Here is a 72089-nt window from a genome sequence, read left to right on the forward strand (position 1 = left end):
TGGAAAGTCCACTTCGGGTACTTGTCAATTTCTTGGTAGATCTCTTGTGTCTCGGTCCTCCAAGAAACAAAACTCGGTATCCTTATCCACCGCCGAAGCGGAATACATTGCTGCTGGATCATGTTGTGCTCAATTACTTTGGATGACCCAAACTCTTAAAGATTATGGGATATATGTGAAACATGTTCCATTGCTGTGTGACAATGAAAGTGCTATTAAGATTTCTCACAATCTCGTGCAACATTCTCGAACTAAACATATTGAAGTTCGTCATCATTTCATTCGAGACCATGTTGCCAAAGGGGACATTAATCTTAAGCATGTTCGCACCGATAAGCAATTAGCGGATATATTTACCAAACCGCTTGATGAGAAAGTCTTTTGCCGTTTGAGAGGTGAATTGAACATCATTGATGCTTCAAACTTGGAGTAGGAACTCCATTTCGATACATGCAAGGCATGAGCCTTTGATTAATCCTTGATATTTCTTTCATGATGCTATCTATATGTCTTGGATACTTTTGCACCCTTGCATGCTATCTAACCCTTGTAGGTACTTGGATGAATCTAAATCCATGAGATTGCAACTCACTCACATCTTCAGCAATCTCTACATCACCAAGTCTCTATACAATGGTGGATGAAGTCAAGGAAGCACAAAACCCCTCAAATATATCCTTTGACTCATTCTATGTTAAATTTCATGATTGTCATTTTGGATACAAGTGCTCTTCCTTGCAAAGCTAACCCATGTAGGAAGATGAACTCAAACTCCAAGTGGTGCTCCCAACTCTTAATGAGCTACATCAACCTTGAGCAACCCACACAAGTTCGACTACATGATCAAGATCAACACCACCACCCAGGTATGCTATTCCATCTTAGAGAGGCTTTACTCCAAGTCATGGGATAAAGCAACTCAACAAGATGTGAATACATCAAGAAGCTTAAACGAAAAAATGGTAACCCCATTTTGAGCTTAAACGATGAGTATGACCAAAGATCAAGTGATCTCACTTGACTCCTAAGTCAATATACTCTAACATAGGTGACTTTGTCACCGCCCAATTCTAGATGAAGTTCTCTTGTGTTTCCTCTTGCATTTGTCTCATGCATTTGTGTTTCCTCTTAAAAAAACACTTCACCTAGATCTTTTCTTCTCCTTTCTGTTCTGCATTTTCTGCATCAAATTCCTTGCAAATCCTTGTGAAATCTTAAAGTGCCTAGTGAGCTGAGGTGACAAGTGTTTTACTGTGATGAACTCGGTCACACCGATCTGTTTTCTTCGGCCCAACCGAATTCTCTCGGTGCCACCAAAGCACACAACTTGGTGCTACCGATTTCACCACAGAAAAGACAACTTGCCACTTATTTCTGCAGTCTTTTTGCTCCAGCTCCACTCGATGACTCTTGTTCTCTACCAGCATCACAGTCGCTTTGCTTTGTGACTCAAGGACCAAACCCTTTTGCAATTAAACAAAAATCCAGAAGAGCCCTTCTTGGAAATTGATGTCAAAGGGGGAGAGAGGGATCACATCAAAGCTCTATGCTTAATCATTTCTATAGGGGGAGATCTATAGGGGGAGTGTGTGTAAGAAACCTCAGACCTCAGATGCTTGGTGTTCAAGAGGAGAGAAATTACATGTCTTTAAGAGGGGAAAGACATGTTCATATTTGATTGCTTGCATTAATTATGTTGCTCTGTTTTTCTGTTCCCTATCTTCTCCCAATATCCCATGCAAGATTCAGGGGGAGCAAGACATCTAAGGGAAGGAAACCTCTGATTTTATTGCATATCTTTACCTTTGGGGACATGTCTATAACCAATGGGGTACTCAGTACTCACTCTATACATGTCATCCCAGTCTTGGTTCTCTTGTGGTTTCTTTTGTTTGCTCTGGCTAGTAGGTGTATCTGTGTTGTCTAACCTTGTTTACTCAGGTTCATTCCTTCCTAAGCCAACTCAAGACCACAAGGTAAGTATATGCATCACAGTCATGTGTATGAGGATTTCTTGCTGATGTACATATTGTTTGCAAGGACTCATGGGCATGAAGGTACATTTCCTATATTCACATCATTTGCTCTAATGCATATAGCCAAGATACATGTAACACATGGCTTACTCTGTCATGCTTATGCATTCACATGGTCCTATGTTTCATATTTACATGATTGCATACATGAAGGGGGAGCCTATGCATGTTACATGTTTTTCCAAAGCTTTGCTTATTGCTCTCTATATCTTTACCTAAAGCTTTGATGTATGTTGTCATCAATTACCAAAAAGGGGGAGATTGAAAGCACAAGTGCTCCCTGGGTGATTTTGGTAATTAATGTCAACATATCTCTTGTTGGATTAATGCTTCTACCTAGTATGTTTCAGATAAGTTCAACAATGGAGTGGCATGGACAAGAGGATGTGGAACCCCTTCAAGATGCTAAGGACAAAGGATTGGCTCAAGCACAAAGCTCAGCACTCTACGTTTTCTATTTAGTGATCCAATATCACATTGAGTCCATAGGAAAAGCCAATACTATTAAGAAGGGATGAGGTGTTGCTTAATGGCTTGCTTGCTCAAAGTGCTTAGTGATATGATCCAAAGCCCTCAACCACTTTCTCACTTCCACATATGTCCTAATCCAAAAAGTCAAACTCGGCCCCACCGAAATTTCATATCCGGAGCCACCGAGTTCAGCTGACATAGCCACTGCCAGAAACCCTAATCAGTTCGGTCTCACCGAGATGGGCTTGCAAACTCTCTGTTGTTTGTTGCAATAATTTCGGTCCCACCGAGATTTGCAACCGGCCCCACCGAGTTTGCTTGGCCAACATTCTGTTTCACTTATTACCCAAATCGGTCCCACCGAGTTTGAGTAATCGGTCAAACCGAGTTTTGGATTTACCCTAACCCTAGCACATTGGTCCCACGGAGTTGATCCAGTCGGTCCCACCGAAATGCCTAACGGTCACATTATGAACCAAATCGGTCTGACCGAGTTTCATGATTCGGTCCCACCGAGTTTCATGATTTGTGTGTAACGGTTAGATTTTGTGTGGAGGCTATATATACCCCTCCACCCACTCTTCATTCGTGGAGAGAGCCATCAGAACATGCCTACAGTTCCAATACATATTTTCTGAGAGAGAACCACCTACACTTGTGTTGAGGTCAAGATATTCCATTCCAACCACATAAATCTTGATCTCTAGCCTTCCCCAAGTTGCTTTCCACTCAAATCTTCTTTCCACCAAATCCAATCCTATGAGAGAGAGTTGAGTGTTGGGGAGACTATCATTTGAAGCACAAGAGCAAGGAGTTCATCATCAACACACCATTTGTTACTTCTTGGAGAGTGGTGTCTCCTAGATTGGCTAGGTGTCACTTGGGAGCCTCCGTCAAGATTGTGGAGTTGAACCAAGGATTTTGTAAGGGCAAGGAGATCGCCTACTTCGTGAAGATCTACCCGAGTGAGGCAAGTCCTTCGTGGGCGACGGCCGTGGTGGGATAGACAAGGTTGCTTCTTCGTGGACCCTTCGTGGGTGGAGCCCTCCGTGGACTCGCGCAACCGTTACCCTTCGTGGGTTGAAGTCTCCATGAACGTGGATGTACGATAGCACCACCTATCGGAACCACGGATAAAAAATCTTCGTGTCTCCAAATTGCGTTTGCACACTCCAATCCCTTCTCTTTACATTCTTGCAACTTGCATGCCTTACTTTCTGCTGCTCATATACTCTTTGTATGCTTGCATGCTTGCTTGATATGTATTGCGAATGTTTAAACTTGTGCTAATACTCCACTTCAACTCAAGAGATTAAAAACTGCAACTTTTCTTGAGTAGAGTCTATTCACCCCCCCCCCCTAAACACCTCTTCTCGATCCCTTCACAATGATGAAGCGTGTCATAATAAATGAAGCGGTGGAAAGTTGCATGGCAATATATCTCGGAATGGCTATGGAAATGCCATAATAGGTAGGTATGGTGGCTGTTTTGAGGAAGATATAAGGAGATTTATGTGTGATAGAGTGTATCATATCACAGGGTTTGGATGCACCGGCAAAGTTTGCACCAACTCTCAAGGTGAGAAAGGGCAATGCACGGTACCGAAGAGGCTAGCAATGATGGAAAGGTGAGAGTGCGTATAATCCATGGACTCAACATTAGTCATAAAGAACTCACATACTTATTGCAAAAATCTACAAGTCATCAAAAACCAAGAGTTACACGCATGCTCCTAGGGGGATAGATTGGTAGGAAAAGACCATCGCTCGTCCCCGACCGCCACTCATAAGGATGACAATCAAAGAACACCTCATGTTTCAAATTTGTTACATGACGTTTACCATACGTGCATGCTACGAGACTTGCAAACTTCAACACAAGTATTTCTCAAATTCACAACTACTCAACTAGCACAACTCTAATATTACCATCTTCATATCTCAAAACAATCATCAAGTATCAAACTTCTCATAGTACTCAATGCACTTTATATGATAGTTTTTATTATACCCATCTTGGATGTTCATCATATTAGGACTAATTTTATAGCCAAAGCAAACTACCATGCTGTTCTAAAAGACTCAAAATAATATAAGTGAAGCATGAGATATCAATTATTTCTATAAAATAAAACCACCACCGTGCTCTAAAAAGATATAAGTGAAGTACTAGAGCAAAATTATCTAGCTCAAAAGATATAAGTGAAGCACATAGAGTATTCTAATAAATTCTGATTCATGTGTGTCTCTCCCAAAAGGTGTGTACAGCAAGGATGATTGTGTTAAACTACAAAGCAAAGACTCAAATCATACAAGACGCTCCAAGCAAAACACATATCATGTGGTGAATAAAAATATAGCCACAAGTAAGGTTACCGATGGACGAAGACGAAAGAGGGGATGCCTTCCGGGGCATCCCCAAGCTTAGGCATTTGATTGTCCTTGAATTTTAACTTGGGGTTCCTTGGGAATCCCCAAGCTTAGGCTCTTGCCACTCCTTATTCCATAATCCATCAAATCTTTACCCAAAACTTGAAAACTTCACAACACAAAACTCAACAGAAAATCTTATGAGCTCTGTTAGTATAAGAAAACAAATCACCACCATAAGTACTGTAATGAACTCATTCTTTATTTATATTGGTGTTAAACCTAATGTATTCCAACTTCTCTATGGTTTATACCCTCCAATACTAGCCATAGATTCATCAAAATAAGCAAACAACACACGAACAACAGAATCTGTCAAAAACAGAACAGTCTGTAGCAATCAGATTTGTTAGAATACTTTTGGAACTCCAAAAATCCTGAAAAACTAGGAAAACCTGGAAAATTTGTGTATTGATATACTGCAAAAAGAATTGGTATTTTATCACGTTCTGGTGAATTTTAACAATTATTTTCGTGAGCGCAAAGTTTCTGTCTTTTTCAGCAAGATCAAACAACTATCACCCAAGAAGATCCTATTGGTTCTACTTGGCACAAACACTAATTTAAAGCATAAAACCACATCTAAATAGAGGCTAGATGAATTATTTATTACTAAACAGAACCAAAAAGCAAGGAACAAAAATAAAATTGGGTTGCCTCCCAACAAGCGTTGTCGTTTAACGCCCCTAGCTAGGCATAAAGGCAAGAATAGATCTAGGTATTATCATCTTTGGTATTCAATCCATAAGTGGCTCCCATAATAGATTCATAAGGTAATTTGATTTTCTTTCTAGGAAAGTGTTACATGCCTTTCCTAACAGAAATTGGAATCTAATATTTCCTTCTTTCATACATAATTGCACCAATCGTTCTAAGGAAAGGTCTACCAAGAATAATAGGACATGTAGGGTTGCAATATATATCAAGAACAATGACAATCTACGGGCACATAATTCCTATTTGCAATAATAAGAACATCATTAATTCTTCCCATAGGTTTCTTAATGGTGGAATCCGCAAGGTGCAAGTTTAAAGAACAATCATCAAATTCACGGAAACCTAACACATCACACAAAGTTTTTGGAATCATGGAAACACTAGCACCCAAATCACATAAAGTATAGCATTCATGATATTTAATCTTAATTTTAATAGTAGGTTCCCACTCATCATAAAGTTTTCTAGGGATATAAACTTCTAATTCAAGCTTTTCTTCATAGAATTGCATTAAAGCATCAGCGATATGTTTAGTAAAAGCTTTATTTTGACTATAAGAATGAGGGGAATTTAACACGGATTGCAACAAGGAAATACAATCTATTAAAGAAAAATTATCATAATTAAATTCCTTGAAATCCAAAATAGTGGGTTCATTGCCATGTAAAGTTTTGACCTCTTCAATCCCACTTTTACCAATTTTTGCATCAAGATCTAAAAACTCCGAATCATTGGGACGCCTTTTAACTAAAGTTGACTCATCTCCAGTCCCATCATCATCAAGATTCATATTGCAAAACAAAGATTTAATAGGGGACACATCAATCACTTCTAGATCTACATCCCTATTACCTTCTAGATTTTCCGGTTTGGCGGCCATCTTATTGACTAAGGTGGCCTGCTTATCCGAAATTTGGGCTATTAACTTTTCAAGATGAGCAAACTGAGATTTCAAACCATAAAATTCCTTAGACATATCATCAAGCTCTTTATTCATGTATTCCATAAAACCCTTTTGTTCTTTAAGCTCGTTTCTAAAGAAATTATTATGCTCAAATTGCAAAGTCATAAAGCTTCTGACGTTGTTTTCAATGTCTTCCAACCTTTTAAGGTAAGGATCAATGTTTTTAGGCAGGGCCATAAGGGCAAACCAACAACAAGAAGCAAGCAAAAGGAGACGAATGGAAAAAAGAGGGCGAATAAAACGGCAAGGGTGAAGTAGGGAAGAGGAAAACGAGAGGCAAATGGCAAATAATGTAATGCGAGGGATAAGAGTTGTGATGGGTACTTGGTATGTCTTGACTTGACTTGACTTGGCGTAGATCTCCCCGGCAATGGCGCCAGAAATCCTTTTTGCTACCTCTTGAGCTTGCATTGGTTTTTCCCTTGAAGAGGAAAGGGTGATGCAGCAAAGTAGCGTAAGTATTTCCCTCAGTTTTTGAGAACCAAGGTATCAATCTAGTAGGAGACTACACGCAAGTCGCCTCGTACCTACACAAACAAATAAGAACCTTGCAACCAACACGATAAAGGGGTTGTCAATCCCTTCACGGCCACTTGCAAAAGTGAGATCTGATAGAGATAATAAGATAAATATTTTTGGTATTTTTATGATATAGATTGAAAGTAAAGATTGCAAAGTAAAATAGATTGGAAACTTATATGATGGAAGATAGACCCGGGGGCCATAGGTTTCACTAGTGGCTTCTCTCAAGATAGCACAAGCATTACGGTGGGTGAACAAATTACTATCGAGCAATTGATAGAAAAGTGAATAATTATGAGAATATCTAGGCATGATCATGTATATAGGCATCACGTCCGCAACAAGTAGACCGAAACGATTCTGCATCTACTATTATTACTCCACACATCGACCGCTATCCAGCATGCATCTAGAGTATTAAGTTCATAAGAACAGAGTAACGCATTAGGCAAGATGACATGACGTAGAGGGATAAACTCAAGCAATATGATATAAACCCCATCTTTTTATCCTCGATGGCAACAATACAATACTTGCCTTGCTGCCCCTGCTGTCACTGGGAAAGGACACCGCAAGATTGAACCCAAAGCTAAGCACTTCTCCCATTGCAAGAAAGATCAATCTAGTAGGGCAAACCAAACTGATAATTCGAAGAGACTTGCAAAGATAACCAATCATACAAAAAAGAATTCAGAGGAGATTCAAATATTGTTGATAGATAATCTTGATCATAAACCCACAATTCATCGGATCTCGACAAACACATCGCAAAAAGAATTACATCGAATAGATCTCCAAGAAGATCGAGGAGAACTTTGTATTGAGATCCAAAGAGAGAGAAGAAGCCATCTAGCTAATAACTATGGACCGAAGGTCTGTGGTAAACTACTCACACATCATCGGAGAGGCTATGGTGTTGATGTAGAAGCCCTCCGTGATCGATTCCCCCTCTGGCGGAGCGCCGGAAAAGGCCCCAAGATGGGATCTCATGGGTACAGAAGGTTGCGGTGGTGGAAATAGGGTTTCGTGGTGCTCCTGGATGTTTTGGGGTATATGGATATATATAGGAGGAAGAAGTTGTAAGTGCATCCAGTGCCACCCCTAGTTGGTTTTGGAGTATTGACGACAAACCTGGTTGAGGGAATAATGTGTTTGTGAGAATTGCAGGATAACACAGGTAGTAGACCCTCATTGATTCGGTTTACCTACCGGAGATGACCCCTAAAAATGTATGAAGACATTGAAGACAATGGTGGTATGTGAAGATATTCACATTGACGACTATGACATGAGAAGACATCGCATGAAGACTTTGGAGCGCGAAGACATAGTTGTTTCTTAGTTTCATTTTCTTCTTTGTTGAGTCATAGGAACCACCGTACTGTTAAGTGGGGTCCAAGTGAACAAAGTCAGAGTGACTGAAGTGATGCTCAACCAAATCCTATGTCTTCGAGCGAAGACAATGAGAGCAAATCTTATCCAGAGCTGGATGAGTCAGCTTTACTTGTAGCCCAAGTCAAGTTGCCGCGTGTGTTTGAACTGACCGTTGGAACACGTGTCAGTTCCTTAGTGACCCAGGGTCATTTCGGACAAATCAGGTCGGGTTGCCTAGTGGCTATAAATAGCCCACCCCCTACACCATAAATTGGTGGCTGCTCAGAGTTAGTGCACGGCTTTTGTCGTTTGAGAGCAACCCACCTCCGAAGCTTTTGAGAGAGAGAAATCCTTGCGAGGACAAAGCCCAAACACCCAGAGCCAAAGAGTGTTAGGCATCACTAAAGTCTTTCTGTCCGCGTGACCTGAAGACTTGTTACACTTGAGGACTGTGAATCCTCCAGCCGGTTAGGCATCGCGTTCTGAGCATCCAAGAGTCATTGTGGATCACCGGTGAACGAAGTCTGTGAAGGTTTGGAAGTCTACCTTGAAGACTTACCAGAGTGATTGGGCGAGGACTGGGTGTCCTTAGCTCAAGGGGAATAAGGTGAAGACACGGTCTTCTGAGTTGAATCTCAGCCTCCCTAACCAGACGTACAGTTGTCACAGCAACTGGAACTGGTCCAACAAATTCCTGTCTTCACCAAGCGACTGGTTCTATCGTCTCCCTCTCTTTATTTACTGTTTGTCTTCGTGAAGTCATTGCCTGCTTGTGTTACCTGTTTGACTTCACTGTGTGTCTTCTATTGCTATTTGGATTCATACTATCTTCCATCCTAATCTTTACTACCTAGCTGCTATTAGTCTTCGTGCTTTCACTTCTTTGAATACTTGACTATGGCTTGCTTGGTGTAGTCTACCTTCCGCTGCATATCAATAGGCTCATTTCTATTGTTTGTCTTCGAAACTCTCATGTTTTGAAGACTTTCATAAAAATCGCCTATTCACCCCCCTCTAGTCGATACTAGCACTTTCAATTGGTATCAGAGCAAGGTACTCCCTTGTTCTGTGTGATTCAGTTTAACCACCTGGAGTTTTAGCTATGTCGACTGCAGGGATAATCAAAGTCTCCGCTGCGTGCCCTATTTCCGATGGAACTGAATATCCCTACTGGAAGAATAAGATGCGCATGCATCTTGAAGCCATTGATGTCGACCTCTGGAATGTCGTCAAGAACGATGTTCCCAAGACCGGTGAAGGTGTCACCCCTGCTGATGTCAAGAAGTTCGTTCAACTGGATTCTACTGCCAAGAACATCATCTGTGGTCATCTGACCAAAGGACAGTATGGTCGTGTGAGTGCTCTGGAAACGTCGAAGCTAGTCTGGGACTGGCTCTCCAAGGTCAACGAAGGCGTCTCAACCCAGAGAGATCAAAGGATCAGTGTCCTTCGCAACCTCTTCAACCGCTTCAAGAGAAACGACAATGAGAATGTCCAGCTCACATTTGATCGCCTCACTGACATCACAAATGAGCTTCGTGCTCTCGGCGCCACTGAGATCACCAAGCATGAAATCGTCAAGACACTCCTGAGATTACTTGACAGCTCGTTCGACACCCTTGCCTTGATGATTCAAGAACGCCCTGACTTCAAGACACTCGATCCGTCTGACATACTTGAGAGGCTCAACACACATGAGTTCCAGCTATCTGAGAAAAGAGATGTCTATGGTCCCAACTATGGTCGAACTCGCGCTTTGAAGGCAAAAGCTGTTTCCTCATCTGAAGAAGAATCTGACTGCAGTTCTGGTGATCCTGAAGACATTGGAAAGGAGCTTGCTATGCTTGTGAAGAAGTTCCAGAAGTTCACTAAGAAGAAGGGCTTCAGAAACTCTTCACGATCCAGCTCAAGAAATGATGAAGCTTCCACTCATGATTACAAGAAGAGAACATGTCACAAGTGCAAGAAACCTGGACACTACATCTCTGAGTGTCCACAGTGGGACAATGAGAACAACAAGAATATGATTCTAATGACAAGAAGAAGAAGAAATCCTTAGAGTCTTCTTCCAAGTCTTCGTCCAAGTCTTCATCACACAAGAAGAGCTCATCTGGCAAGGCTCGTGCTTTTGTTGGCAAGGAGATGGATTCAGAGGAGGAGTCTGCTTCTGAGGAGGCGGAGGTGGAGTCTGAGGAGGAGTTCGACTATGGCGTTGCAAGTCTGGCTCTAGCTACAGCCTACGTTGCCAAGTCCATCTTCAACACCGAAGACAATGGCCCCATCACCAACGCTGATGCTAATGACAAGGACGACTCTGCTCCCACCTACTGCTTCATGGCACGTGGTGCCAAGGTAAAATCACGCGATGCTTACTTTCAAACATCAAGTGAAGATGACTCTGATTGTGAATCCAAACCCAGCTACAAAACACTTGCTAAAATTGCAACTGAACAACAGAAAGCTATGGAACATACTCAAAAACTGTTAGACAAAAGCGATGACCTGTTGGATGCGGAAATGACCCGATCTCAGTCCTTAATTGAAGACATAAAAAATCTTCATGTTAAGTACGAGGAACTTGAAAGTCGTCATGAAACGCTCTCAACGACTCATGAAAAGCTTTCCTATGATTATCTTCAAAGAAAGCAAGAACTTGAGAAATTGAGAGCGGCTCATGAAGATCTTCAAAAGGAGAATGAGTCACTTCGCGCTCAACAGATCAGTCCTGCTCAGGAAGGATTTGAACCACCATGTCTAAAATGCCTTGAGCGTGATAACGCTACTTCTGTTGCTGAATGTTCTACTGCTGCTACTGTTGCAATATCTTCAACTGCTTATGTGGTAACTAACCCCTCTGCTGAGGATACCACTACTATTGCTGATGAAGATGCTAGGTTGAAGACATTGCTTGAAACAGGGATGTACAAAAGTCTCAAAGGGCATCAGACACTGTGCGACGTCCTCAAAAAGCAGATTCTGAACCGAAACCCTAGAAAAGAGGGTGTTGGGTTCGAGAGGAAAATGAATGTTGATGGTTCTTACTAGAAGCCTGAGCAGTATCCCAAAACCACATGGGTTGCTGCAAAGGAACCTTCAGTGGATCCATCCACCTTATCTGGCTTCACTTGTGCTAACCCAGTTATCATTGATGAATTCTTTGATGCAAACTATAAACTATTTAAGAATCAGAATGGTGAAGTGTTTGCCAGGTATATTGGTACTAACTGCAGGAATGGGCCACCTATGAAGAAGATCCGGGTTCCCAAAAGTTGTCTTGAGAATTTTCCTGTGAATGTCATCATGACACCGCCTGGGAAGAAGACAAATTCCAGACCAAAGGCTTCATATGGTCCAAAGGCTTCATACAGACACAGGACTCACCTGAGTCACCCTAACGCAAATGTTTTGCAGGGAAATCATACTCAAACTTATGAATATGAGCGTGTTTCTTCAAACCGCTATGTTCATAAAACTAAGAACTTTTCTGCTTATTCATATGAGTATCATTCATCTCCTGTAAGGCTATTTGCTAGGGCTCCAAAGCCGAAGTTCTCAGATGCTGCACTTAGACTCATTGCTTCTAAGCCACCCCTGATGTGGGTGGTTAAGAAGAATTAACTTTCTTTTGCAGGGAAAGGTCTCCAGCCGGAAATCAAAGGCGTCTGATGCTAATGCTGGGGACCTAAAACATCTTGTAGGGCGCAAGATAAAATGCCCAAATGGTCTTACTATGTATTTTGTTCCTGAATCGCTTGCCAATCATCCAATCAGTCCTAACCTTGATCTGAACTTTGATAATCCTCTTGTCCGTCAAATGTTTATGCTTCACAATACTCTTGGTGAAGCCTATCCCCTTAACTGTACTGTAGGGTATGACACCTCATGCTTCAGAATGGATTATGGACAGCGGATGCACTAATCATATGACTGGTGATCGAAGTCTTCTCATGGACTCAACCTTACGTCCATCTGACAAGAGTCACATCACATTTGCTGACACTGGTAAAAGCAAGGTATTGGGTCTAGGTAGAGTTGCAATCTCAAAGGATCAGCACATGGATAAAGTGATGCTTGTTGAATCCCTTGGTTTCAACTTAATGTCTGTCTCAATGCTTTGTGACTTGAACATGATTGTGATATTTGGAAAATATCGTTGCCTTGTACTAATGGAATCTGACAAGTCTCTAGTCTTTGAAGGGTATCGAAAGGATGATTTGTACATGGTAGATTTCTCAGCAGGGCCACAGCTTGCCGTATGTCTTCTAGCAAAAGCTTCATAGTGCTGGCTCTGGCATCGGAGGCTAGGGCATGCTGGCATGAGGAACTTGCACACTCTCGCAAAGAAGAAGCATGTCATAGGCATCGAGGGCGTCAAGTTCAAGAAAGATCATCTGTGCGGCGCCTGCGAAGCTGGAAAGATGACAAGGGCCAAGCATCCCTCGAAGACAATCATGACGACATCTCAACCCTTCGAGCTGCTACACATGGACTTGTTCGGTCCTACTCACTACTCTACTCTCACTACTACTGCTTGTCTCTATGGCTTCGTCATTGTTGATGATTATTCAAGATATACTTGGGTGCACATAATCCTCTACAAGACTGAAGTGCAGGATGTATTCAGACGCTTCGCCAACCGTGCCATGAACAACTATGGCGTCAAGATCAAGCATATCAGAAGTGACAACGGCACAGAATTCAAGAACACTGGCCTCGACCTTTACTTGGATACATTGGGAATCACTCATGAGTTCTCAGCTCCGTACACACCTCAGCAGAATGGCATCGTGGAGCGCAAGAACAGAACACTCATTGAGATGGCTCGGACGATGCTTGATGAATACAAGACTCCAAGAAAGTTCTGGCCTGAAGCCATTGATACTGCATGCCATGTCATCAACCGTGTTTATCTTCACAAGCTTCTGAAGAAGACATCCTATGAACTCCTGACTGGTAAGAAGCCAAATGTCAGTTACTTCAGAGTATTTGGTGCTAGGTGCTGGATCAAGGATCCACATCACACTTCAAAATTTGCACCAAAAGCACATGAAGGTTTTATGCTTGGTTACGGAAAGGATTCGCACTCCTACAGAGTCTTCAACCTCTTTCACTATAAAGTGGTTGAAACTGTAGATGTGCGGTTCGATAAGACTAACGGCTCGCAAAGAGAGCACCTGCCAAATGTGATAGATGAAGTTCTACCTAGTGAATCCATCAAGCTTATGGGAACTGGAGAAATCATACCGTCTGAAGCTCAGGCTGAAGATGAACTCATCATTTCTGCACCTAATCAACATGAAGACACTGCTCAGCCTGAAGACAATCCTCCTAATGACGACAATGATCAGCAAGAGCAAAATCTTCGTCCAGTTCATCCTCGTGTTGCAAATGAAGTATGGATTGAGAAGATAATTGATAGCATCAATGCACCTGGTCCACTCACTCGTTCAAGAGCAACACAGCTTGCAAATTTCTGTGCGCACTTTGCATTTGTCTCAATATCAGAACCCAAGAAAGTTGCTGAAGCCTTCATGGAACCTGAATGGATTCAAGCTATGCAAGAAGAGCTTCAACAGTTCAAGCTGAACAATGTGTGGGAACTAGTCAAGCGTCCTGACCCTCGCAAGCACAACATAATAGGCACAAAATGGATATATCGCAACAAGCAAGATGAGCATGGTCAAGTTGTCAGAAACAAGGCTCGTCTCATTGCTCAAGGATACACTCAAGTTGAAGGGATTGACTTCGATGAAACATTTGCTCCTGTGGCTAGGCTTGAAGCTATTCGCATACTGCTGCCTATGCAAATCATCACAACATCCTTCTGTATCAAATGGATGTGAAGAGTGTGTTTCTCAATGGCAAGATTGAAGAAGAAGTGTATGTTGCACAACCACCTGGCTTTGAAGATCCAAAACATCCTGATATGGTATACAAGCTCAAGAAGGCATTGTATGGCCTCAAACAAGCCCCTCGCGCTTGGTATGACACACTCAAAGACTTCCTGAAGAGCAAAGGCTTCAAACCTGGTTCCCTGGATCCCACACTCTTCACGAAGACATATGATGGTGAACTGTTTGTGTGCCAAATATATGTGGATGACATTATCTTCGGCTGCACTAACCAGAAATACAGTGATGAGTTTGGACACATGATGCAAGAGCAATACCAAATGTCCATGATGGGTGAGCTGAAGTTCTTCCTTGGTCTTCAAATTCGTCAGCAAAGCAACGACATCTTCATATCTCAAGAGAAATACCTCAAAGACTGCCTGAAGAAGTTTGGAATGCAAGATTGCAAAGGTTACACGACGCCAATGCCAACTAAAAGTCATATGGGTCTTAACGCCAATGGTAAAGAGTTCGATCAAAAGGTATACCGCTCCATGATTGGTTCTTTACTTTATTTATGTGCATCTAGGCCAGATATAATGCTTAGTGTTTGCATGTGTGCCCGATTCCAAGCGGCACCAAAGGAATCGCATCACTTAGCTGTGAAGCGAATTCTTCGATATTTGGCTTACACCCCAACACTAGGATTATGGTATCCAAAGGGCTCAGAGTTTGATCTAGTTGGATTCTCAGATGCGGATTATGCTGGTGACAAGGTGGATCGCAAGTCTACATTAGGCACATGTCACTTTCTGGGACGATCACTTGTCTGTTGGTCTTCAAAGAAGCAGAACTGTGTATCACTCTCCACTGCTGAATCTGAATACATTGCTGCTGGATCTTGCTGCGCTCAGCTTCTATGGATGAAGCAAACACTCAAGGACTATGGCATCCATCTGAAGCAAGTACCACTCTACTGCGATAATGAAAGCGCCATCAAGATTGCCAACAACCCAGTTCAACACTTGAAGACAAAGCACATTGAAATTCGTCATCACTTTCTCAGAGATCATGTTATGAAGGAAGATATTGATATCATTCACGTCAACACTGAAGAGCAATTGGCAGATATCTTCACAAAGCCCTTGGATGAGAAAAGGTTTTGCAAGTTGCGGTGTGAGCTAAATATCTTGGAATCCTCGAATGTCCTGTGATCAGGCACACATCCTAACACTTATGCATGTTGATGACTTAGATGTGCAACACACGAAGTAATGTATATCTTCAATCAATGAAGACTTACACTCTGAGTGTGAATACATTAATGCGGAATTTGACTTCAGAGCGCCACGATAATTGTGCGCCGTGTCTGGGTCTAATACTTCCTATACGGTGGGTAACGCCACCACCAAAATCTTTTTTGAAGTGTTTCTCTTGGCGTTACATTTGCTAAGTCTTCGCATTTGTTTTATCTTCAACATTGATTTGTCTTCTTGATGATTTTCACCTTGTTGATTTAGTTTACTAAGATATATTCTTATACTTGTGTGAAGGAAATATGCCCTAGAGGCAATAATAAAGTTATTATTTATTTCCTTATATCATGATAAATGTTTATTATTCATGCTAGAACTGTATCAACCGGAAACTTGATACATGTGTGAATACATAGACAAACAGAGTGTCACTAGTATGCCTCTACTTGACTAGCTCGTTGATCAAAGATGGTTATGTTTCCTAGCCATAGACATGAGTTGTCATTTGATTAACGGGATCACATCATTAGGAGAATGATGTGATTGACTTGACCCATTCCGTTAGCTTAGCACTCGATCGTTTAGTATGTTGCTATTGCTTTCTTCATGACTTATACATGTTCCTATGACTATGAGATTATGCAACTCCCGTTTACCGGAGGAACACTTTGTGTGCTACCAAACGTCACAACGTAACTGGGTGATTATAAAGGTGCTCTACAGGTGTCTCCGAAGGTACTTGTTGGGTTGGCGTATTTCGAGATTAGGATTTGTCACTCCTATTGTCGGAGAGGTATCTCTGGGCCCACTCGGTAATGCACATCACTATAAGCCTTGCAAGCATTGCAACTAATGAGCTAGTTGCGGGATGATGTATTACGGAACGAGTAAAGACTTGCCGGTAACGAGATTGAACTAGGTATCGAGATACCGACGATCGAATCTCGGGCAAGTAACATACCGATGACAAAGGGAACAACGTATGTTGTTATGCGGTCTGACCGATAAAGATCTTCGTAGAATATGTAGGAACCAATATGAGCATCCAGGTTCCGCAATTGGTTATTGACCGGAGAGGTGTCTCGGTCATGTCTACATAGTTCTCGAACCCGTAGGGTCCGCACGCTTAACGTTACGATGACAGTTATATTATGAGTTTATATGTTTTGATGTACCGAAGGTTGTTTGGAGTCCCGGATGTGATCACGGACATAACGAGGAGTCTCGAAATGGTCGAGACATAAAGATTGATATATTGGAAGCCTATGTTTGGACATCGGAAGTGTTCCGGGTGAAATCGGGATTTTTCCGGAGTACCGGGAGGTTACCGGAACCCCCCGGTAACTTAATGGGCCTTAGTGGGCCTAGGTGGAAGAGAGGAGAGGAGGCCAGGGCAGGGCCACGCCCTCCTTCCCCCCAGTCCGAATAGGACAAGGAGAGGGGGCGGCGCCCCCCCTTCCTTCCTCCCCTCCACCTCTTCCCCCTTCCTCTCCTAGTCCAACATGGAAAGGGGGGGAGTCCTACTCCCGGTAGGAGTAGGACTCCTCCTGGCGCGCCTCTCCTCCCTTGGCCGGCGGCCTCCCCCTTGCTCCTTTATATACGGGGGCAAGGGGGCACCTCTCTACACACAATTTATCAACGATCTTTTAGCCGTGTGTGGTGCCCCCCTCCACCATATTACACCTCGATAATATCGTAGCGGTGCTTAGGCGAAGCCCTGCGTCGGTAGAACATCATCATCGTCACCACGCCGTCGTGCTGAAGAAACTCTCCCTCAACACTCGGCTGGATCGGAGTTCGAGGGACGTCATCGAGCTGAACGTGTGCTGAACTCGGAGGTGCCGTGCGTTCGGTACTTGATTGGTCGGATCGTGAAGACGTACGACTACATCAACCGCGTTGTATTAACGCTTCCGCTTTCGGTCTACGAGGGTACGTGGACAACACTCTCCCCTCTCGTTGCTATGCATCACCATGATCTTGCGTGTTCGTAGGAATTTTTTTGAAATTACTACGTTCCCCAACATTGTGTTCTGTCCTCTACATCATTCACTTATAGCTATGTCTTCTCGTTTGAATCTTTTGGACTAAGTGAATGTGATCGGACCCTAACCTCTCTATGCTCCTACCTCAAACTCTATCTATCCAAATCATATGCATTCTGTTGAAACTATCGAATGTCTTCTGTGCGTCCTTGTCAGCAGAAGATACAGAGACAAACATTAAATCTATTTTAAATGCTTAGTCCATATTGCCTGAAACCCGAAGAAGCCGGAATGACCACCCGACAGTCCAGGCGTGCGTGGGAACATGGAACACCTTCCAATGTGTTGCATGTTCGCCACGTGTCCCTCAGATGTGAACCGCCAGGGGCACCTGCGTAATTGCGTTGTGCCTTCCCTCTCCCTATAAATGCACATCACATCGCGGTCAAAATCTTTCTTCCACCTCTCCGCCTCGACAAACCCTAGCGCCACCACTAGCTCTCGACGACGCCGGCGACGAAGCGCTTAGCTGCCGCGACCTCACCGACGCTGTCCTCACGCCGGCCGCGAACCTCGTCTTCTCCGCCGCCGCCGTAGGTGTCCTCCGTCGCCAAGTTAGGTCACGGAAGATCGAACTGCTCGGCCTCCTCTTCTACTCTGTCTAGCAGTTCATCGTGTGGTAATTATAACTCTCTTTTTACTGTCTTTTTGATCTGATGGATTCATCCTTCCTTACCAAAAGTGGTTTCTGCCTCCACATATTTGGATCTATCCTGTTCTGCATCTCATATTAAGCCTAGTATATTCACTTATGCTTCACACGTAGTTAGATTCCTCACTTGTACCTATTCTTGGATTCGTACAAATCTGGAACCAACTCTCAACATATAAGTGAATGTCTTCGCGCTATGAGGTCAATGTCTTCTAAACTGATTTATCTTCAAAATCTTCTGAGAATGCATATGACCTCTTCCCCTTCCCTCGCATCTCTAATGTTGTCACATGTACATGTCCGTGGGAGAATCCCTTGGTTCTCATAGTCTGCATTCATTTGCAGAATTCTTACAGCATCACATCAATTCTCCCAAAGCTAGTTCCTGTCTGACCAGCAGACAGAAGACTTTGACAGCGTTGAAGCCATTCAGTTTGAACTTCATGGAAACAGAAAAATCAGCAAGGAAGGGCGGCAGGCAGCGCCGTGGGGGGACATCAAGAGATTTGCCACCCGACCTCTATGAGCTGTACAAGACAGATCCAGAAGAGGATTACAATCAGCGCAAAACACGAATCCAGTGGATTCGAAGATATTGGGCAGAGCAATGGTTCAAATACAGGTTCGTGACTCAAGAGTATGCTGAGAAGAATGCCATCAATCGACCCTGGGGAGACATCTTGTACAAAAATCTTCCACCCAGGTCCAGAACTGAAACCATTGATCAAGGCTTCTATCCTTGCATGGTTCGCGCACCACAGCCAGAGAATGCTGACCCATCTTCTCTGCTATGGTGTCGTGACGACAATCTGTTCAAGCGGAACTACAAGTTTGCCAAGGACTCTGCTGCGAAGAACAAGAAGTCGCTGGGATTAGACTTCAACCCCGGTCCCTCTGCTCCTCGTGCCGATGGCACACGGGATGCTGAACCCAATATCGTCGGGCCCTTCTACAACCTTGAAGGTCTCATCACTCACATCATGGTTCAAGGGGCAGAAGTGGAGCACTCTGCTGATGACGCTGACTCTGAAGAAGCGCCAGCTCCGCCAAAACCACTGAAGCAGAAGAAACCCAAGGCTTCAAAGCCCTCCTCTGCACCAAGAGCTTCGCGTGCGAAGCCTCTGGCCACTGCTCCTCCTGCACCTAGTGTGCATTCAGAAGATCTCTCTCGCATCTCCAATTCAGAGAAGAAGAAGAAGCCCATGCAAACTACTAGTCAAGCACTGACCCCAGCTGCCATTCTAAGGAATGAAAACGAAGCCATTGATCTGTCTAGTGACGACGATCTTGGCGATGATGCTCTTGAGCTGCTGATAAAGAGCAAACAAGAGGCGGAAATCTTCAACGATCTTCCTCCGTTCGATGTGGACATCCTGAACAAGTTCATTGACGAGTGGTTTGACAGCCCAAACCTCAGTTTTGATGATCTTCAACTTCCTATTGGGCTAAGCATCTCCTTCCATGGAGCCATTGCTCCTGAGCTGGCTCTTGCTCAGAAAATTGTTGAACTGAAGCACAAATTGACTATGAGAAGGCTCAGTTCAAGAAGCATATGTCCAAGCTCAGTGTGACAGATGTTCATAATTTCAAGCAAATGATGCATGAGCTCAAGGAGGCGTTTCACAAGAAATGTGACGAAGCTAAAGGTTCTCGAGAGCGCATGAAACTCCTGGCTGCCAAATGTGTTCAAGCCTACAATGAAGCTGAGAAGCGCAAGGCACTTGGGCGTCCTGGCATCAACCCTAAGATGGCTGCCAAGAAGAAGAAGCCTGCTATGGACCAAGCTGAAGCATCCAGGCGGGAAGAACCTCCCATTGTCTTCCCCGCCAGTATGACAACGTGAAGCCTAAGGTCCCCACAGTGGCTTCGGAGCTCAATAAAACAAGGGCAACCGAAGCCGAAGCCAGAAAGCGCAAGACCAAGAACACCACTGATGAAGCTCCACCAACCAAGAAGAGAAAACCCAAGAAGAAAGACCGGGCTGCTCCCACAGAGCCCATCATCGTCGAGCCAATCTCAGTTGCTCGTCCTGCGTCTACACACCAAGAGCGTCGATTGATAGTTCATGAGCCTGCTACCACAAAGGCTCCTGAAGTTCCAGCAGATCCAGTTGCTGACCACACCGCAGCTGAAGACATTGGTCCTCAAGACAATGTAGAAGATGATGAAGTCCTTCCTCAGATCGAGCACAACGTGGTATCATCGCCTGTTCTCATGAATAGCGAACTCAACAGCATTGGTCATCCTCTGACGCCAATCGCTCAGGATGATTCATGGGCTGATCACCCTCAAGACTCCCCCTGTGAAGAAGAAACACCAACTACTCCCCCAACTCAAGTCACCACTCCGGTGCTTGATGATGAAGACTTTGTGGCCCAGACAACTCCATCTCCACAAGCGTCGCCAGCGTTTCGCAGGCTTCGCAAAGGACCAAGGCCACAAGTCACTCTTTCGAGTGTTCCAGAAGGAGAAGAGCACCAATTAGTATCTCGCCAAGTATTTCCTGAAGCCTCTCCAACTGTGAACATCTCCGAGTCTGAAGCCAAAGCTACTGAAGACATTCCGGCTGCATCAGCCGATGAACAAGAAGAACCAAGACATGAAGAAGAACGTGTTGCTACACCCCTGACCAACCCTGAAGTTGTTCTCGAGGAGAACGTGTCCGACCCTCCAACTACTCGAGTGGAGGTTGATAACATTAAGGCGACCACCAACACCAATACTGAAGCCAATGACGTTGTCATGGCTGAAGCTAATGTGGCGCCTGAAGTTAATGTGGTGCCAGAAGTAGTTGCACCTGAAGCCAATGCTGCACCTAAAGCAAATCTGCAGCCTGACGTTAATGCCAATGCCACTGCTCCTGTACCGCCTCCAAGGCCACACACCATTGAGCAAGCATTCGATCAAGGTCAGTTGGTTACTGTCAGATGGCCCATTATGGTTCCTCTACCTGCTGCTGGTCCGCAATTTGACTATCATGTAGAGCACAGGCCTCAGGTCCAGAAGCCTAAGCCAAGGTTGCCAAGGTTTCCAGGTACTGCAACTTCACCAGGATCTTTCAATGCAAATGGCTTCATTGCACAGGCCTCAGGACCTTCTTTGATAGCGCCAAGAACCCCTACTACAAGCCAAGAATTTCATCTGATCGGTTCTGGAGCTATCAGCAGCGCAGTTACTATTCCTGTGTTCTCTATGATCAAGGGCGCATCTTTCCACATATGCGTCTAGACTGTGAAGCTATTGCTTGACTGCCCTGCTTAGAAGAAGCCCTTGAATGCTTCCGTGATGCTGGTCTTCTGAACTTTGTGACTAATAAAGAGCATTGGAATGAAGAGCTTCTGCTACAATTCTATGCTACCCTCCACATTCGCGGCTACAACAGGGATCCGAAGACATGGATCCTTGAGTGGATGACAGGCAACGTACACCATGAAGCCAAAGCTCTTGACATTATTGAGCTCACTGGTCTGCCCACTCCAGGTGAATTATATGAACCTGGTTGTCAGCTTCACCGCAATGCTTTGGAGAGCATCTTTCAGAAGCCAGATCCCAACATGAGCCAAATGCTGAGCATGATGAAGCCACTGCCACGCGACACTGAATACCCAAGAGAATTCTTTGTTGAAGACCTAGAGTATCTGCCCCACACTATTTATCATATCATCAGGCGAACTCTATGGCCTGTCAAAGGACATTCTTCTGTAGTGAAGCTTGAAGGAGCAATGAAGACATTGGTCTTTTATATCTTCAATGGCATCAGCTTCAACGCTCAAGACTTCTTCATCAGGCAATTGGCTGCATCTGGCTCTGACCTCTTTGGTCTGAAATTCTACGCTCCATGGGTTATGCGCCTTATCAAGCTTCATTCTGCTATCAACTATCAGCCTTCTGCTCGCAACCATTTGATATTCTTGCCAGAGGTTGATATGTCTATTGAAGCCATCTACCCAGAGCCTGCCAAGGAGCCTGTTTATCTTCACAATGCTGATCACCAAAGCTTCACACAGCCCATTGAAGGAGTTCAGGCCGTCTCTCGTGTTTATCCTTTGGCTGGCAATACACGTGCACCTCATCGTGCCCAAACTGAAGCCACTGAAAGCATAATTGCGCAAAGGCCTCAGAAGCGATCTCGTGTTCTCAATGACCGAGAGCTTCTCGTCGCCCTACATCAAAAATAGGATAAGCATCACTACTGGCTGAAACGACAGATGCAAAGCCTCTTAGTGGATGTTAATCGCATTCGCAACCTTGCCACCAAGAATGCTTTTGTCACTCATGAAACCTGTCGGAGGTCATGGAAGAGTCTGACCTTGCTCAGTGCTGAAGCAGATCTTCAAGACGATGGCTTCACTAAAAGATTCAAGTTTGATTCCACTCCTCCCAGGAATGCTGTCTTGCATCGGACTCCCTCACTTGAAGACTCTGACTATTCCTCCTCAGCTGCAACTGTTAATGCCAGAGTCATTGATGACCAAGATGATGCTACTTCACCACCTCCAACTTCGACGCGTATTGACACTGCACCAAGTTCTTCTGCACCACCAAACCTCAACGTCGACCCAACTGCTTCACCTACTCCTCATGGGAACGAGTAGAGGCTCTATGTCTTCAAACCTTTTTGGTCCTTACTGACAAAAGGGGGAGAAGCATATGAGTTGATAGTCTTCAAGCGGGTCCATATGGGTGGTTGCTTTATATTTTGCCAAGTGTTTACAACTCTTGCTTTTGATACTTTTGGTTCTTTGAGTTGTAACAATTAAACTTGATGGTCGTCTGCTACTTTTTCTGATATTCTGTGATGCGATGATAAATTCCGCACATGCGATGATAAATCCCGCACAAAGTCATATTGCAGACGTCCATTTTTCATTATGCATGTCATTATCTTCGTTATATCTCTTCATGCATGATGAATTGCCTTCATAAGTTGAAAAGGATCTCCACAAGTACAACCTGCCATGTGCATTTGCATTCCAAAAGCAAAATACTTATATGCACATCTTCAAGGGGAGCCTTTTGCTACTTATGAAGACAATATCTTTATCCTTTACAATTTCACATAATTTTATCCCCGTTGAAAACTTCAACCAGTTTGTCATCAATCACCAAAAAGGGGGAGATTGTAAGTGCATCTAGTGCCACCCCTAGTTGGTTTTGGAGTATTGACGACAAACCTGGTTGAGGGACTAATGTGTTTGTGAGAATTGCAGGATAACACACGTAGTAGTCCCTCATTGATTCGGTTTACCTACCGGAGATGACCCCTAAAAATGTATGAAGACATTGAAGACAATGGTGGTATGTGAAGATATTCACATTGAAGACTATGACATGAGAAGACATCGCATGAAGACTTTGGAGCGCGAAGGCATAGTTGTTTCGTAGTTTCATTTTCTTCTTTGTTGAGTCATAGGAACCACCATACTGTTAAGTGGGGTCCAAGTGAACAAAGTAGAGTGACTGAAGTGATGCTCAACCAAATCCTATGTCTTCGAGCGAAGACAATGAGAGCAAATCTTATCTAGAGCTGGATGAGTCAGCTTTACTTGTAGCCCAAGTCAAGCTGCCGCGTGTGTTTGAAATCTGACCGTTGGAACACGTGTCAGTTCCTTAGTGACCCAGTGTCATTTCGGACAAGTCAGGTCGGGTTGCCTAGTGGCTATAAATAGCCCACCCCCTACACCATAAATTGGTGGCTGCTCAGAGTTAGTGCACGGCTTTTGTCGTTTGAGAGCAACCCACCTCCGAAGCTTTTGAGAGAGAGAAATCCTTGCGAGGACAAAGCCCAGACACCCAGAGCCAAAGAGTGTTAGGCATCACTGAAGTCTTTCTGTCCGCGTGACCTGAAGACTTGTTACACTTGAGGACTGTGAATCCTCCAGCTGGTTAGGCGTCGCGTTCTGAGCATTCAAGAGTCATTGTGGATCGCCGGTGAACGAAGTCTGTGAAGGTTTGGAAGTCTACCTTGAAGACTTATGAGAGTGATTGGGCGAGGACTGGGTGTCCTTAGCTCAAGGGGAATAAGGTGAAGACACGGTCTTCTGAGTTGAATCTCAGCCTCCCTAACCAGACGTACAGTTGTCACAACAACTGGAACTGGTCGAACAAATTCCTGTCTTCACCAAGCGACTGGTTCTATCGTCTCCCTCTCTTTATTTACAGTTTGTCTTCGTGAAGTCATTGCCTGCTTGCATTACCTGTTTAACTTCACTGTGTGTCTTCTATTGCTATTTGGCTTCATACTATCTTCCATCCCGATCTTTACTACCTAGCTGCTATTAGTCTTCGTGCTTTCACTTCTTTGAATACTTGACTATGGCTTGCTTGGTGTAGTCTGCCTTCCGCTGCATATCAATAGGCTCATTTCTATTGTTTGTCTTTGAAACTCTCATGTTTTGAATACTTTCATAAAAATCGCCTATTCACCCCCTCTAGTCGATAACTAGCACTTTCAGAAGTAGGTCGGCGGAGCTGCGAGGGGCCTACGAGGGTGGGGGCGCGCCCAGGGGGCAGGCGCGCCTCCCTGCCTCGTGGCCTCCTCGCTTCTTTCTTGACGTCCACTCCAAGTCCCCTGGATCACGTTTGTTCCGGAAATAACTCCCCCGAAGGTTTCATTCTGTTTGGATTCCGTTTGATATTCCTTTTCTGCGAAACACTGAAATAGGCAAAAAAACAACAATTTGCACTGGGCCTTTGGTTAGTAGGTTAGTCCCAAAAATAATATAAAAGTGTATAATAAAGCCCATTAAACATCCAAAACAGATAATATAATAGCATGGAACAATAAAAAATTATAGATACGTTGGAGACGTATCAGTCTCCCACAAGCTTGGGGGAGGCTTTGCAAGTTACTTAATGCTTTGCCTGATCATCCTCTTAAGAAAAATGAAATACTTGATATCTTCTATAATGGACTAACTGATGCTTCTAGGGACTTCCTAGATAGTTGTGCTGATTGTGTTTTCAGGGAACGAACTGTTGGACAAGCTGAAGAATTATTGAATAACATATTGAAAAATCATGATGATTGGACTCTTCCTGAACCACCGCTTAAACCCACTCCAAAGAAGAGGGGTATATTATATCTTAGTCCTGAAGATATGCAAGTGGCAAAGAAATCTATGAAGGAAAAAGGTATTAAAGCTGAGGATGTTAAAAATATTACCTCCTATTGAAGAAATACATGGGCTTAATGCACCACCACTTCCTAAGGTGGTAGAGGTAAATTCTTTAATGAAATTCAATGATAATGATAATCCTCACAATATGCACCCTAGCCAATGCCTTTATGTTTGGAAACTACATTAGAAAGCAAGATCACTTCAATACAAATGTTATGAAACAACTGAAATACAATTCTGATATGATTGCTCGCTTGAGTGACTTGTTATTTAGAATCTCAAATGATGTTAGAGGTGTTGGAAAACATGCTTCTATGGTACAAACCCAGTCAGAACAAGTTGCTAAATCTCAAAGAGAGTTGCTTGATGAAATGAATAATAATATACATGACTTTGTTGTTAGAGTTACAACTAGAGGAGGTAAAATGACTCAGGAACCACTTTATCCTGAGGGACACCCAAAAAGAATTGAACAAGATTCACAAAGAAACAACACCACTGCACCTAGTCCTTCTAAAAAGAAGAAGAAAAAGAAAAATGATAGGATTTTGCATGCTTCTAGTGAACCTGAAGTAGAAAAACCTCCTGATAATGGTAATGATGTTTCTATTTCTGATGCTGAAACTCAATCTGGTAATGAACATTCACCTAGTGATAATGAAAAAGATAATGCTGATGTTCATGAAGATACTCAACCTAACAATGAAAAAGAACCAGATAATGATGTTGAAATAGAACCACCAGTTGATCTTGATAACCCACAACCCAAGAATACACGATATGATAAAAGAGACTTCATTGCTAGAAAACACGGTAAAGAAAGAGAACCGTGAGTTCAAAAACCCATGCCTTTTCCACCTAAGTCAACTAAAAGGAAAGATGATGAAGAATTTGAACGCTTTGCTGAAATGCTGAGGCCAGTCTTTTTGCATACTCGCTTGACTGATATCTTGAAAATGCCTCCTTATGCAAAGTACATGAAAGACATCATTACCAATAAGAGAAACGGAAAACGGAGAGAACTGGGAGACCCGAGCGAATGCAAGTTTTGAAAACATGCAGATGAAATGCACATGATGCCATGGCAAAGTGCAACACGCAAGCAAATGACATGGCAACGACGGCGAATAACCGGAAGACATCTGGCGCATCAGTCTCGGGGCATTACAGTGGGGGACGCGGGCTGCTGCCGGGGCGCGGGTGGCGGCGGGGCGCCGCGAGAGGTGCCGGCGGCGAAGGCGTGGTGCTGCACACGCTTCTTCACCCCTTCATCTGACGCTCCTCCAACCGCAAGTACGCCACAAACTTGGGGAAGGAGGGCTCCGACATCAAGGTGAGGTTGGAGGCGGCGTTGCCGAAGTCCTCGTTGAGGCCGGCGGTGAGCATGCCGAGGAGGAGGTCGTCATCAACCTTGGCGTCGATGTCACGGAGTTCATCCGCCAACGTCTTCAGGCGGTGGCAGTAGTCATCGATAGACTATTCATCCTGATGACAGTCAAAAAAATTCCTGCTGCAGAAAAACGTGGCGCTGAAGCTTGTTGTTGGTGAAGAGGCCGTTGAGCTTGACCCACACGGCGCTGGCGTCATCACCATCGCTCACAACCGTGTGAAACATGTCCTTGGAGATGGTGTTGAAGAACCACCGGATGAGCGTGGGTCGATCGCGGTCCATTCGGAGTCGCCCACCATGGCGCGGGAGTTGACGGTGCCGTCAACATGATCCATGAGATTGTTCTCGCGGAAGAGCAGTGAAAAGTACATCTTCCACGCGAAGTACGTGGAGTCGGTGGCATCGAGGACGTCGGGGACACGTTCGTGGATGTTGATGTCGCGGATGTCAGCGGGGTCCGGCCCGACGAAGGGGTTGGAGTAGGTGGAGGCGTTGGACGACATGGCGGCAGCGCAGGAGGAGCGGCGCGGCGGAGGAGGGGAGTCGCGACGCGGGGAGGAGGGAGCGGCGGCGGCGGCTAGGGTAGGCGGCGGAAGCATTTAGGAGAGGATCGGGACGGTATCTAATACCATGTAGAATTGATTGTGTGCATCGATGATTCTCATTGATCATGCACTACGCACATATATAGGTACAAGGGTTGTGAAATCTCAACCGTACAGCTATACAGGGAAAGGATAAGGAGATATCGCTAAGCTAGAAAGTAAATATTTCCTCCGTCTAGGTGTGTAAGTCATCTTACGTTGTGCACCGCAACCAAGGTGGAGAGAAAAACGAGAAAACTTAATGTCTTTTTGCTAATTAATAACATTGCATGCAATGAACTAACCACTGCATGTCATGTTTGATAGTCTCAAGTCATAGAAAGCATGCACGGTCCACATCTCTTATTGGTTGATATGTCACAAAACAAGAAACGAAGAGGGAGTTAATGTACCGTGCCTAAGTGTTTTGGGATTATTTGGTTTTCGTAAGGTGACTTACACATCTAAACGTAGGGAGTATAAAAGATTCTAGCTGCCAACCGCTAAGCTAGAAAGTAAATACTCCCTCTGTTCCTAAATATTTGTCTTTTTAGAGACTTCAAATGGACTACCACATACGGATGTATGTAGACATATTTTAAAGTATAGATTCACTTATTTTGTTCCGTATGTAGTCATTTGTTGAAATATGTAGAAAGACAAACATTTAGGAACGGAAGAAGTACAAGAGATTCTAGCCGCTAGATATACATGCAAGGACAGCCGTGCTCAACAGATGTAATTAAAAGGGGACGTTTGTAAAAAACACTTGTTGGAAAACCGCCGCGGCGCCGAGCCGAACCTTCTTCTTGGACCCAGCAGGCCTCCACGCCCCCTCCCCCCTCTTCTCCCCTCTAGGCTGTCTGCGCGCCAGCGCCACCACCGCACCATGCGCTTCCTCGCCGCCGCCGCCGCCGCCGCCGCGCTCAAACCCTAAACCCTCCACCGAAACCAATGGCGTCCCTCCTCTGCTCCCCCGCCTCAAAATCGCTCTCCGTCACCACCTCCACACTCTTCCTCTCCTCGCTCGCGTCGCTCACCCCCGCCCACACCCACCCCCTCTCCGCCTCCGCCGCCACCCCGCCCGTCCCGGCCTCCGTGCCACCCACCGGCCTCATCCCCAACTCCCGCTTCCTCGTCGACGCCTTCCGCCACGCCGGCGACTTCTCCGTCGCCTACTTCCTCTCCCACTTCCACTCCGACCACTACGCCGGCCTCGGGCCCTCCTGGCGCCGTGGCCTCGTTTTCTGCACCGCTCCCACCGCCCGCCTCCTCGCCTCCGTGCTCTCTGTGCCGCCGGAGCTCATCGTCTCCATTGACATTGACGTCCGCATCACCGTTGATGGCTGGAGCGTTGTTGCCGTCGATGCCAACCACTGTCCTGGGGCCGTCCAGTTCCTCTTCACCTCCCCTGGACCAAACCCGGAGAGGTATGTGCACACCGGCGACTTCCGATACACGCACTCCATGAGAAGCAACCCTAATCTGCTGGAATTCGTCGGTGCTGATGCGTTATTCCTGGACACCACATACTGTAACCCCAAATTTACATTTCCTTCTCAAGAGGAGTCACTGGAGTATGTTGTCAACACGATAAAGCAGGTGAAGGAGGAGAGTGGGGCGGCTGGAGAGCGCGTCTTGTGTTTGATCGCTACTTATGTTGTGGGCAAAGAGAGGATTCTGCTGGAGGTTGCAAGGCGCTGCCGGTGCATGATTCATGTGGATAGTAGGAAGATGGAGATTTTGACAGTATTGGGGTTTGGTGGGGAGAAGGGAGTTTTTACTGAAGACGCTTCAGCAACAGATGTGCATGTCATAGGGTGGAATATTTTGGGGGAGACATGGCCCTATTTTCGGCCGAATTTTGTGAAAATGAAGGAGATCATGGTGGAGAGAGGGTACACCAAGGCAGTTGGGTTTGTACCAACCGGATGGATGTACGAGACCAAGAAGGAAGGGTTCGCAGTTAGAGTGAAGGATTCACTCAAGATACATCTTGTACCTTATAGTGAGCACTCGAGCTATGATGAGCTGCGGGACTATGTGAAGTTCTTGCACCCAAAACGGGTAATTCCCACTGTGGGAGTAGATGGTGGGAAGCTTGATGGTAAGGAGGCAATTGCTTTACAGAAACATTTTGTTGGATTGGTGGATGAGACAGCAAACAAACACGAGTTCCTGATGGCATTCAATCGAAGATCGGCACATGCTTCTCTTAGCCATGAGGATGTGTTGGCTAAATGCTGTAGAGAACAAGATGGGGAGGAGTTTGCTTTACCAGAAAACAATTCTGTTTCTGAACTACCAGACAATTCGGAGATTAAGATTACAGAAGGAATGAAGAAAGAACTGTCAGATTTCCTACCCTCATGGGTCAACCAGGACCAGATTCAGGGCCTGTTGATGAGCTCAGGTGGTGATGTTGTTCAATCAGCATCTGCCTTCTTTGAGCGGGAAAGAGATTTCTTTGAAGAAGCAAATGTTTCTAATAATGAAAAGCCTAAGTCAGTGGAAATTCGTACTTCTGATCATGGATCTTCTGCTGACACAAGTAGTCAGCAGGAAGTTCCTTCGTTTTCACAGAAGCCCATGGAGCATTCTGCCAAGCTGGTAAACTTGACTCCTGTGAGAATGAACTCGAATCAAACTAAGAAGGAAAGAAAGAGGGGTTCTAGTACTGTAAACAAGTCAAAAAAGAAAGGAAAATCAACTGCCTCAACAGAAGCTGGTGGACGCAAGCAACCCACAATCACAAACTATTTTGGTAGAGCACCGGCAGCTGCTTCTAAAAGTGAGTCAGCCAATAAAGTAACAGTTGATCCACATCAAAACAATGGGGAGAATAACAACCAGTCAATGGACATTGTGGAATCACACAAGCAGGGAGTAGACCAGCTTCTTCAGATTGTAGATGGCAGCATGTCCAGAGAATCTGCAATTTCCTTGCTTGAGAAGACAAAAGGAGATGTGAATGTAGCAGTTGACATGTTTTACAGTAAAATCCAAAACAATAATGTACCTGACAGTGACAAGAGTATTGTGCCGCAGAATACACAAAATGAGATGATAGATAAATATGATAACACAAACATGGTCCACAACTCTTCTCAGGCTACTCCAAAGATGCAAAACTTGTATGTACAAACTTCTGTAGCACAAGCAGATTCGATGAATATATCATTGCCAGTTGAAAAGTATCTGCCGATTGAGCATGGTTAGCTACTAGCCGCTGAGAGTTTTTATCACCTTGCTTTGTAGTGAGTCATGCCATGTATGTCCACTTCTGCAGCTTGCTGGACAGCAGGACACCCTGCGCCATACTTGCATTTAGCTCGCACTTTTGATCTTGTAGAAAGAGAAAAAGGGAAGATCAAAACTACTGCCATGCTTTGCAACATGTTCAGGAGGTTTTCCAATGTTTATCACTTTATAGTTTACCTATCCATGTTGCTGTTGATCATCCACTGAAATGTTCACCATTTTAATTTCTTATTACCTTTCAATGCAGTTTGCTTGCCTTATCACCTGATGATGTGCTACCTGCTGTTTATCTATGTACTAACAAAATTTCTCCAGACCATGAAAATATGGTAACTACAGTAATTACCGTACTTCGCACTTTCCCCATATCTACTGTTGGTTGCTTCCTTTTAACATCTCAGTTGAAACATTGGAAATTTATACCGAACAAACTCTATATGAATAAAGATAAGTTGATTGTCAAACTTAAGTTATGGAGTATCGACAAATCTTTTTCTTGTCAAATGCTTTCTTTCAAACCCCTCATTTACTGTTTAAATATACATTTTTATCCTATTCTAGCATGAGTAAAATACACTAGAGGTCATAAAAGTATTCCAAGTGTGTCAAGTAGGTCCTAAAAGTTTGAAATCGTTCACCGTGGGTCCTAAATGTGTGTAAGTCGTTCACCGCGGGTCCTAAAAGTATTCCAAGTGTGTCAAATAGGTCCTAAAAGTCGCGGGTAAAATACACATATAGGACCCACGGTGAACGATTTCAAACTTTTAGGACCTACTTGACACACTTAGAATACTTTTAGGATCTCCAGTGTATTTTACTCTTCTAGCATTGTACTTTAGTCTTCCCTTCCATGTTCAATTTTTTTTTTGAAATGCTTTCATTATGCCTAGTCAATTTTCATGACACACCAACACACTAACTCCATTCCTGTTAATGAAGCTAGGAACTAAACATTGGCGGCAGTCTAGTTATATCTGCTATGGAGGAGTCGCTAGGAACGAGCAAATCTAAAATACACGAGATGTACAAAACTTACGGTGATCTTGGTAAGGCTAAAAGTTAAAAGTAGCAATATTATTGTTTCATATTATTAGTTTGGAGGAAATGGCCTACCGCATGGTCTCATGGCTGTGTCGTTGCGTATCAATCCATTTGACTGGCTTTTGAGAAGCTCCAACATCAGTCTGTAGCTTCATGCACGAGTTATTATTCGTTACTCCCTTTGCTTGGAAATGTAAGGTGTATTTTGTTTGGTTAATACAAGACAGTGACCAACAACTACAGAGTACTCTATTAATATTTGGTTTATGTGATACAAAATCACAATCATAATACTTCTGAATACAAATCTATTGGCACTGAATTTATGCCATGTAATATTACATATCAATTGATTTTGTTGTTGGTCAATCTCTTGTCTTAACCGACAAAATATTCCTTATATTTCCGGACGAAGAGAGTAACTACTTTTGGGATGATATTAACTCCTATTATTTGTTATCTATGTTACGCCATTTGTTCTATGGATATAAGCTATTTAATGTTCCAAATACAGTTTTCTTTATTACAGTATATTGTATCAACAGCAGTTGTTGTGTAATTTGTAGGTGATGTTGCCCAAGAATGCCGTCAGAATCAAACACTACTTGCTCCTCCTCGTCCACTCTCAGTTCGGGATGTATATTCTACACTACGAAAGCTAAGGTCTTATTTACAAAAAAAGATATCTTCGTTTGATGTTCATTTTACCTTTATATATCTATTTTACCATAATGATTGGTCAATCGTCCACCTTTCTTTCTACTCAATATTACATGCTACAACAGTTCTTCCCTGAGTATTTTTCGTTCTTGCAACACATACAATTCTTTCCTGGCTGACTAACGACTTGGGTGCCACCTCATCATCTAGGCGCAAGTTGTAGTCATAATGGATAAGGTAGGTCAAGTCAACATTCAAGTTAGTAACTCGAGAGTTGAGTCTCACTTTGTTAAACTAAGATGTTTGGCTTCTTTCATAACCAAGACTTAGGCTTCTATCCAGTCTGTCACCTGCTCAACCAAAGTTGATAAGTATTCCAGTAACTTGCATGAACCAGCCCCGACTCCCTAATCAGTAATCACTGAGTGAATAGGCTGTTGCAGTGCTATAGAGTGGTTTGGGTCTAGCTACTGTGATGGGACTTGCAGCCATTCTAACCATAATGGTATTATCTTGCAAAGAAAAATATTATATGGTAGATGAAATTTTATTTGCTTGAGAATTCTGAAAAAAAGAACATGTCAAAGTGGTAATTATTCTTGGTTTAAAGGCCATATAGGTCTAGATTTTAGAGCCACTAGGATACTCATATCTGCTACCGTATCTCAAAGCTGTTGACTATTGTTTGCGTTCTTCAGTATTGTGGAACAACGATACAGAGTAAAATTATTCACCTGCATCTCTAATCAGTGGCGGAGTCAGGAAAAACCAGGAGCCGGGGTGGGCTGCAAGCTAACTAGAAAGACAGAACAGAAAATAATACAGAGTAAAACTGTCCACCTGCATCTCTAGTCAGTGGTGGAGCCAGGAAAAACTAGGAGCCGGGGCGTGCTGCAAGCTAACTAGAAAGACAGAAAATCGTAACCGGATATTTGGATACATTATGCAACTATAAGTCAAACAACCAGTACTGTATTTTCCATACATATAATTTCAATAAAACCTGAAATTAAATATGACAACTAATAGTTGAATAAACAATAGTACTTACGAATAAAATACTAGGTATCCAAATGCCCGATGAAGCACCAAAAAATAAGACCCACCAAACTAAAAAGTAAGAACTAGCAATTCATAGTGGAGGTGTAAAAACTTATTCACAATAATTTTCGTTACGAAGAAAGTTCTCTGACACCGGCAATAGTAAAGCTAATTCAAGATGAACAACATTAGGGTCTTGTTCTCATGCCGGTGTCAGAGTTCCGGCTGCACAACATTTGCATTCACAATACTTGCTCTAGGAACCAAAAATCTCCTCATATCAATCTTTTTAATAACATAAGATTGAAATTCGGTGATTTAGAATGATTGAACTAACTAACAATGGTTAGGCTAGAGGAGTCGAGAAGAAGTAATACTGACGTGGAGTGAGATTGATTTTTCTTTAATGAACCTTCTCAAAACGTTGGAATCCCCAATTTTCTATATCCGTGCAAATTACAAAGACATATTAAAATCCCCAAATTCAAGGCATGAATTATGATTCCACAAATTTGTGTGTGTGTGCGCGCGCGCGTCCACTATATAAAATCTCCAAATCCAGTTAACCTGAACTTACCTCACCTAATCAGTCGTCGGCACGAATGGCTCATGGCTGGAAGGAGGCGCTGTCAGGTGTCAACTGTCGTCTTTCCTGCTAGGAGGAGCTGCGCCAACGCTGACAAATCATCGGCAGCGTTCTTCGTCTGCAACTATCGAACCGTGGCGGCCAGTCAAACTGCTCGAGGGAGGAGGCGTGAGCAGGCTGCGTTAATTTGTGCGGGCATATTGTAATTTTTTTTAGGGAATGCGGGCGTATTGTTTTGTAACCAGTCCTCCTACCTCCTCCCTCGACCAGCCATGAGCCTAGGGGAAACCGTATAGGTTAATTAGATGGGCTTAGATGACCAAGATGGCCCAAGAATAATTTGCCCGGGCAAACGATGGTAGCTTTAGCTAATAATTACATGATGTTACAGCTATGATTGAAGGAACAGCTCGCAGGTGAGCCCGGGCAGCTGTCCCGGCTCGCCGGGTATTGCCTCCACCACTGTCTCTAATAGAATCCAGGAATCTTTCCATACATACACAATATCTTAATTACCCACGGGTTGCTATACATAGATGGCTAAGGTTAAACCTGAGCTACTTTTAATCCGGATTATAATTCCTTTTTTATGGTTAGTACCATATCTGTCGTCTGTTTACAATACAATTTTTGATGATTATACTATCAAGTATCAACCCTATCAATTATTAACATGACGTGCATGTCATATCGCATGAGAACCGTCTTGTCAAAGTTCCATAGGCACTTTGTATCCTAGCAACTGATGGTAAATAACCGGCCACTGTAGATTGCATTATTTTCTGTTCAGTTTTGGTCTCACACTTCGTTTTTTTTATGTAGTAATAAGCAAATAGTTAAATCTTTGAATATTCTGGCTTTATTTCATGCAATAATCTCACTGTTTTCTTTTAAGATAAATAGATAATAAAATTTAATAATAATCATACTTCGCATGATATCATTTATTGCTACAGGGAAATGATAATCTGTTTAATTTCGTCAGTTTTTATTTTCATTTTAGTGCAATATCAGGTGGTGGGAGTGCTGGGAGGAGAAAAATTCTTGTGTTGCATCTTATTCGGTCTTGCAGAGAAATGGAAATGAAATTTCTTGTTAGAACGCTGGTGAGGCATCCTTCCTTTATGCTTGTAAATTTTCTATTTTGCGCCTGAGGCTGTATTGCATAGAATAACTGCAGATTATACTTCGGTTTTGTGGTTTTGGTCTTCTGTGCTTACTTACCTTCTAATTCATCCTTCTCACACGATGGACAGCTTCCATCCATTCCCACACTTGTTAAATCCTAGTATACAAATGCTATATTAGCAAAAGAAAGCCTCAGTTTCAGTATCTAATTCATTATGTATTTGTTCTCATTATCTTTGTTCATGCTTCCAAGTCTTTGTGAACCTATCTGAATTAGTATGGCAATAACTAATCAATCTTGGATTTTCCTATGTCTACCCTCCTCCCTTTCGTGTGTGTGGGTGTGTTTTACCAACAGGTCCGTAACTTGCGTATTGGCGCTATGATGAAGACAATCTTACCCGCTCTTGCACATGCCGTTGTTCTTCATGAAAAATGTTCAACAGGTCCTGTGGTATCCTTGGAGGGTGTAAAATCACAATTGCAGGTTTGTTTAACTAAGTCGAGCCTGTTCTTTTGTTCTGCAAATGATTTTGTTTGAGGGTTTGAGCTTTGCTCATATGGGGTGAGGTTGTAAAATCACAATTGCAGGTTTGTTTAACTAAGCCGAGCCTGTTCTTTTGTTCTGCAAATGATTTTGTTTGAGGGTTTGAGCTTTGCTCATATGGGGCATGGCTTGTCTCCAGGCCTATACTAGGGGGCAGGTGATTTTGAGGCCCCAGATTTGACTTGTGCTCTTGTTAGTACTACTTTTTTTTAATGTTAGATGTGACTGTCGCTTGCTAATATTCAGCACACAACCGTAGAACCATTACTCCAATCTCATACTTTCCTTCGACATTAGCTTGGTTATGGTAATATAAACTTCTTAGTCTCATACTAGGTACTTGAAAAGAGAACATAGCTACGCCACCAAGCATCTAACCATATACTATAATGCTCTAGATCATCACGTTTCTCAGGTCTCTATAGGAACCTTCCGGCAATTCTAGACATGTACTTGGAGGACACACACGCGTAGGTATGTGTGCTTGTGGTGGTGGTGGAGATGTGTGTGCATGCATGTGTCTCCTTTTTGCAATCCTGAAAATACTGCAATATCTATTAATTAGAAGTAAATGAATGCGTCAGCACATTTTAAGCATCTGTCCCTCGATGAAGCCAATGCTACACGATATGTACATTACGTGTTGCAAGTGGCAAGAGAAAAAACCGGTCTATTTTGCTAAGTGCCCATGTTGAGTGTCTTAGGGAAAATTGTATTACTGTTGTCTGTCGTGATTTATTAGGAAAAATACTCGAGGCTTGACGCCAAATTATATATTACTGCTAGAATCTTAATTCTTACCACAGAGCGTGAAAATGGCACCTCCATTCTCTTATCGACTACAAAGATGCGAAAGTTTGACTTTTTTGTGTCCCTAACTATAAAAATATTTTGGTGAATTGGAGGAAACTTAATTTAATAGCTGGGCTCTAAATGTTTCTTTTTCTTATTCTTACGAGAACTTCTATACCCGTGGAGAAAACATGGATCTTCACTATCCACTTTCACACATCTTTACTATGTAATGATTTGATTTTTTACACTTTCTGAACCAAGAATTCTACCTTCCTCTTTGAGCAGAGCCTTTCAACTGAAGTTACTGAGGCATACAATGTCATTCCTAATATGGTGAGTAATCATTAATGAACTTATTTCATTTGATATGTGATGGTACAGGCTTTCGCATTTCCTAGCTATTGGTTACATCAATGTTAAATGTGCTGAGTATCTACTATCTAGCTTACATTGCTAGAAAACCTATATCCTTTCCAAAAGAGCTCTGGTGAGTTTGTCAAGAGAACAATTTTTAACCTTCATCATAGCCCATTAATATTGTAATAGAAAAATGATGTACAACTTGTAATATTAAATTCCCTTCATTTTATGACAGCCCTTTTAAATGGTAATTATGTGGTGTCTATAATATGAATGGCTATAAGTTAATCTATGTGCTTGTGGAAAATGGTGCAAGTGGTGGTTCAAAAGGCACTGATATGGGGACACGGAGACAAGGATACTTACACGGGGACATGGGATCAGCAAGTGTGTGTGTGTGTGTGTGTGTGTGTGTGTGTATAAAGACAAAATGATAACAACAGAGGATACTTAAGATTTGGAACACCATCCCTAAGTTCACCCGCTTCACTGTCAACGCTAGCATTGTTGTTGCTTCACTCCCAAATGCCATGCTCCCTGTGCTAATCAGCAACAAGTGAACAGCAGGTCTGCAATAGCAAATCGAGCAAGTCAGCAACAGTAACTAATTTAGGACAGCAGCAATGGCAGGCAATAGCAGCAGCAAATCAACAGCAATAAAGTAGCAACAGCAGCACAGTAGCATCAATAACAGGAATGACGGGGAAGAAAGAGGAGGGAGGGAAGAGATGAGGGCAGAGGGCGAGGTATGTTGCTCCGTCGCTCGAGCTTGCTTGCCAATGGAAGAAGAGCAGTAGCAGCCAGTACAGACGGTGGTGGCAATGAGTACAGGAGGCGGCGTGGTTGCTGGAGGCAGAGGCACAGACTAGCTCGCGGTCGATTTGGCGCTTGTCTGTTGCCTCCCCAGCATAGTTAGGGTTGTAATTGACTGGCATTGGGCTCCCGTATCCCCCTGTGTCCATACTGTATCCCTGCCGTATCACAGTGTTCTTTTTTAGATAAAAATAGATGGAGGATAGCCGTATCCGTGCTTTTTAGTCCAAAACAGGATGGTTCTTGCTTGAAGTGAGAGAAAGTTTACCTTTCGCCGTCATTTTTCTAAAGGAACTCCTGCTGGCACTATTTTCAGGATTTGCTCGTTCCCTCTCTTCTCTGTGAAGGCGCTACATTTGCAGCTTCGTCCTTAGCAATGGTACCTGGCACACCTATACCACCTATGCTTGCAAGGTGTGTGCATCTGATGCTGTTTCCAGTACAATTAATTTTAACTGACCTATTTTATATTGTAATCATGGTTTCATTCCTTTTTTCTTTCAGAATTACTAATGGGGTCACTCAAGCACTGAAGTTGTTTCATGGTAGAGCATTTACTTGTGAGTACAAGTGAGTACATTGCTCTCTTAAGAGATTCTTTCCTAGCAAACCTACTTTCATGACCAAATGGTCGTTCTTACTGTACATTAACTTTTTATGAATTGCTAAGTACTCTGTGCCAAATTATAGTGCATATAATATTTTTCAAAAGTCAAACTTTGTAAACTTTGACCGAGTTTATAGAAATTTATCAACATTTACGATACCATTGGATTCATTGTGACATATATTTTCACTTGTTATATATTGGGTATCGTAAGCATTTTTTTTTCTATAAACTCGGTCAAAGTTTACAAAGTTTGACTTTGAAAAATATTATATGCACTATAATTTGGCAAGGAGGGAGTATAAAACATCGTTTCTAGCTGCACTTCGCTTGAGGCTGGTTAACCGAACTACAAAAATCAAAGCGCCACCATTTCAAGCATAACCATGGGCTTTTTTAAGCATCACGAGAACTGTGGAGCCTGGGCAAAGCAGTTAAGGAGGAGTACTTTCCTATTGTCTTGACACCAGTTGAGTTTGCATAGTTCGTAGGGCCAGTTATGTTGAAATCTGGGTCTGCGATTGCCATAAGCTACAAGCTTAACCACACACACAATGTCCTCTGACCGCTTTTGTAGTTTCTAAAGGAAACTATTTTAGTTAAGTCCTTAGACATGTCATGCATAACTTATTTCATACTAACTTTCCTTTGCTTTCAGGTATGATGGTCAGCGCGCCCAGATTCACAGATTAACTGATGGATCTGTGCAAATATTTTCAAGGCAAATGAAAGATTCGACTTCCCGATTTCCCGATTTAGTTAACATGATCAAAGAGCTTTGCAACTCAGAGGTGGCCAGCTTTATACTGGATGCTGAAGTAAGTTTGATTCATGAGGATGACCTCTCTATGTCCTATGTTTATAGTAGACCACTCACCACTTACTTACCTTCTAATTGTTTTTGTTATACTTGTGCGTCCAAATCAAGGTTGTGGGAATCGATAGGAATAAAGGAAACAGGCTGATGTCATTCCAAGAATTGTCTTCAAGAGAAAGAGGGAGCAAGAACTCCTCAATTGCAATTCAGAACATAAAGGTGCTATGATTGTTCTGTGATCCACTAAGTTCTGTTACTGCTTTGGACTCTATCAGCATTTTGTTTTCGATAGCACCTTTACTTGATTAATGCCTATAACTTTGCCAAGAGGTAGTGTGAAGAAATTTCTCTAATTAATTCTTATAATTGAGAGCTTAAGTGGAGTGAGCCTTGGCTCCTTGTCGTCTCTCGGTTTTGCCGGATTATTTATTGAGGATGGATTTTGTACATGGAAGGGTGGGTACTTGAGTTTAGGGTCAAGAAATTCATATATGTGTGTCATGTTAGAACATGTGCATCTGCAAAAACTCATGTTCTAACATGATTGATGCACATCTATGACTATGTTGGGAAATTTTGGAAACACACAACACAAGTAGCTAAACTCTAAACTGAAGCAGCCATTGCTTTTCCCACCATTTTTCAGATTGTTGCACTTGGCCACAGATATTTCCACAGTTTCTCTATGTATGCCCTTTTATTTTGAAGCACTGTTAAGTTTGTAGTTGTCTTTCTGTTTTCCTCATTTCTGGTATCCTTTGCTCAACATATAGTAGCATGCATTTTACACATTGTCAATGAGACTGAGTGGACTATTTTATGCTTTGAACAAATAATGTACTTTTGTGTTTACTGTGTTTGGATTTCCTTCATATCTAATCATTTTAATTATCACAGCAAGTTTATTCTATTTTTCTACTACTAATGTTTGGAGTTCCTTCTTCGTAAATAATTATTTAATAATCACAGCAAGTTTATTCCATTTTTTATAATTGCAGTCTATTTATTTTTATCATCATCAATGATAATGATAATGATAATACCAAAGTTGATACTATTTTGACCATTCTGCAGGTTGACATCTGTGTGTTTGTTTTTGATATTATGTTCTGCAATGGACAAAGGTAATGTTGTGAGGCACTTTTGCAGTTTATATTTTTTTTATGAATGGAGTGCCTGTATTTGTGTACATGGTTGAAAAGACTTTTTTTAATAAGAAAATATATTTTGTTGAGTAATCACCCCTGTTCTGTAGCCAGAAATACTCTTTCAATGATTGGCAGCATCCTATATATCAGCAGAGAGATCTGTTGCTCATATCCTTTATTCACAGAGTAATTAGTTATCAGCTGAATTTAGTTTGCCTGTCCCACACGTCAACTACAACGGTCTTATGCTTTTAGTTTATCAGTGATGTAATGATATGTAGAAAATGTTAATGTCCTTACACAATTGATGATTCGGAGAGCTTAATTGCATACAGGTCATGTCACGTGGGATGCCTAATGGAAATGTTTGCTATAAACTATACTTCGACCTATGTGTTATACGGATGGTTTATTATTGAGTAAATTGTACTTCGGATCACATATTCTTACCACATTTAACATTAGGTTAACTTGTCCTGTAATACTAGTGCGTCACTTGCGGCTGGGCCTTGCTTGAGTGTGTTGCATGGATGTGGCAGAGGAGTGAGGTGGCCTCCATGTGGCAGTTAACAGGTTGGCCCATGTCACTGAACCGACTCAGGTTTGTTATGCCTGGTCTGGTCTCATCTTGTGATGACAATATCTGGTCCGATTTTTTGCAATGTGGCGCAAAGCTGCAACAGTCGTAAAAAGCAAAGTGCAATTGTGTGGAATAGAAATGCCAAAATGCCAACGTACAAGAAACCGACTCTTGATTGTTTTAATTCAAAATACAACGAATTTAACTTTGTTTTTCTGCAGGCTATTGGATAACCCACTTCGTCAAAGGAGAAGCTGTATGATTCAGTACCATCTTGAAAACTTGTATAAGTACAATGTGCTTTGTTGAGTAATGCCTCTAAGAATGTCCTCAAATTCTTCCTGCATTTTGCCTCGCAGACATCCATGACCTTTTCCAGGAGAAGCCAGGATACTTGGAGCTAGCTCAGCAGTTAACTGTAAGTTTCATCCTTAAATGAAACACTCTTACTTGTATGGATGTAAAAGGTTGTCAGGACTCAAGGGGTAAATACTACACGGGCTAAAGGACACACCCAAAGCCTGAACCAATAGAATACACATCCAAAGTTTGAGGCTTGATAGAGTAATCACAGCATCAGACACGAATAGGCCAATCTCATGGTGGTTATTGCCAGCTTGGGTGATAAACTTGACGCCAGCGATCTGAGTTCACCATCACTACAGAACTAACAACTATAGAAACAAACTGCCTGTCTTTTTCAATTGATTGTAACCCTGACGGTATCTGCTCGTACTAGCTAATTCGCTATTACCACCATTGGTGCCATTCCTACATGCACTACTACAATTAAGATGCTGCATCTTTTAATGTCAATGGTAGCTGATATCTTATCTCATCCTTTTCCTTTGTTTCCTTTTAACACTGCTCAATATTTGCGCAAAATCTATGACACAAAACATTGGGGGGGGTGGGGGATTATCGATGTTACATTTTCAGGGTAATGCTTAATTTTTAAAGCATACGAGGATAGGAAATTGGAGTCCATGGGAATTTGAAGCCAGGTGGCGCAACTGTTCGTCAACTCCTCCCACCTAAGTCAGCTGGGGTCACATAGGATACTACTAACTCACTCTGGTTGAAATTGCAAGATCTGGAGCACCGCTCGTAGTATACAATCTTTCTTTCTGTGCTTGCTTGTTTAGAATCTATTCATGCATGTTTGTAACTGCAGATGAATCGATTTCTTCTACGCAGGTTGAAGAAGATGAAGCATCGATAGATAATTCTAGCACTTTACACAGAATGAGCAGTTTTTTTGAAAAAGCATGCCAGTCTTCTTGTGAGGGTATAATGTTGAAGACTCTTGATATTGATGCTGGATACTCTGCTTCCAAGCGCTGTGATTCATGGTTAAAGGTGCAAACTGATGTTGTATGCTGAAGAAGCGTTTGCCTTAATGTCTTACATTTTTCTGAAACATCTTGCATGACGTTTGTAGGTGAAGCGTGACTATGTGGAAGGCCTAGGTGATAGCCTTGACTTAGTTCCAATCGGTGCATGGTATGGAAATGGACGGAAAGCTGGATGGTAGGTTCTCTGCTTCCCGTTGCATCGAGTCAAATGCCCCCAGCTTATGCTTCAGTTTGTTTTCACAGGTACAGCCCTTTTCTGATGGCATGCTACAACCCTGAATCTGAAGAATTTCAAAGTGTCTGTCGTGTTATGTCTGGTTTCTCAGATGATTTCTATAAGGAGGTATGTTTGAATTGTTATTTTGTTTAATCATGCCACACTTGCCTGTAGTAACCTGGCATCTTTAAGAACACATGCCAGCAGTTGCTTACATGCTTGAATGTGATATTTGCTTTGACAAATTGAAAGTACAAAAGAATGACGAACTGTGAAAATTACATACACCGGAATGATTATGTAGTGATATACAGGACGCGAGAGGCTGACTAGCAATTCTAGTGAATCTGTTCCTAAAGGGAGTATTGTTTTAATTTGAACGCAGAATTGTCCATAATCAGAATTATGCATATTGCTGTTATCTATGTTTATGCCTTGCATTGCTGGAAATCTGATCTGCAGATGAAGGAGTTTTATTCTGGTGAAAAGATACTGCCCAAGAAACCCGTGTACTACAAAACAGATGAGCAGCCGGAGTTGTGGTTCACTGCTGAACAAGTATGGGAGATCCGAGGTGCAGGTAAAATGTGAAGCCCTGTCATGAGAACATCTCCATTTGGAAACTACAGCATTGTGCATTAGGGAACCTAACGTGCCAATTCATTCCCGGTGATTCCTCTTTTTTGTGGGAAATGCCAATTCTTTCCTGGACCAGGCTAATTTTCTTGGGCTTGTACCACGTAGTAGTTCACACAGACATTGGAGAAATTTACAGATATCTCGCAAGCACGGCGTGTCTAATTTCCTTCTTCCTGGCAGATCTCACACTATCCCCTGTCCATCACGCGGCCATCGGTATCGTGCATCCATCGCGCGGGATTTCAGTGAGGATGCCGAGGCACATACGGTGCGTTCCAGATCGGAGCCCAGAGGATTGCAGCACGGCCACCGACGTTGCTAGCATGTTCAGAGCCCAAACGAGGAAGATGGAGGTCAGCAGCGATGGCCCGGGTGCAAGTCACCAGTGACTGATGATATCAGCCTCGCAGTGCGTTTTGTACATGTACACTAGCAGCATAGTTTGAAGCTAACGCCCTAGTAGCTTTTCGCCTTTTGTACGTACCGGTACCGTCGTGTAGTGGTACTAAACAGTGGCCTTCTAATGCAGTCCATTCCGATATTGCCATTCTATACTAGGATTCCACTGTTGGAGTTGTCACCAAATTCATCGTGCAGGGCGAGCAGAATGGGAGGAATCTCGCCAAGTTACCTCTGAAATACTCCCCCTGTCTCAAAATGTAAAAAAAATCGTCTTATATTCTGAGGCAGAGGTAGTATCAAACCACGAGACTGGAAGATTATTATTTTTCCTCTTTTAAGAGTGTAGTAGCAACATCGTAGTGCATTAAAAAACGAATTACAGGTTGTTCAGTTAATAATACTGATATAAAGCTACAGGGCCCAAGACAATGATCGATTTGGTTGGTTGCTTCGGACAAACTCCTGGCAAAAGACGTCAGTTTCATTTCCCCAACTCACTCGCGCAGGCGACTTGACAGGCTCCCAAAGCTCAAAGCCTAGGTCAACGTGCACAGGAAAAAGGCCTATTATGGAGGCGAGAAAGGGCCTATAATTGACAACAACAACAACGAAGCCATCAACTTGTCCAGCTTGTCGACGGAGAAAATAATACTCTTCTGGCACCAGTTGAGAACGCAGGAAGACAACAAGCTCTCTGTAGTCTCCATCTTCCGAAGCGTTTTGTCTACGTAACGAAAGCAGCAGTCTAAGTCTAGGCTGCCAGACTATTAGCTCACACCGATTCTCCACCCATGTATCATGCTTACCAATAATTATATTAATTATATATATAGCATAATCAAAGGTGATAACCGAAGCGTGAAAGCACCACCTTCTTGGACTAGCTAGGTGTGGTTGATATAAATATGCCTTCAGACGCTGGATATTATGTCCTGACAAAAGGCAGCATTGACTTCGAACTTAGAATTCAGATGTGACGGAAAAGAAACGTACAGCTGCTGACGAGCGAGTGATCGAGCTACATATACGAACACATGTGTCTCTAGCTACTGCTAGTAGGCAAATTAAGATAGATGATAGATAGATGGGGAAGGGGCCATTTCTTTCTCGTGCTAGAAATCAAGACAGGTAGGCAGGCTATGACTTGGTACCATTTTATCCTTTGCCACATTGCCTTTTGGTGGATCGGGCTAGTTAATACGGCGACGAGGAGGAGATCACGAATCACGCCCCCCATCCATCCACCAGCTTTTATCCATCCGCTGGCCTGGCTTGGAATCCGAAAAGTTGACATGACGGGCAAGGCTACATACACGCAGTGCAAGCAGCAGACAAGGGTCGGCCGGCCGGCCATCGACGCATGGGTAAACAAACATAGAAACCTTGCTTGAAACGCCTCTTTTCAGCAATGTGGCGGTGGAAGCTTCTCCGGTCAGACCATGCCATGATCACATGCACGGAATTTAACCTCTACTTGACGTTCAATCACAGCACGCTGGCTGCTTTTGGCGCCTGGACCCTCCCCAGACGGAATTGACAGCCCTACGTCTACGTGGACTGGGTCTCATCAGATCACCCCGGCAGCGGTACTAGCAGTCACTAGCTCATGTCGTGGCACGTTTCGTTTCCTTCACTTGTTTTACTGGGTCCATCTGCCGTGACGAGCATGATGGAGACGAGAGACGAGAGCCTTTTCGATCGCACTGCCCTCCCTCCCTGCTCAAGCTCAAAAGCTGGCCATAGGCTTTGCCTTCCTTTCCTTTCCATCGCGTCGCCTGGACCGACTGCATGAGGAACGCATGACGATGACGGGCACGGCGAGTCTCGTGTGAATGGCTGTCGACGGGTCGTAGATACGCCCCCCACCCTGGTTGTTGCGGTACGAAAGGGAGTCCAGGTATGTACAGTACGACCTCTACGTGCTACGTGCTACGTTTACGAGGAATTTTTTGGCCCTTGATCTTGGCCAGAGGTTTGACCCAAGCCTAAAGCAGCTTTAGACCGAACGTGCTCGTTCATTCGTACGTAGCACCCTAGTCGGAACGGTGGCTTGAGGATATGGGGGGAAAGCGGTCGAGGACAAGAAGACCCGTCCATCTGATCGGCAATGCGTCCGTGAGGAATTTTGTTGTCTGTGTGTCCGTCTGTCAGCTCGGCTGCAGTATGTGTGTGTGGGCACTGGACTGGGGATGAACAACAGGTGAGATGATGAGAAAGGAGGCTCGTTCGTTCGTTGGGCATTGATGGTGCACGAGCAGAATCGTTGACCTTCCCCCTCTCAATTCAAGCCTGTCTAGTGTAGACCATCACTACTACTACATGCACGTTAGGTGAGGTGAGGCCGGCCGATGGTTAGCACATCAACACACAACGATCGACATGCAGACGTGCATATGCCAGTGCCGGAGAAACAGACGAGCGCTAGAGGCCGGCTAGAAAGAGGTTGCAGCATGCAGCTAGATGTGCAACTGAAAAGAAGGAGCGAGCGGCGATTTCATGTATCTGTCTGAGACTGCATAGAGTCCACGCCCAGGGTTGGGTTTTGGCAAAGGAATAGGTGGATTCATGGCCAAGTACGCGCGGATCAGGCCCGCTCAGGACCTGATGCCGATGTTGTCGACCCTTTTGCTTGCTTGCACGGTAGCTTTAGGTCTTCTTTCGTTCCCTCTCTCGCCCTCTCCATGATGGGAGCTTTCTCTTTCCCAGATGCCCTAAAGCGGCTGGGGAATATTCACCTCCTGCTAGGCGACACGCGCAAGCGGCGCCCGGGGAGATAATTCCTCTTGTTTAAAGGAGATCAAGGGTTGACGCCCGTGAGAGGGACGCCGCAGCGGACGCCGGACGGGGTCGCCGGTCGAGCCTCATTAGTCAGTCCGGGCGTCGCGAGCATGCAAATTTGGTTAAGTTTCTCTCCCAAGTCAGACCCTAGTCCAAATCCAATCTTGGAACCCGATACGTGCATCTTGTGTTGCTCTCCCACGCTTTCAAGAACGAGAATCGGTCGGCCCAAGAGATTTGCTGAAAACAATTGTCACTCCACTACAACTGTACGCGACAGTAGACAAAATGATGATGTTTACATGCATGCATCCGGATTAGAAGTAGTACTACTTACTGTATTTCTCTCACAAGACTTGATTCTCGTGTCACACGCATACAGGTGGGGTCAGTGGCATTCGTTCCGACAATCCGACATGTGTTGCGAGCATGCATGCGTTTCTCAAAGTGCACGTCCTTGTCTGACAGCTTAGTAACACTTGGGGGTGCAGTGCAATGCAGCTAAGATGTGGTTCGTCTTGCCCTTTAATTGTTGATCCTTTTCAGGTTGGTGTGGTGTGGAAAGAGATAGTAGCAGAACCCTTCTCAGGCTCTGACTTCATTCCTCCGAGTCATCAACCTGATTGCTCAGCTCTGGAGCTGCTCAACTTATAAAAAAACCTGTGCATGCTGTTGAAACGTTGATCTGAACCAACTATGTGGTTGGCACTGAAAGCCTGGCTAATTGTTCTTGGTACCGGCCGGATGCGCATTTGTCTCCACGTTTTTGTAAACTTGTCTTTGCCATTTCAGCTTTCAACAACACGTATCTATGATCGACCCGCATCATACATATCTCACTCTGCTGCCAGTTTTCATCGGTCCTTAACCGTTGTAAAGTATTAGAAGAATTGGACGTGCTTCGCTGCGTGATTGGTGTTGTTGGGATTTCATTAAAAGAAAATTAGTTTGAAGTGTGGGGAGATGAGGACGGTCTTTGCATAGTTTTTTTTTTCCAAAAGCACGCAAAGCGCGTGCCTTAATTTTATAGAAGAGAGCAACACAATTTACAAGAGGTCTAGCGAGTACAGAGCACTCGAAAGACGACATCCATGCCGACACCTACATTACAACACAAAGCTACTCTCTCACAAAACGATTCAATCTTCCTCCTCCGCGAGCCGCCGACTTCCACCCTCTCATTTCGTCAAAGATATTCAAGACTAGCGCTTGCGTGTCTACCTGTTGCTCGGTTCTATTGAACACCCTAGCATTTCGTTGCTTCCAGAGCGACCAAGATGTGCAAATGACTAGGGTATCGAAGCCTCGCTTATCCCCGATCGCGAAGCAAGAGCGTTGTTGCATCCACCAATCTAGAAATGTGTCTGTATCCCTCGGGCAAGTAGTCGGCAATTGTAACGCATCAAAGCAGCCCAACCAAGTACCACGCGCATACCCGCATTGCACCAAGATGTGATCCACACTGTCTTCCTCATGCAGACAAGTATAACAAGCAGAAGTGTGCTCTTGCAGCCCATGTCTATGAAGGAAATATGCCCTAGAGGCAATAATAAAGTTGTTATTTATATTTTCTTATATCATGATAAATGTTTATTATTCATGCTAGAATTGTATTAACCGGAAACTTGATACATGTGTGGATACATAGACAAAACACAGTGTCCCTAGTAAGCCTCTACTAGACTAGCTCGTTAAACAAAGATGGTTAAGTTTCCTAACCATAGACATGTGTTGTCATTTGATGAACGAGATCACATCATTAGGAGAATGATGTGATGGACAAGACCCATCCGTTAGCTTAGCATAATGATCGTTAAGATTTATTGCTATTGCTTTCTTCATGTCATATACATATTCCTTTGACTATGAGATTATGTTGTTGGGGAACGTAGTATTTCAAAAAAAATCCTACGATCACGCAAGATATATATATAGGAGATGCATAACAACGAGAGGGGAGAGTGTGTCCACGTACCCCCGTGGACCGAAAACGGAAGCGTTTAGTAACGCGGTTGATGTAGTCGAACGTCTTCATGATCCAACCGATCCAAGTACCAAACGTACGACACCTCCGTGTTCAGCACACGTTCAGCATGATGACGTCCCTCGAGCTCTTGATCCAGTAGAGGGTCGAAGGAGAGTTCCGTCAGCACGACGGCGTGGCGACGGTGTTGGTGATGTGATCCGCGCAGAGCTTCGCCTAAGCACTATGACAATATGACCGAGGTGGTAAACTGTGGAGAGGGGCACCGCACACGGCTAAGAAACAACTGTTGTGCCTTTGGGGTGCCCCCTGGCCACGTATATAAAGGAGGGGGGAGAGAGGCCGGCGGCCAGGAGGGGCGCGCCATGGGGGGAGTCCTACTTGGACTCCTAGTCCAAGTAGGATTCGCCCCCCTTTTACTTTCTTCCACCGGAGGGAATATGAAGGAGAGGGAGAGGGAAAGGGAAGGGGGGCGCCGCCCCCTCCTCCTTGTCTTATTCGGACTCCCAAGGAAGGGGGCGCGCGGCCACCCCCCGCGGGCTTCCCTCTCTCTCCCTTAGGCCCATGTTGGCTGAACACTTCCCCGGGGGGTTCCGGTAACCCCTCGGTACTCCGGAAAAATACCCGAATCACTCGGAACCATTCCGATGTCCGAATATTACCTTCCATTATATGAATCTTTACCTCTCGACCATTTCGAGACTCCTCGTCATGTCCGTGATCTCATCCGGGACTCTGAACAAAATTCGGTCACCAAAACACATAACTCATAATACAAATCGCCATCGAACGTTAAGCGTGCAGACCCTACGGGTTCGAGAACTATGTAGACATGACCGAGACACATCTCCGGTCAATAACCAATAGCGGAACCTGGATGCTCATATTGGCTCCTACATATTCTACGAAGATCTTTATCGGTCAAACCGCATAACAACATACGTCATTCCCTTTGTCATCGGTATGTTACTTGCCCTAGATTCGATCGTCGGTATCATCATACCTAGTTCAATCTCATTACCGGCAAGTCTCTTTACTCGTTCCGTAATGCATCATCCCGCAACTATTAGTCACATTGCTTGCAAGGCTTATAGTGATGTGCATTACCGAGTGGGCCCAGAGATACCTCTCCGATACTCGGAGTGACAAATCCTAATCTCGATCTATGCCAACTCAACAAACACCATCGGAGACACCTGTAGAGCATCTTTATAATCACCCAGTTACGTTGTGACGTTTGATAGCACACAGAGTGTTCCTCCGGTATTCGGGAGTTGCATATCTCATAGTCAGAGGAATATGTATAAGTCATGAAGAAAGCAATAGCAATAAAACTAAACGAACATTGTGCTAAGCTAACAGATGGGTCTTGTCCATCACATCATTCTCTAATGATGTGATCCCGTTGATCAAATAACAACACATGTCTATGGTCAGGAAACATAACCATCTTTGATTAACGAGCTAGTCAAGTAGAGGCATACTAGGGACACTCTGTTTGTCTATGTATTCACACATGTACTAAGTTTCCGGTTAATACAATTCTAGCATGAATAATAAACGTTTATCATGATATAAGGAAATATAAATAACAACTTTATTATTGCCTCTAGGGCATATTTCCTTCAGTCTCCCACTTGCACTAGAGTCAATAATCTAGATTACATAGTAATGATGTTGGGGAACGTAGCAATAATTCAAAAAAATTCTACGTGTCACCAAGATCAATCTAGGAGATGCTAGCAACGAGAGAGAGGGAGTGCATCTTCATACCCTTGAAGATCGCTAAGCGGAAGCGTTACAAGAACGCGGTTGATGGAGTCGTACTCGCGGCGATTCAAATCGCGGAAGATCCGATCTAGCGCCGAACGGACGGCGCCTCCGCGTTCAACACACGTACAGCCCGGGGACGTCTCCTCCTTCTTGATCCAGCAAGGGGAGAGGAGAAGTTGAGGGAGAACTCCAGCAGCACGACGGCGTGGTGGCAATGGAGCTCGTGGTTCTCCGGCAGAGCTTCGCTAAGCACTATGGAGGAGGAGGTGTATGAGGAGGGAGGGCTGCGCCAGGGAAGAGGTGCGGCTGCCCTCCCACCCCTCCACTATATATAGGGACAAGGGGAGAGGGGGAGGCACCCTAGGGTTTCCCCTAGGGGCGGCGGCCAAGCAGATTGGATCTCCCTAGGGAAAATCCTAGGGAGACTTGCCCCCCAAGCCAAGCAGGTGGAGGCTTGCCTCCCAAGCCAGGTGGAGGCGCCCCACCTTCCCAAGTAACGTGGGAAAGGGTGTGGGGGGAGCACCACCCTTAGTGGGCTGGTTTGCCCTTTCCCCTTTGGCCCATGAGGCCCTCCAACACTTGCCGGGGCTCCCGAAACACCTTTCGGTCATGCTGGCCATAGCCTGGTACCCCCGGAACACTTCCGGACTCCAATACCCTTCGTCCAATATATCGATCTTCGCCGCCGGACCATTCCGGAACTCCTCGTGACGTCCGGGATCCTATCCGGGACTCCGAACAACCTTCGGTAACCACATATAATTTCTCATAACAACTCTAGCGTCACCGAACCTTAAGTGTGTAGACCCTACGGGTTCGGGAACCATGCAGACATGACCAAGACATCTCTCCGGCCAATAACCAACAGCGGGATCTGGATACCCATGTTGGCTCCCACATGTTCCACGATGATCTCATCGGATGAACCACGATGTCGAGGATTCAATCAATCCCGTATGCAATTCCCTTTGTCAATCGGTATGTTACTTGCCCGAGATTCGATCATCGGTATCCCAATACCTCGTTCAATCTCGTTACCGGCAAGTCACTTTACTTGTTTTGTAATGCATAATCCCGTGACTAACTACTTAGTCACATTGAGCTCATTATGATGATACATTACCGAGTGGGCCCAGAGATACCTCTCCGTCATACGGAGTGACAAATCCCAGTCTCGATTCGTGCCAACCCAATAGACACTTTCGGAGATACCTGTAGTGCACCTTTATAGCCACCCAGTTACGTTGTGACGTTTTGTACACCCAAAGCATTCCTATGGTATCCGGGAGTTGCACAATCTCATGGGCTAAGGAAACGATACTTGACATTAGAAAAGATCTTAGCAAACGAACTACACGATCTTGTGCTATGCTTAGGATTGGGTCTTGTCCATCACATCATTCTCCTAATGATGTGATCCCGTTATCAATGACATCCAATGTCCATGGTCAGGAAACCATAACCATTTATTGATCAACGAGCTAGTCAACTAGAGGCTTACTAGGGACGTGTTGTGGTCTATGTATTCACACATGTATTACGGTTTCCAGTTAATACAATTATAGCATGAACAATAGACAATCATCATGAACAAGGAAATACAATAATAACCATTTTATCATTGCCTCTAGGGCATATTTCCAACAGTCTCCCACTTGCACTAGAGTCAATAATCTAGTTCACATCACTATGTGATTGTAATGAATCCAACACCCATGGGGTTTGTTCATATCTCGCTTGTGAGAGAGGTTATTAGTCGACGGGTCTGAACCTTTCAGATCCGTGTGTGCTTTACAAATCTCTATGTCATCTTGTAGATGCAGCTACCACGCGCTACTTGGAGCTATTCCAAATAACTGCTCTACTATACGAATCCGGTTTACTACTCAGAGTCATCCGGATTAGTGTCAAAGTTTGCATCGACGTAACCCTTTACGACGAACTCTTTTACCACCTCCATAATCGAGAAAATTCCTTAGTCCACTAGTTACTAAGGATAAGTTCGACCGCTGTCATGTGATCCATTCCTGGATCACTATTATACCCTTTGACTAACTCATGGCAAGGCACACTTCAGGTGCGGTACACAGCATAGCATACTGTAGAGTCTACGTCTAAAGCATAGGGGACGACCTTCGTCCTTTCTCTCTCTTCTGCCGTGGTCAGGTCTTGAGTCTTACTCAATACTCACACCTTGTAACACAGCCAAGAACTCCTTCTTTGCTGATCTATTTTGAACTCCTTCGAAATCTTGTCACGGTATGTATTCATTTGAAAGTACTATTAAGCATTTTTATCTATCCTTATAGATCTTGATGCTCAATGTTCAAGTAGCTTAATCCAGGTTTTCCATTGAAAAACACTTTTCAAATAACCCTATATGCTTTCCAGAAATTCTACACCATTTCTGATCAACAATATGTCAACAACATATACTCATCAGAAATTCTATATTGCTCCCACTCACTTCTTTGGAAATACAAGTTTCTCATAAACTTTGTATAAACCCAAAATCTTTGATCATCTCATCAAAGTGTACATTCCAACTCCGAGATGCTTACTCCAGTCCTTAGAAGGATTGCTGGAGCTTTGCATACTTGTTAGCATCTTTCAGGATTGACAAAACCTCCTGGTTGTATCACATACAACCTTTCCTCAAGAAAATCGTCGAGGAAACAATGTTTTGATATCCTATCTGCAAGATTTCATAAATAATGCAGTAACTGCTAATATAATTCCAACAGACTCTTAGCATCGCTACAAGTGAGAAAGTCTCATCGCAGTCAACTCCTTGAACTTGTCGGAAAACATCTTAACGACAAGTCGAGCTTTCTTAATGGTGACACTTACCATCATTGTCCGTCTTCCTTTTAAGATCCATCTGCACCCAACAGCCTTACGACCATCAAGTAGTTCTTCCAAAGTCTATACTTTGTTTTTATACATGGATCCTCTCTCGGATTTTATGGCCTCGAGCCATTCATCGGAATCCGGGCTCACCATCGCTTCTCCATATCTCGTAGGTTCATTGTTGTCTAGCAACATGACTTTCAAGACAGGATTACGTACCACTCTGAAGTAGTACGCATCCTTGTCGACCTACGAGGTTTGGTAGTGACTTGATCCGAAGTTTCATGATCACTATCATAAGCTTCCTCTTCAATTGGTGTAGGTGCCACAGGAACAACTTCCTGTGCCCTGCTACACACTAGTTGAAGTGATGGTTCAATAACCTCATCAAGTCTCCACCATCCTCCCACTCAATTCTTTCGAGAGAAACTTTTCCTCGAGAAAGGACCTGTTTCTAGAAACAATCACTTTGCTTCCGGATCTGAAATAGGAGGTATACCCAACTGTTTTGAGTATTCTATGAAGATGCATTTATCCGCTTTGGGTTCGAGCTTATCAGCCTGAAACTTTTTCACATAAGCGTCGTAGCCCCAAACTTTTAAGAAACGACAGCTTAGGTTTCTCTAAACCATAGTTCATACGGTGTCGTCTCAATGGAATTGCGTGGTGCCCTATTTAAAGTGAATGCGGTTGTCTCTAATGCCTAACCCATAAACGATAGTGGTAATTCGATAAGACATATCATGGTATGCACCATATCCAATAGGGTGCAGTTATGATGTTCGGACACGCCATCACACTATGGTGTTCCAGGCGGTATTAGTTGTGAAACAATTTCCACAATGTCTTAATTGTGTGCCAAACTTGTAACTCAGATATCTCTATGATCATATCATAGACATTTTATCCTCTTGTCACGACGATCTTCAACTTCACTTTGAAATTACTTGAACCTTTCAATAATTCAGACTTGTGTTTCATCAAGTAAATATTCTTAGCATCTACTCAAATCATCTGTGAAGTAAGAACATAACGATATCCACTGCGTGCCTCAGCACTCATTGGACTGCACACATCAAATGTATTACTTCCAACAAGTTGCTCTCTTGTTCCATCTTACTGAAAACGAGGCCTTTCAGTCATCTTGCCCATGTGTTATGATTTGCATGTCTCAAGTGATTCAAAATGAAGTGAGTCCAAACGATCCATCTGTATGGAGTTTCTTCATGCATATCTACCAATAGACATGGTTCGCATGTCTCAATCTTTTAAAAAACGAGTGAGTCCAAAGATCCATCAACATGGAGCTTCTTCATGCGTTTTATACCAACATGACTCAAATGGCAGTGCCACAAGTATGTGGTACTATCATTACTATTTTATATCTTTTGGCATGAACATGTGTATCACTACGATCGAGATTCAATGAACCATTCATTTTAGGTGCAAGACCATTGAAGGTATTACTCAAATAAACAGAGTAACCATTATTCTCCTTAAATGAATTACCGTATTGCGATAAACATAATCCAATCATGTCTATGCTCAACGCAAACACCAAATAACGATTATTTAGGTTTAACACCAATCTCGATGGTAGAGGGAGTGTGCGATGTTTGATCACATCAACCTTGGAAACACTTCCAACACATATCGTCATCTTACCTTTAGCTAGTCTCCGTTTATTCCGTAGCCTTTTATTTCGAGTTTCCAACACTTAGCAACCGAACCGGTATCTAATACCCTGGTGCTACTAGGAGTACTAGTAAAGTACACATTAATATAACGTATATCCAATATACTTCTGTCGACCTTGCCTGCCTTCTCATCTACCAAGTATCTAGGGTAGTTCTGCTTCAGTGACCGTCCCCCTCATTACAGAAGCACTTAGTCTCGGGTTTGGGTTCAACCTTGGGTTTCTTCACTAGAGTAGCAACTGATTTGCCGTTTCATGAAGTATCCCTTCTTTCCGTTTCCCTTCTTGAAACTAGTGGTTTTACTAACCATCAACAATTGATGCTCCTACTTGATTTCTACTTTCGCGGTGTCAAACATCGCGAGTTGCTCAAGGATCATCATGTCTATCCCTGATATGTTATAGTTCATCACGAAGCTCTAATAGCTTGGTGGCAGTGACTATGGAGAACCATCACTATCTCATCTGGAAGATTAACTCCCACTCGATTCAAGCGATTGTAGTACTCAGACAATCTGAGCACATGCTCAACGATTGAGCTTTTCTCCCTTAGTTTGCAGGCTTAAGAAACTTGTCAGAGGTCTCACACCTCTTGACGTGGGCACGGGCTTGAAATCCCAATTTCAGCTCTTGGAACATCTCATATGTTTCGCAACATTTCAAAATGTCTTCGGTGCCTCAATTCTAAACCGTTTAACATTACGCACTGAACTATCACGTAGTCATCTACGTGTATGTGAGATGTTCGCAACATCCACAGACGACGCTCGAGGTTCAGCACACCGAGCGGTGCATTAAGGACATAAGCCTTCTGTGCAGCAATGAGGACAATCCTCAGTATACGGACCCAGTCCGCATAATTGCTACTGTCAACTTTCAACTAAATTTTCTCTAGGAACATATCTTAAACAGTAGAACTAAAGCGTAAGCTATGACATAATTTGCAAAGACCTTTTGACTATGTTCATGACAATTAAGTTCATCTGATTATTTAATGAACTCCCACTTAGATAGACATCCCTCTAGTCATCTAAGTGATACATGATCCGAATCGACTAGACCGTGTCCGATCATCACGTGAGACGGACTAGTCATCAACGGTGAACATCTCCATGTTGATCGTATCTACTATACGACTCATGTTTGACCTTTCGGTCTCTTGTGTACCGAGGCCATGTCTGTACATGCTAGGCTCGTCAAGTCAACCTAAGTGTTTCGCATGTGTAAATCTGGCTTACACCCGTTGTATGCGAACGTTAGAATCTATCACACCCGATCATCACGTGGTGCTTCGAAACAACGAACCTTCGCAACGGTGCACAGTTAGGGGGAACACATCTCTTGAAATTTTAGTGAGGGATCATCTTATTTATGCTACCGTCGTTCTAAGAAAATAAGATGTAAACATGACAAACATCACATGCAAATCATAAAGTGACATGATATGGCCAATATCATCTTGCGCCTTTTGATCTCCATCTTCGAGGCGCGGCATGATCACCTTCGTCACCGGTATGACACCATGATCTCCATCATCGTGTCTTCATGAAGTTGTGTCGCCAACTATTACTTCTACTACTATGGCTAACGGTTAGCAATAAAGTAAAGTAATTACATGGCGTTTTCATTGACACGCAGGTCATACAATAAATTAAGACAACTCCTATGGCTCCTGCCGGTTGTCATACTCATCGACATGCAAGTCGTGATTCCTATTACAAGAACATGATCAATCTCATACATCACATATATCATTCATCACATCCTTTTGGCCATATCACATCACATAGCATACCCTGCAAAAACAAGTTAGACGTCCTCTAATTGTTGTTGCATGTTTTACGTGGCTGCTATGGGTTTCTAGCAAGAACGTTTCTTACCTACGCAAAAGCCACAACGGTGATATGCCAATTGCTATTTACCCTTCATAAGGACCGTCTTCATCGAATCCGATCCGACTAAAGTGGGAGAGACAGACACCCGCTAGCCACCTTATGCATCAAGTGCATGTCAGTCGGTGGAACCTGTCTCACGTAAGAGTACGTGTAAGGTCGGTCCGGGCCGCTTCATCCCACAATGCCGCCGAATCAAGATAAGACTTGTAACGACAAGCAAATTGAACAAATCATCGCCCACAACTACTTTGTGTTCTACTCGTGCATAGAATCTACGCATAGACCTAGCTCATGATGCCACTGTTGGGGAACGTAGCAATAATTCAAAAAATTTCTACGTGTCACCAAGGTCAATCTAGGAGATGCTAGCAACGAGAGAGAGGGAGTGCATCTTCATACCCTTGAAGATCGCTAAGCGGAAGCGTTACAAGAACGCGGTTGATGGAGTCGTACTCGCGGCGATTCAAATCGCGGAAGATCCGATCTAGCGCCGAACGGACGGCGCCTCCGCGTTCAACACACGTACAGCCCGGGGACGTCTCCTCCTTCTTGATCCAGCAAGGGGAGAGGAGAAGTTGAGGGAGAACTCCAGTAGCACGACGGCGTGGTGGCAATGGAGCTCGTGGTTCTCCGGAAGAGCTTCGCTAAGCACTACGGAGGAGGAGGAGGAGGTGTATGAGGAGGGAGGGCTGCGCCAGGGAAGAGGTGCGGCTGCCCTCCCACCCCTCCACTATATATAGGGACAAGGGGAGAGGGGGAGGCGCCCTAGGGTTTCCCCTAGGGGCGGCGGCCAAGCAGATTGGATCTCCCTAGGGAAAATCCTAGGGAGACTTGCCCCCCAAGCCAAGCAGGTGGAGGCTTGCCTCCCAAGCCAGGTGGAGGCGCCCCACCTTCCCAAGTAACGTGGGAAAGGGTGTGGGGGGCGCACCACCCCTTAGTGGGCTGGTTTGCCCCTTCCCCTTTGGCCCATGAGGCCCTCCAACACTTGCCGGGGCTCCCGAAACACCTTTCGGTCATGCTGGCCATAGCCTGGTACCGCCGGAACACTTCCGGACTCCAATACCCTTCGTCCAATATATCGATCTTCGCCACCGGACCATTCCGGAACTCCTCGTGACGTCCGGGATCCTATCCGGGACTCCGAACAACCTTCGGTAACCACATATAATTTCTCATAACAACTCTAGCGTCACCGAACCTTAAGTGTGTAGACCCTACGGGTTCGGGAACCATGTAGACATGACCGAGACATCTCTCCGGCCAATAACCAACAGCGGGATCTAGATACCCATGTTGGCTCCCACATGTTCCACGATGATCTCATCGGATGAACCACGATGTCGAGGATTCAATCAATCCCGTATGCAATTCCCTTTGTCAATCGGTATGTTACTTGCCCGAGATTCGATCATCGGTATCCCAATACCTCGTTCAATCTCGTTACCGGCAAGTCACTTTACTCGTTCTGTAATGCATGATCCCGTGACTAACTACTTAGTCACATTGAGCTCATTATGATGATACATTATCGAGTGGGCCTAGAGATACCTCTCCGTCATATGGAGTGACAAATCCCAGTCTCGATTCGTGCCAACCCAACAGACACTTTCGGAGATACCTGTAGTGCACCTTTATAGCCACCCAGTTACGTTGTGACGTTTTGTACACCCAAAGCATTCCTACGGTATCCGGGAGTTGCACAATCTCATGGTCTAAGGAAACGATACTTGACATTAGAAAAGATCTTAGCAAACGAACTACACGATCTTGTGCTATGCTTAGGATTGGGTCTTGTCCATCACATCATTCTCCTAATGATGTGATCCCGTTATCAATGACATCCAATGTCCATGGTCAGGAAACCATAACCATCTATTGATCAACGAGCTAGTCAACTAGAGGCTTACTAGGGACGTGTTGTGGTCTATGTATTCACACATGTATTACGGTTTCCAGTTAATACAATTATAGCATGAACAATAGACAATCATCATGAACAAGGAAATACAATAATAACCATTTTATCATTGCCTCTAGGGCATATTTCCAACAAATGATTCTAACACCCATGTAGTCTTGGTGTTGATCATGTTTTGCTCGTGGAAGAGGCTTAGTCAACGGGTCTGCAACATTCAGATCCGTATGTATTTTGCAAATCTCTACACTACAAAAAAATACACTTCCATGATGATACGTGTTTGTCACAGTAGGTCACATTTTCTGTCATGCATGTACATCCATGACGATTTTATGACAGAATCAAGATAGTCATACCTGTGCTGTCGTAGAAGTGTTCCATGACATTACCAAAATTATCATCATGGAAGTGTCCACTTCCATGACGATAAATCGCGCGTCATAGAAGTGCTTTCGTCAAGGGTGACCGACACGTGGCATCGACCATAACGGGTCACCGTTAAGCTATCGGGTCCGGTTTTGGATCCGATAACCCGCTAACAGCCCGGACCAATGAAGATTTCCACGTGTAAAATTCTCACTGGCCGAAGGAAACACGTGTTGGCTCACCGTTGGGACAGATGTCATCCATTCATTGGACAGGACGCGCCTTGATACGTCGACACGTGGCATGGCCCAACAGAGGCCCATATAGGTTAAAAAGGCCAACCCAGTCAAAGGCCCTAGTACTTAATCAGGTACTAGTGGGCCAGCCCAATAACAACCTGTTTAATAAAGGCCCATTTACGGCCCGAAGCCAGATCTGGCCCGTTAATTGTTTGCTGAATATTTGGGCCCAATTATGGCCCAGTGACTTTCGGCCTGTTAGAGGCCCGATGTAGACATGGGCCCATTTCAGCCTGGTGTGTCTTTCGGCCTGGGAATGGCCCGTGCTGCCCATGGGTCATATATGGTCCGACGCAACATCTGGCCCACTAACGGTCCGTCATAAAGGTGGCAATAGTTCAGCCCAACGTGACTTTGGGCCTGTTAAAGGTCTGTCGTATAATTCGGCCCGTTGATGCCTGTACTAAGCTTTCGGCATGTTAAAGGCCCATGATATCAGTGGGCCAACTAAGGCCCGAGATATAAGGGGGAAACTTTGCACAGAGTTCCATTACGATTAATGGGTGGCTTCGAGATTTCTTGTGGGCACAGGCATCGCAAGTCATTCAGTCTTATGCTGGGCCAAAAAAGGCCCGGTCTACATTTCAGCCTGCTGAAGGCCCGTCAACGACTAGTGAAAATTGAGGCCCAACATGCATTTCGGCCTGCTAAAGGCCCATGGTTTCTTAGGGGCCGTAACAGGCCAGTAGAATATTCAGCCTGTTAATGGCCCAACGCTACATGGGCCAAACTAAGCACTGGGTCCACAAAAGGCCCAACTAAAATTTGGGCCGAATATAGGCCTGAGTAAGTTGTGGGCCTGGCACAAAGTGTGAAGGCCCCAATGGACATTCGGGCCCAAGAAAGATGCAGGCCGGCCCAATTGTGGCCCGCTAAAAACCAGGCCCGTTAGAGGTGAATGTTTCGGCCCGGTCGACTACATCAGATTTTTTTTCAGATAGCGAGTGATGGCAGTAACTAGTAGGAATTAAGAACAAACCTACTCTATACAATAAAGAAATTATGGCATAGTAACTTAGAATAAACCTACACTATACAATAAAGGATTTACGGTATATTACATCCACAGGGCATCGAAGTTCGCCACCAGTGATCATAAAGCGCAATGAAGAAGCAGATTACAGAAACTGGGCACCATTGCAGCGTAACAAAATAATACTAAACCGAGACCACTTCCAAGATAGTTCAAGAAAGGTTAGGCTTGCGCGGGAACTGCTGCGCAAGCTGCTGAGCAAGGCTGTGAGACCGGCCTAGCATGTCGGTCATAGCTTCCCGGTGTAGCTGTTTAGCAATGAGGTTCTCATTGGTGTTCTCCACAATCTTTCTTAGAGATAGGACTTCAAGTCGAAGTTGAGTTGCAGAATGCCTTTCTGCTAGAACTTGGGACTGAAGAAGTCGAACTGATTCAGACAGCGAATTTTGTGAGCTTGTCTGACTGCTAGTCTCAAGTAACTTGAACACTGCATCAAGACAAGACTTTGGGGTTGCCTCGCTATCTTCAAGATGTTTCGCCTTCTTTGCTGCAATATATGTTGGGTTTGTCTCACAGCCTTCAGCAGACTTGTTCATGCCATCAGGCATATCACCCTGAAACAAGCAGAGAGATGACAGGTTTTGCATGTGTATAAACAAAGTGATAACTGTGCTGTCAATTCCATCCAATTTGAAATTAGAAAATAAAGGGTAAGTTCAAAATATCAATAGCATAATTTGGCATTGTTCATAATGCGGGGAGCTTCCCCACACTACTGGTTACCATGTCAACATAACAAGCATAGATGAAGGGCAAAGACAATCATTGTATCTATTTTGGTTAATGTGCATGGCATGTTGTTCATATCATCAGCCACATCAGTAAGATAAAACAGGAGATGACAAGGTGCAAATGTGGGATGCTTCACCACACACTGGATTATAGATCCACAAAAACAAGCATACATATAGGGAGTATTGAGTAATGTGCATGGTATGAATAAGGAATTTGATTTTACAAGTAAAACTTGGAACTTACGGTTCTTACAAACATGCATTTTGATAGAAACAGCAAACTAAACAGCAGTAAACGATAGGGAGTATGAGCAAATTAAACAACAGTTGATGATAAAGGCTTTAGAAGGACTGACTTACATTAACAGTTAACACCGGCTTTATAATGCCCTTCTCCATGTCAAGGGAAGGATAACTCAAGAATTTCAGCACAGAATCTTCTTCATAAGCATTGCTTGTACTCTACATTTTTTAGAGAGTAATTATAGATATGATAATACTGGAAGGGATAGAGGATAATGAAGATAAGATGCAGATTGATTCTACATAATCAACTACCAATCCCTGGAAGTACAAGCGTTACAGGACAAAATGTATTGACAAGAGCAATGGGCTACACTTCTGCACTGGCATTGTCTGTGTATTCAACTTTTTGGTAAGATTAAATATAGATCTGATATTTTTTAGTAAATGGTGGGCGAGGGATATAAGATGCAGAATGCTACACGATGAACCAATCCCTCTTCCCATAATACAAGAGTGTTTTGAACACTGGTGTAATGTACAAAACGTTCTTATATTATGGGACAGAGGGAGTAGCTGTTAGTGTAAGTACAGTGATAGACGACGTTCAGTCCTTACAAGAGGACTGCAGAGCTAAACCTCTTCAAAAGCATTGGGTTGATTCTAAATTTATATAAGAGTCCATACGGATCTTATAATGTCCACCAAATAGATGATAAAGAGGCTAACATGTGCAGTGATGCTACATAATCAAACAGCTATGAAAGTAAGTATGGTCATACAGGGCAAGAGGTACTCACAAGAGCAATGCAGTGTGCAATATAGTTGCGAGATTCTGTGGTCCCTTGAGAATGAGTGTTCTTCTGCTAACAGTTTTCATACAAGTGAGACGTTAAGGCAAATGCAGAAATGTAGTTCAAATTGTGATGTGATATCATAGACAGTACCTTACGCTGCAGACGAGACCAATGTGTAACAAGATTATTCCAGTCACCGTCTGATAAATGTAGCACCGGAGACTTCACAGAAATTTTGTTTAGAGGCTTGCCATCGAAGTGCGCTTGCCTCAGGTAGGAACGATACTTCATCAACGAGTGCTTGAAAAGCGCAACCAACCCTTGCTCGTCTTAACAATCCATTTTGGTCCTCACCTATTTAAAAGAATGAAATCTTGTGTCTTCTGTCAGCAGAAACATATGCAGTAATTACCATGAATAACATTAGTACATTACTTAAGCGTAAGTTGTGGAGGAAGACTGGAAATTGTTCTATGTCTACGGTATAATCTTTCCATGAAGGAAAGATGCACACAAAGTTCCTAACAATAATATAAGCTTCATCTTCTAAACTGGGAAGAAATGGAACAGGGGTCCTATTTGCTGCAATTGCGGCTCTCTCTGGTTCGAAAAGGGATTTGGCAACTGGATTTGGTGTACTCTTTGCTGGAATGGGGGTTTTGCGTCGTACAGCTGGTGCTATGTCAACTGGCATCATCATACTGTTTGCTGCAGTTGGGGTCTGCTGAGTTGGGGCATCAGAAATGACCAGTGTAGTAGGGCTAGAGTCTGCTAGAGTTGGGGTGTTTTGTGGGTCAGGTGATATTGCAACTACACCTAATGGGCTATTTGATTTATCAGGTGTCACTACCTTTTCCAAATACTTTGCTCGTGCTCCTCCGCGATTAGCAATCGCCCTCTTCCTTTGAACGTCTGATACACAAGAACAACATTTCAATGGATAAATATGGTATGATGACAGATGGAATATGTACTGAAAATGGATAGGCAGGGCGTATTCACATACACAATGTGTAAACTAAGCTAATGGCAGTGCAACAAAGTAGAAGCAATGCAAAGCATCAGTTGCAAGATATGTGCGACCAATATAACCTTGGAAAGTTAGAGCAAGCACCTTGATGGGTGAATAAGATAGGGCATCTGCCTCTGACTCCTCCACTAGGGAGCTACATTGACTTAGGTCTCTCTCTAGCTCAGAATCACTGTTAGATCATATTCTGAGCATGAATCTGTAGGTAGAGAGCGTTTGCATTGCATTGCATCCAGACTTGATTTTAGTCCCTTAATGCCAAGTTTGACAGCCATGGCATTGTTCTGCTTTATTCTTTTCATGCGCGCAAGCTCATAATCATTATGATGCTGTTCAGAATCTGAGATTCATGAAAACATAAAAAGTAGTCAGATTATCTATGGAATGCATTGCGGATTCAACTCGAAGAGTGTCTCCCTATAAACCCCTGCATATGCAAAGTTCACCCCCCAACCGTGCTGACCAGACCACACAGAAATACAAACCTCTTATGTCTCTATAACAGGCAGACACACATTTCAAAACTGAAGTAGGAACATTAGAATCATATCAAATTCGTATTTGAACAAATAAACTAAGAATTATGAGTGGCATAATGTTTAACTTCAAGGGTGGAGTGCTGGTAGTGCGACGCATAGCAAGTAGGCAGATTGTATTCCATGTAAAAGATTGTAGTCTATGTAAAAGCTGGAAATGACACTTTCTTTCTATACAATGCAGTGTTCGTTTCCCACACATGATGGAAGAGATCACACAGAGAAATACTATTCACTCATGTCTAAGATTACAGTATTTTGAAACAGGGTGGTCCACCCTAAAAGAATATTGACAACAAATATGACAAGGCAAGCATAGATGTAGTGAATCAATCATTTACTTGTGAGCTTACTAGGACAAGTATGCAGAATTGTAACTGCAGTAAGAGACCGTCCAAAATTTGAATCAAGAAGTTTGTCTAGCACTTATTGTCTGCACCTAATCGACGTGAATAATTGGATATCATATCGAATGAGTAAGAAAGACAAGTAAAATTGTCAACAAACCTAGCCTGCAGTAGTAATCTGGGTCAATGTCACTATGACCAACAATCCAAAATGACTAGTGTCTGTTCCTAGGGCCAGAATTTTGAAACCCTGTGAACTTTACAGGTACTAAAGATTACTGAAATACATCTGAACCATTAAGTGTAGGTAGCACTCAGCACACAACAAACCCTAATGACAGTTCTGCCTAATGAGTAATGAATCAATTAGAAAATGGGTGATGAGGAGTGGTTGCTGAGTGTTGAGGACGTATCTCAGGATAAATCGGGTTGGCTTAGTGGGTGCTGCACGCCTGAGCCCTGAGCGGACAGGGAAGGTAGGCACGGCGGTGCGCCCGAGCAGCGGTGACGCTGTTGGGCGAGCGGCTCCTGACCTCCTGTTAGTCTGGCGTCTCCTCCTAGAGTCATGCCGCCCGGGACGACAAGTCGCCGGCGAGGCAGGCGACTGGGGGCGAGTAGAGATCGGAAGCGCGCAGCAGAACAGAGGGGAATCGGGGCCTGGACTGACCCAAAATCCCAGGGTGGGACGCGGCCCACCATGGGCACCCTGTAGAGATACACACCCGAGTGTTCTTCTGCTAGCATTTTTTTGAGCAAAAGAGGGTTTCCCCTCCGATTTCTATTAAAGAAACCACCACGGAATCAACATGATCAATTAAACCCTAAGCATGATCAATTAAACCCTATTATGACTGTGCCATGGCAGATTTAAAGCTGCAAACCGGAGAAATGCTATTTAGCATCCATTGTTTGCTTCAAACTAAGAACTAAATTCTAAGAGCTGAAAACAAAGTACAGTAACTAAGTTACGATCTATTTTCTGGTTGAGATAAAAAAGTTGAGGAGATATGAAGTACCACCTCTCTTGCGGCGCCGTGTAGGCATCGGGGGTGCGATGGCTGTCGGTGGCCTTGAAGCAGGTCTGCGAGCGTAGACGGGTGCATCGGGGGATAAGTCTCGTTGTGGTGGAAGAGAAGGTCGTGTGAGCAGCCCCGACAAAGAGGACGACGACGCCGATGAAGCGAGAGGACGCGATGCAAGGCTCTTGGTCCGTCGCCATGGATGAGAAACGTCCATCTCTAGCAGTGGACGACGCGGTCTTGGTAGGCACTTCGGCATGGTGGAGGATGGTGGCGATGGATGGGGTGGAGGACGGCGGTGATGGATGGGGTGGCAGACGGAGGAGGCTGGTGTGGGGATGGTGTTCTAGCGCAGACGGTGTATGAATGGGAAAATGGAGGGAGAGGTATGGGGAACCATGTTTTGGGGACGCGCCTGTCTGAAATATGGGAAAGTTATGAACTTAGCCCCCATTTAAAATTTGGACGTCCCGTCAGTTGGGGATAGGACGGTAATCTCGCATCTCGCCAATATTTGCCCAGAGCGATTTTTGGCGAGGAGAGGGTGTTTTGGCGCCCATGGTTGGCGCCCAGGATGTATGAACGGGGCTGATAGGTAGGGCGGTTGTGTCACGTCTGAGTGAAGTTACAAACCTGCCCCTATTGAAAATATTTGCCTACATCGATTTCGGCCGAGGCAAGTTTGTTTTGCCGCCCACCGTGTATGAATGGGGAAATGGAGGGAGAAACAAAGGTCTTTCGGATGAGCTTGAATCAAATGTGTTTTGCCGCCCATGTTTGGCACCCACCGTGTTGGAATGGGCTCAGAGGCAGTCGTGTCACGTCTAATTGAAGTTACTAACCTACCCCTATTGAGAGCAGTGGAAATCAGGCCGATGGATTGTCCGTGTAAGGGGTAGACAATAATTTCCATCTCCCGAACACTTGGCTTCGGGCAGCCGACGTGGGAGTGGACATTTTGCCGCTTCTTTTGAATTTTGGGACAATAAGCATCCACGTTTACCCTGGCAACTAAATTCGAATCCATTTTGTATTCCTATACGAATATTTATAAATCATTCTATGTGTTTTTATATATCTTCAAAAGCACGACAAAGATGTATTCCACTGTCATATATGAATATGATTTACAAATGCCGATACTCGAATTCAGAAGCTAGAATCCATTTTAAGGTGAATTCGAATATTTGGAACACTTTATGTCCAACTCAAATGTCACATGCAACATAATATGTACTCCCATTTAGATATGTACACAAGCGATGTATCAAGATTCAAATACGAGTCAATCAACCAAGAATGTACAAAACTAACAGACATATAAACACTTATAGAGTATATGGATCAATAATATCAACTAACATACATAAGCCAGGCCGCTGTACTTTTTTTGCTAGAAGAGCATCCTTTTTTAGCGAAGCTAGTACAACATCTTGGCCCTTTCCGATGCGTGCCACTTATGGTCCATCTATACTACTATTATTGCTGAATGCACATTCAGCCCGGTTGGCATATTTGTAGGTCTGGCACAACAATCAAAATTAAATGTCTCCAAGTCTAATCAATTAATACAGACTTGTGCTCAAATAAAATTACAAACCAAAAAAACAAAAAACAATTATTACATGATCTCTAGAACAAATGGTTTGATCAATTACATGAACAAACAACACAAAGGTTATTCAACGATGGAAAGAACATTTCACCTATGATTTACCAAGTGGGAATTTAATTTCCTTTTTTCCTTCAGGACCTTAACAATGCGGTCAGTCTCAGCCTGCTTCGTTTTGAAATCCACCAAATATTTAATGGTTGTCTTGAGAAATGCTTGTGATTGTGCTGTTTGCTTCCTCAACATGTCAACTTCATCTCTAAGTGCAGAAGCAGAATCTCTTTCTACCACTAGTTTAGCCTCTAGAGCATAAGCAGTTGGCAATTCATGATGCACGATTGGGCCGGTGCCACTGCCGTGGGATGATACAACGTCCATGGGGACCTCGCTCTTTGATCTTGGGCTAACCTGTTTTGCCATTAAAGTTCCGATTGGATTCCGAAAAGTTGAAGTTAGCAAAACATCTAAACTGGGAGTTATAACAGCAAACCAGTTAAACAAACAAGGAAATAAAGAGCTTCAATTGGATGTTGAATAGTAGTTATTAACATCATTGTAACCGGCTGTTGCAGTAGCAAAGCAGTTAAACAAACAAGTTTTGCAAAAGGTACCTGTTGTGGCATTGGAGTTTCTCTTGGATCCTGAAAAGTTGAGTAGCCAGTAACGTGAATAGAGCAACCGGTTGCAGCAGCAAAGTAGTTAAACAAACAAGTTTTGCAAAAGGAACCTATTGTGGCATTGGAGTTTCTCTTGGATCCTGAAAAGTTGAGTAGTCAGTAACTTGATTAGAGCAACAAGTTACAACAGCAAACGTGTTACAGAAATATATTTTTGAAAATGTACCTGCTGTGCAATTTCACTTCCAATTGGATCCTGAAAACTTGAAGTTGGTAAGATGATTACAACAACAAGTTACAGCAGCAAACCAGGTAAACAAGAAAGTTTCTGAAAACATACCTGTTGTGCCAACGGGGTTTTAGTTGGATCCTGCAAACTTGAATGTTAGCAATCAATAAATAAAGTTTTGCAAGAGCCAAAAGAAACTACATCAAACTAGTAAAACTAACCAGTTTTGGCAACGTATTTAATTACACATGAACTAGTAAAACTAACAAGTTCTTGGCAACGTATTAAAGTAACAAGTCGGTACCGTTTACCAGCAACACAGACGTCTGTAAATTTCTTTGATGTAAGCAAAATGATTCCAACAAAGATATAAGTTAAAAAGATGGTGTCCCTCATATAAACCCGACGGTTGTCTATCTATGAACATGCAAACATTACTAGTGCTACAAGTGATAACAGCAAACCATTTAAACAGACAGGGTATCAGAACGTAAATTACACGTGAATTCTGCTGCACTCTAGAAGTACATATGACCAGCTATCTACGTGCTTAAGTAGCTATTTAAGTTTAGGCAAACATGTAATTCTTAACAGTAAGTATCAAACACATAGATAGGCGCAGTCTATAATAGGATTAACAGGCTATGGCATTATTTAGTCAGTAGCAAACTAAATTAAGCCAAGCAACATAATTGAACAATTTTGCAATAAGTGGCTAACTAAAATTCCGAGAAGCAGGTAACTGAACTTACGCTAGCTCTTTGTACAGGCACACTGCAACTTCTTTTTCGCTTACAAGGTTCTACGAAGGAGTCCATGGCATCAATTGCTTGGATACGCAGTCCCAATACTTCTTTCTTTCCACACTGCATTGGTAAGTCGAATGGTTAATCTGGTAAGATGTCCTTGATATGTTATATGAGGACGTGTAGTCAGACTAGTTGTAGCCACACACATCACACTAGCTTTTACTATATATTTCATGCGATTACATTTGGTATATCGAGATCTAAGCAATCTACAATAGGATGAAAGACTGACATCCTTCACATTATTGGCGAACTCAGTTCATAGAAACAAGCAATTCAACCATTATGTGGGTAAATCAAAAGCGCCACTGGAATATTTTCACTACCACAATCATACACGCAAAAAGGGGCGACGCCACCGTAGGGGCTGGTATGGGCGGCCGCCTCGGGTGGCTGGAAAGTGTGCACCTAGTTTGAGTCGTCTAGGTTGGCCCAGGCTAGTTATGTTCGTCCCAACACACGAGCAGACAATGTAAAAAATGAAGAAAAATGTTTCAATTTGGATGGGCCAATAACGTAAGTGCAAGGCAGGCCCTATAGCAGGCTCGCGGCCCAAACGAGCACCTCCCATATCGATCGACATCAGGAAAAATCCCAATTCGTTCCCTCCAGCCTCCAGTCTGGTTCGCTCCTAACCTAGCATCCGCTGGACAGACCAACACAGCACTTCCTCGCTCCCTCGTTGGAGGGCGGTCGTCGGGCTTCAAGCGAATGGAAGGACAAGAAGATGAAGATCCAGCCCTGGGTGTAGCCTGCGTGGGAGGCAGCAGTGGCAGCACGAGCATGGCATCGAGCTTGCGCAAACGGACAGTCACAACTTGCAAGAGTAGCATGCACAACGAGCAGGTACATCACATCCCTGATTATATCTAATTCAACTGTTCAATTTCTGGCCAATAGTTAAACCTGACGGTGTTGTGAAACTGCTTGTATGTAGGGAATCTATGAGAAAATGAAACCAATTTCTGCTTATTTTATAACTCCCCCAATCAATACTGAACTGACTGAATCTGATGTATCTAATCAAGTTTCCAGTGCAAATATACAAGCTCATGTTGTTCTTAAGCCTGAAGTGTCTAATGAACAGACTGCTAATGAAGGATTTGATGCAAACATTTTACATGCTCCTGGTGATGAATATATAATGTCTAATGAGGGATCTAATGCAAGCATTTTGCAAGCTCCCATTGAAGGATTTAGTGTCTAATGATGATCTGTTGAGAGAGACATAGAGATTTGTAGGCATTGATGACAAGCAAATTATAGTACATTTTCATGGCTTCAGGAAACGTCGAGGCCATCTACCAGAAAGTCCCGGTATCATGACAACATAGCATAAGTACTTTTCTAATCTGTTGTTTGAAACCATTGGCATACTTGTGCAGGATAGATATATTGATATGCAGTTTGCGCACTGGTTATAGGTGCAATTACACTTCGATATTTTTAGCTAGAGAACGAATAATTCAAGTAGGTACAGACCATGTTAGTTTTCGGTGTACGAAAGTAGGGGCTCTCCTTTTTACCCCTCTACTTGTGCACGGGCAGTCAGAGCCGCACATGCGGCCACACTTAGCAGGGCAAAGGGAGGGAGTAGAAGCACAAGACAGGCAAAACAACGCCAAGACCAGAGACACAAAGAGCAAGAGGGCGAGGTGGACTCCCCCGGCAAGACCCTTGCCGGGGCGGCCTCCACGGCCCCGGCAAGAGCCTTGCCGAGGCGACTTGCCCGACGCCAGCAGAGCGAGCCACCCTTGAGCCCAAGGGTTCCAACACCGTCAACCACCTTGGAACCAAGGCTCGGGAAGCACCTCTGTGGTGGCATGCAGATCTTTGTGAAGACCATAAAGACACGAGATCATATGAGAACCAGAAGATGACGATCCTCGCGAGATCCTCGCTGAGGCAATCCACGAGACCTCCGGCAAGATCCTTGCCGGGGACGACCACGATGTCACGGCAAGACCCTTGCCGAGGCCTCGGCAAGGCCCTTGCCGAGGACACCTGCGGGGCTGCAACCAGGCCCGCGTCTGCCAAGACTCCCCGCCGTTCCCATACAGCTGCCAGCCCAACCAGCTGGGCAGGCACCTACGTGGCAACGTGCGGCTTCCAGGCTAACTCAGCAAGCACCTGTGTGGTGGCATGCAGATCTTCGTGAAGACCCTACCACCACGCCATCTCAGCAGCATGCCAGCCCACGTGGCACTACATGCCTCGTTGGCCTGGACGCGTGTCGGAGCGAGGCGGAGCGGCGACTGACGGGACGGGCCTCGTTGCCATCCCCAATAAAGCAACGGGACACCTAAGGAGTGCATTTAATGCGCATTGTCCCGTAATGACAGGCGATAAGCTTGTACACTGTTTACCTTTCCACCTCCTGTGTGCCACTGTGGCAACCCCTTTTGCCTATAAAAGGAGGCCCGAGGCGTACGGGAGAAGGATTCGGATCTTTTGGACTACGCACGCACCGTAGCTAGTTCGAGGACTCAAGAACACTGAAATACACATGAAAGCAGGACTAGGGTATTACGCATCTTCGCGGCCCGAACCTGGGTAAACGATCCTTGTGCTGACCGCCAGACCCGATCTTTGCACAACCCCGCGCCCGCCAACCATAGAAGGGATCCCAGTGATCCCATAGGTGTCGTTTCCACCGACATCTTTGGCGTGCTAGGTAGGGGGCGCAGTTGTGAAAATCTGGTTTGGTTGGAGCACCGGCTTCATCGTGGTCGTCACTCCAAGGAAGAAGACGACCAAACGGGCGGCATCGTCTGCGGATGCGGTGGACGCCCGCGCAACGACAAAAAAGCTAAGTCATGCAAAACTTTGAGCAATTCCTTTTTATATATATGGTTATCGTCCTCGAAGATCTTGCCCTATGTATGAAAAACCTGCACGCAATGGGGCCCTGCCACTATTGGCAACGCCCTTGCTCTGTTTCGAGTCCGCTCAACAGTTCGACCGGCTGCGTTAAGAACGGCAGGGTGACCCTCTGCAATTGGGAACGCTCTCGTTCTGTCTCGAGTCCGCTCAACAGTTCGAGTGGCCACGTTAAGAGCAGTGAGGTGGTTTGCCTGGCAGCAAGCACACCCGGCAGGCTATTGGGGATCCGTCCTCGAGGTGCCGCGGCCTGGGTTTACGTGCCGACAAGCCTACCCGACTAACGTAGGGTGAACATACAAAGGGAGATCAAACGGGAAAATAACATGCATAGGTTCAAAGTACTGCAGAGTTATATTACATCAATTGTTGCCGCGGTTCTAACTAAAGATGAAAATTGTCTTGGTCATGAACCTGCAGCGGCGATAAGAAACGGGGTGCCTAATCCCGGCGCTGGCCCTCTACCCTCCGAACTCCGTCGACGCGGCTGATGATGGGCTCGATACGCTCCTCGAGCGCCGCGAGGTCCGCATCCTCCGGCAAGCTCTCCAGCGCGGCGTGAAGTCGAGGTTGGGGTTCCAGTATGCCACCTTGGTAAGGACCTTGGTCATGGCACCCCGACAAAGCCTCCGGGCCTAATTGGCCAGCGAGGCCGCACGGTTGGAGCGGAACTGCTCCAGAGCTCCAAGAACGCCCTCAAAGAACAGGGTCAGTTTGGCGTTGGGACTCACGTTCGGCTCCGGGACGTACCTCACGTTTGGCATCCCCATGGTAGCCAGCTGCATGGTGATCCTGCCGGCGACGTCGGCAAGGCGGCTGATCCAGAGGTTCTCGCCCTTCACAAAATCCTCGTGGTTGGCAGCGTCGTTCTTCCACAGCTGCCTCTCCTTCTCCAGATTCTTGGTCAGGGTCTCCTCCCGGGCCTTGACCTCCGGAAGCGTCCCCTCAAGACCCTCCAGCTTCAACTTTAGGTCTTTGATGGAATCGTTGGCCTTGGAGAGCTGCTCAGCCTTGCCGAGGACTGCGCTCTGCGCCTCCACCAAAGCACCGTTGAGCGTGTCCTTCTCCTTCGCCAGCTTCAGGGCCTGTTCCTTCAGCCCGTCTCGCTCCACCTCCAGCTCTTTCACCTTGCCGGCCTGGACCTGGGTCCGCTGCTCCGGCTCCTGGGTCCGCTGCACGACAAGCTTCTCCACCTCCTCATCCTTGCCGTGGAGTGTTGCGACAAGCTTCTCCTCACGAGCGGCAAGGTCCTCC

General features: G+C 44.2%; 1 protein-coding gene across 11 annotated transcripts; it reads left to right on the forward strand.

Annotated features, from left to right (window-relative positions):
• The first annotated feature begins 28170 nt into the window (after window positions 1-28170).
• On the forward strand, window positions 28171-43540 carry LOC109764751 (DNA ligase 6). 11 transcript variants are annotated; one of them, XR_012205128.1, is made up of 21 exons: window positions 28171-30607; window positions 30683-30800; window positions 30902-30983; window positions 31598-31700; window positions 32262-32358; window positions 34986-35088; window positions 35469-35597; window positions 36738-36785; window positions 37942-38039; window positions 38130-38195; window positions 38891-39050; window positions 39161-39268; window positions 40124-40173; window positions 40686-40798; window positions 40999-41033; window positions 41137-41195; window positions 41975-42136; window positions 42219-42307; window positions 42376-42475; window positions 42664-42929; window positions 43169-43540. XR_012205128.1 is itself a non-coding variant. In XM_020323532.4 (20 exons), exons 1-20 carry the CDS (start codon window positions 28348-28350, stop codon window positions 43375-43377), a joined length of 4194 nt encoding a protein of 1397 aa, XP_020179121.1. In that variant the 5' UTR covers window positions 28171-28347; the 3' UTR covers window positions 43378-43540. The 11 variants fall into 11 exon arrangements, 5 of the variants coding, with proteins under 5 accessions (XP_020179121.1, XP_073366737.1, XP_073366740.1 ...); XR_012205127.1 differs by having other exon boundaries at window positions 42812-42929; XR_012205126.1 differs by having other exon boundaries at window positions 40686-40770; window positions 42812-42929.
• The last annotated feature ends 28549 nt before the right edge of the window (window positions 43541-72089 follow it).

Source organism: Aegilops tauschii, chromosome 3, assembly GCF_002575655.3.
Source record: "Aegilops tauschii subsp. strangulata cultivar AL8/78 chromosome 3, Aet v6.0, whole genome shotgun sequence".
Lineage (NCBI taxonomy): Eukaryota > Viridiplantae > Streptophyta > Magnoliopsida > Poales > Poaceae > Aegilops > Aegilops tauschii.

Excerpts from the sequence above, each read along its gene's own strand:
- LOC109764751 (XM_020323532.4), top strand. The coding sequence starts at position 28,348 with ATGGCGTCCCTCCTCTGCTCCCCCGCCTCAAAATCGCTCTCCGTCACC. Across the intron at positions 30,984-31,597 it reads CTCCAGACCATGAAAATATG|GAACTAAACATTGGCGGCAG; the intron begins GTAACTACAGTA and ends TAATGAAGCTAG. Across the intron at positions 32,359-34,985 it reads TCTACACTACGAAAGCTAAG|TGCAATATCAGGTGGTGGGA; the intron begins GTCTTATTTACA and ends TTTTCATTTTAG.